The 72089-nt window shown below is 39.6% G+C and overlaps 1 protein-coding gene, 1 long non-coding RNA gene and 1 other non-coding gene across 3 annotated transcripts; 2 read left to right on the top strand and 1 right to left on the bottom strand.

Annotated features, from left to right (window-relative positions):
* The first annotated feature begins 17341 nt into the window (after nucleotides 1-17341).
* Nucleotides 17342-17448, top strand: LOC115898800. Its single transcript, XR_004058466.1, has one exon. It is a non-coding gene; the product is annotated as a U6 spliceosomal RNA (small nuclear RNA).
* A 4465-nt stretch (nucleotides 17449-21913) lies between these two features.
* Nucleotides 21914-24119, top strand: LOC104678559. Its single transcript, XR_004058286.1, has 2 exons — nucleotides 21914-22069; nucleotides 23957-24119. It is a non-coding gene; the product is annotated as an uncharacterized LOC104678559 (long non-coding RNA).
* Nucleotides 24120-29990: 5871 nt separating this feature from the next.
* On the bottom strand, nucleotides 29991-43760 carry LOC104678561 (acyl-coenzyme A synthetase ACSM6, mitochondrial-like). The gene is given in 6 exon segments (XM_030934576.1): nucleotides 29991-30123; nucleotides 30805-30821; nucleotides 38620-38737; nucleotides 38739-38776; nucleotides 40028-40172; nucleotides 43558-43760. Coding segments are annotated over 6 exon segments (597 nt in total). The 5' UTR covers nucleotides 43704-43760.
* Nucleotides 43761-72089: the final 28329 nt, after the last annotated feature.

Raw genomic sequence — 72089 nt, 5'->3', positions numbered from 1 at the left:
AAACAACGAAACGTTGAAAGTAACACAAGAAAATCTAAATAAATGAAAAGATATCTCATGTGTATGGTTTGGAAGACTTAAATATTGTTAAGGTGACAATAATACCCAAAGCAATCTACAGATTAAATGTAATAGCTATCAAAATATCAACAGGAATTTTTGCCAAAATGGAAAAGCTAATCGTAAAATTCCCATGGAATTGTAAGTGGCCTCAAGTTCCCCAAAACAATCTTGAACAAAAAGAAAAAAAAATAGAAAACTTACATTCCCTGATTTCAAAACTTGTGACAACGCTGCAGTAATCAAAATAGTGTGGTACTGGCATAGACATATAGATCAATAGACTAGAGTTGAGATTCCAGAAATAAACACATATATCTGTGGACAACTGATTTTTGAGAAGGGTGTCAAGTCCATTCAATTGAAAAAGAATATTCTCTTTAAGAAATTATACTGGAACAACTGGATAGTTGCATGTAAAATAATGAAATTAGACTCCTACGTCACACCACATATAAAGGTTAATGGGAAAGGGACCAATAACCTACATAAAAGAGTTAAAACTATAAAAATTTTTGAAGAAAACATATGGGTAAATATCCATGACCTTGGATTTGGTAAGGGATTCTCAAATATGATACAAAAAAGCAGGAGCAACAAAAGAAAAATAGATATATTTTATTTAATTAAAATTAAAACCTTTTGTGCATCAAAGGGCATTATCAAAGTGAATAGAAAATCTGTAAAATGGGAGAAAATATTTGCAAATTACACATTCCTATAATCATTTATTATCCAGAAGATGTAAAGAACTCCTGCAACTCAACAACAAACAAACAAGCAACCTAAATTTTTAAAATGACATAGGATTTCCATAGACATTTTTCAAGGAAGATACAGAAACGACCCATATGCACATGATAAAAACTTAATATCATTAATCATTAGTGAAATGCAAGTTGAAAGCATAATGGAATATCTCCACACATTCTAGGAAGTCCATTTTTTTAAAAAAAAAAAAGAAAGAAAAATGACCAGTGTTGGTGAGGATTTGGAGAAATAGGGATGCATATTCATTACTGGTGGGAGTGTAAAATGCAGCTGCTGTGGAAAAAATTTGGGTGGTTCCTCAAATAGGTAAACATACAATTATTTTATGATCCAGCAATTTCACTCCCAAGTAATCAGCAAAAAAAAAAAAAAAAGTAAACAATGACAGATACTTGTATGCCAGTGTTCATTGTAGCGTTTTTCAAAAAAGTCAAAAGGTAGAAACTGATGTTCATCAGCAAATGAATGGTTAAATAAAATGTAGTGTACACATACAATGAAATATAATTGAACCATGGAAAGAATGCACTTCTGGTTGATACATGCTACAACATGGATGAAGCTTAAAAACAATTTGCCAAGTGAAATAAGCCAGACATAAAAGGACAAATATTTTATGATTCTACTGCTATGAAATCTCTAGAGTGGGCAAATTGATAGAGATAGAAAGTAAATTTTTGGTTGCCAAAGACTAGGGGGAGAAGGCAATGGGGTGTTACTAATTAAATGAGTATGGAGTTTCTGCTTGGAGCGATGGAAAAGTTTTGAAAATAGATAGTGGTGACGGTTGTACAGCATTGTGAATATTACTAATACTACAGAATGGTACACTTAAAAATTATAACCCAAATGCCTTTCAAAATGTTACTGGATAGGCAAACTGGTACATCTATACAATGGAATACTACTGAACAGTAATAGTAAACTATTTGATACACACAACAGTTAGAACAATCTCAAAAAGCATTATGCTAAGAGAGAGAAGTCCATCTCAAATGGTCACATACTGTGTTATTCCATTTATGTAACTATTCATGAAGTGACAAAATCATACTGATTAAAAAGATATTGTTAGGTTCCAAAGGTTAGAGCTGGAGGGAGAGTTTGACTATAAAAGAGGAGCAACCATAACTGTCTTTGTGATGTTGATGAAATGAAACACTTCTATATCATGATTGTGATGATGATTACACAAATATATACACATGATAACATCTCATAGACATATATGCCATAAGAAAGTACATATAGGAATGTGAAATCAGAATAAGATCTGTAAGTGGATTGATGGTATGGTGCCGTTGTGGATTTTCTGATTTTGTAACATACCAAGACTATGTGTCATGGTTATATTTTCAGGAAGCTGGGTGAAGGGTACAGGTGAACTCTCTGTATTATTTTTGAAATTTTCTGTGAGTTTTAAATTATTTCAAGATAAATAATATATGAATATAAGAAAGGAGGCAAGATTGCAAAGTGTTTGATAAAATACACTTGATGATGCTATTCAGGAAAGAGTAGGTAATGTCTTTGTCAAGGAAAGCAATGATAACTTGGACCTATAAATACCTACACAAGTTATTGCAACACTGTTTACTTCAGGAAATGAAGCTCTAATTACATTGACTATATTGTGCATAAAATGATTTTTGAAATGTGTACTACTATCTGATGGGGAGAGTGATAAGAAAAATCTAGTCTAACATAATAACTAAATTTCATTTTTAGTTTCAGATGAACAATTATTAGCCAAAATTCAGAATCCATCTAGTTTTTACATTTTGTTTTCAGGAGATGATTATTAACAAAAAAAGTCCATAGTAGACAACTTGGAAAATGACAGCAACATGAAAAGCCCGTTTGAGGCTAGATGGATGCCTTACCCATTGTGAAGGGCTTTGACACTTGGCCTGCCCCCTTCTTGTCTCTCTTTCATTGGCATCCATTCCCGAAAAAATGCTGCCAATCAGAACCAGCTATTACCTGGCATATGGGAGGCAAAAGCCCTGTCATAGAGACTCACACAACTGACGTCTGGGCAAGGGTGTTGCATGGATTGTTTTTCCCATGGAAGGGTGGCGCCAGTAAATTACTAAAAGACTTCTAAAAGTATTTCCTTGGGTATTGTCTCCTGGTCAATGATCACATAACATTTAGTAGGTTTTTAAAATACAGAGACAACCAAGGAGGGCCATATTCAACGTAGGCAGTAGTCTGAAGCAGCTCTGTGACTCAGATCTAGCCTCTCTTATCCGCAGACTGAGGCTAGTACAGCCTGCCCAGGGACCCACTCAGTGACTCAGTGGGAGCCTTCCCGAGGACCTGGAAGAAGCCACCCCTGTGCGTAACCAAACTAGACTTTCCGTGTATGGGCCCTGAAATGGACTCTAATCCCAGCACCAGCCCTACTGACCAAGATCCTGAAAGCAGTCAAGTTCACCTAAAGACCACACAGGATTCATGCCCTTTTAGTCCCTTGTAACTGGCCTACCAACTATAGACCCTGCTTTATATTTGTGGTAAAAGGCATTGGCTTTCCATCTGTGGCAGTGATAGGATGTTTCCTGTTTACAATAACTTTCTGTAATAATGAATAGTAATAGGATTTAAAGCAGTGGTTTTAAGTTACCAGAGGCCTGAATGAGTTTGGGAACATTCTGTGCAATCAGGCAGAAAGAAGAAGGCCTTCAGAAAGTTCCGCTGAGGACAAGTCCAGGCAAGGTGATTGCCAGTGGGCTTCTGTCCTGGTCACCATGCCCTATTTACCTGCTTGGTACTCCCTACTCATAACTCTTGGTGCTGTCAAGCCCTCTGAATATTGTCGCCACATCCCCCAAGAGAAAAGCTGATGAAATTTGACTCTTGAAATGCACAGATTTCTTGGAGATCCCTGGGAAGTCAATCATGAGAGTCAACTTGGGATTTTCCCCTAACTAGGGTTCAAAATTTAAAGTCCATGCTCACAGGCAGTAAGACGACAGAGATAAATGACATAGTCACCCTGTTTCAGATGTTAAAATGTCTAGGTAAGTTAGGCATGATTTGAGCCCACACAATCTTGTGACACAAAATGGAATTCCCAGGCCAGAGGGAGACATTTTGTTGATATATTATGATCATATCATTGACTGCGAATGCAGTCTCATTTTATTTTGGACTTTTTCTTACATTTATATCTTACTCATAAGGGCACTTTGAATTTCCAAGCATATAAGAATTTTTAGTTAGCTTTTTGTCATTGACTTCTAGCACAATCACATGATCAGAAACATGCTATGTGATTTTATTCCTCAGAAATATATTGAGATTTGCTTTATGAACAAAATAAGTAGGGTTAATTTTTGTAAATGTACCCTGTGTGCTTAAAATTAATATATCTCCAGCATTTGTTCCCAAGATACAAAGATGATAGATGGATGGATATACGGATATGATGGAGATGGTTTACTATTAGGATATTCTACATCCAACTGATGTTTTGTTGCTTATTATATGAATTGCTGAAAGAAGGGTGTGAAGCCTCCCACTCTGCTTGTGTGTTACATCTTGTTATCATTTGTTTTTTAGGTTTTGCAGCCGAGACTGACCATGGGGAACCTTGGGAGCTCAGGAAGTAAGGAGGCCCAGAAGCAGGGACAGGGAGCTGGATTGGGGAGTATCAGAAATCAGAGGACCTGTGGTTGGGATGGTGCGTGAGGGGCTCAGGTTGGGGAGGGGGCATTAGAAGAATGGCAGTCTCACATGGGGTGACTGCTGTGAAGCACAACATGCGGGTGCCAGGGATTGGTGGAAAGCAAGTACAGAGCTTGGCGGTTGCTAAGTCAGTGCCCAGACAGGAGAAGGTTTGGGGAAAACCAGATCCCTGATGTCCCTCCAACTGCAGCTGGCATCCAGCTCACCCAACCCGTGCATCCTGCTGCTTTGCTGATCTACTCATCCACTGACCTATAACTGAGCCTCCTCACAACGCTTGATTAACTTGGTTTGATCCTGATACTTTCCCAGACTCTCTTCTCTTCCTATACCTCCTCCTCCTCCTCCCAGGGGCCCAACAGCCCCCTTCCCTCCTCTCCCCTTCTCTCTCCTTCCCTTCCCAGCTGCCATTCATCCCCCATCCTCATCCCTTTCCCTGCCCCCGGCCCTAACTCACCCTCACCTTCTTCCTGGCCACCTCAGGGCACGCTGAGAAGTCCAGGATATGGGCGTGCTGTGGCTGCTCTTTTGGGTCCTCCTACTAGGCGTCCTAGCTACCGATCTGCCCATGTGAGTAGACCTGCCATGGTTTCTTCCTTGTCATTGGGCTGTGTCACGCTGTGGTATCCATCACAGTGTTTCATGGGGTCTTTGATGGGACTCAGTCCTCTCTGTAGACAGAGGACCTCAGGGCAGGTGTCCTGAGCAGATGTCTGGCCGGTCTGTGCCCACACCTGTGCACATCAAGGTCAGCATGGTCCAAACACAGGAAAGGTTGATGGAATGGAAGCTTGAAAATAACTTGATAGAATTTAAAAAAAAGGATTTATTAACATACTAAAACCATTGAATTGTATAATTTTGTGGTGGGAATTTTATGGTATGTGATTATATCTCAATAAATGTGTGTTTGGAAACATAAAGAACTCTTATTTACAAGGAGTTATAGGCATTAGACTCCTATTAAACACAGCCCTGAAAGCTAGTCTGCAAAAAGTGAAATGTCGGCCAGGCTCAGTGGCTCATGCCTGTAACCTCAGCACTTGGGAGGATGAGGTGGACAGATCACTTCAACCCAAGAGTTGGAGACCAGCCTGGGCAACATAGCAAAACCCCTTCTCTACAAAAACATACAAAAATATTAGCTGGGCATGGTGGCTCGCGTCTGTAGCATGGTTGGGAAGTTGAGGTGGGAGGATCGCTGGAGCCCAGGAGGCAGAGTTTGCAGTGAGCCGAGATCGCCCCACTGCACTTCAGCCTGGGTGACAGAGCAAGATCTTGCTTAAAAATCAATAAATGAAAGTGAAATGTCATTTGAGTTTTGTGTCATCTGGTTTGATGTCTTTTTAGGAACTTTTGAGTAATCTCTTCCTTCTGCGCTTAGAAACTGTCCCTAGGGAGTCTGTGTCCAACCACTGTGATGGGAGCCCCGAGAAGCCCATCATGCGAAAACAAATGGCTGCACCCTTCTGGAATGTTTATATTGGAGAAGTCACTAGGAGTAATATGACCAGGATATGAATGAGTACTATATTGTCCTTTGTTTTGTAAAATGTGTCTTGTGCAGATCATTGATTTGCCGAAAGTCTTTAAAAGCAGAAAGTCTTTAAAGTCCTTAGGATTATCCAAATATAAAGAAATGAAAGGTATACACTTTGAAAGTTTTTACCCTCAAATTATAAAACCTCACCACCATTACCCCCCTGAGAGGGAGGAGAGGAGAGGAGAGGAGAGAGGCTAAAAGCACCTTACAGAGATGAGAATATTTGTTTTGACTGGCATGTACCATCTGTCCTTTTTCTCCCTTCATCCTACCATCCTCCCTCTGAACTACTGATCTGTATTTTATAGTATTTCTTGTAATAGAATTATGTAATATATGTGTTGTTGTTCTGGATTCTGCAAGCCAGAAGAGTCATTTTAACATTGCTCCATATTGTTTTAAATATCAACAGCTTGTTTTTTTTTCACTGATGAGTAAAATTCCTTTGTGTGGATATACAATAGAGTGTTTATCCTCCACCTTTGAAGAGATATGAGGCTTGTTTTTCCCATTTGGTCTTTGCTTTCTAAACATAAACCCAGAAAATAGCACCTCTGCAAGATCTCCCTGTGTATCCTTGCATTTTGCAGCTTCATAATGAATTGGGAAAAATTCCAAATGATGTTGTGTCTAAAATTGTCCAAATGTATAGAACATGAATAATAATTATTTTAGAACTCTTGTTCAAAAGAAAAATTACTGACATGAGACAAGTGATTTTGCCAATTAGCACCAACATTTTATTATGAAAATGTTCATATATATTGCATTGACTTGTTAACATTTTAATAAACATGATTTAGCACATATATCTCCACCCTTCCATATCTCTATCCATCTATCAGTCCATATCATTTCAGATATATTTTCAATTGAATTGCAAGCATCAATATACTTCCTGCTGAATAGTTTAGCTGACTAACTAGAATTCAATATTTCCTTATAAATTTTTATTTTAATAAAAGTTACATAGACCAAAACATAAAAATCTTAATTGTAAGTTTACTAACTTTGAAAAGTACATATACCATCATAACCCAAACCCCTTTCAAGATCTACAATATTATGTCACTCTAGAAAGTAAACTCTCTCTCTTCCCAGTCAATCCCTTTCTCATCATAGGTTAATTTTACTTATTCTGAATTTTCATATGTGTATACATATGTATATATGTAGATGAATGCATGTCATATGACTCTTTTGTGTCTGCCTTATTTTGTTCAGCACAATGTTTCTGAAATTATTCATGTTGTTGCATGGATCAATAATTCATTCCTTTTCATTTCTGACTCAGAATATGTTGAGTCCAACCTGTTGAATGTCTCTCTCTAGTTAATTCACTATTTTGAAAGAAACATTTAAAATTAAGATGTTGAGTTTTCAAGAACATACAGTTGAGTTCTGAAGAATCTGTATAGGAGAGTTATCAGAAACAGTCTGAACTTACTCAGGGGAAATCTTTGTTTTCATTCACATAAGACTCTAATGGAATGAACATCAAGAATCTTAGAGAAATCCCACACTACATGTGCCATTTTTATGATCTCCACCTTAGTTATTTTTAAGCACTAAAATTTGATACTTATTTCTGAATGAAGTTATCTCTTTATTGTATTTTTTGACTTATGCTGATTTTTAAATGGTAAAGATCTACTTAATCCCAGAGAAAAGTGTGATTCAGAGGGATTTTTGCACAGCATTAGACACAGGAGAGGGTAGGGCTCATAGTGAGCTAGAAACTGCATCCTACTTCAAGACACGTAATTAGGATGTTAGGTAATGCTTTTGCTGATTAGCTAGATTTAAACATTTTACCACATATGTATATTTCAGAACATCATGTGGTACATGATAATGTACAATATTATATGTCAATTTAAAAATAAGCAAACATTGAAGAAAAGATAAATAATTACAAAGACATCCCACATTCACGATGTCTAACAAAACTACCAACCATGCAAGAAACACGAAACTCGTAACTTCCGATCTTTCTTGAAGCAGTGGAATCCCCTGGTGATATCTGAGGGGATGTGGTTGCCTCTTAGGGGAGGTTTAGGGTTTCTAAGGATGATTCTTTGTGACTGAAATATTGTAATTCTCATTGAGCCTTCTCATTATTTCAAATATCATATTGTTCCAGGTAGTCAATTTTCTGCATGACTATTTTTATTTTGGGCTTGCCTTTTTTGGAATTCCTTGGAAGCCTATCATTTTTTAAAAGGAATTATATGGAAGTGCTGTTTTTATTATAATGGACAGGACCCCATTCCCCCTCACCCCCACTTTATACTTTCCCTTCCTGTACTCTGAGCTAACCCTTAGAGTCATCTCCTGCAGGGATTCTCAGCAGCATCAGCATCCCTGGAAACTTGCTAGAAATGCAGATTCTCAGACCTCACCCTGGACCTACTGAATCTGACACTCTGTGGGCAGGACTCAGCAACCTGTGTTTTAATAAAACTTTCAAGTGATTCAGCTGTGTGCTAAAGTTTGAGAGCCATGGACTCAGTGCAAACATTTTCATGTTTTTCTGTACTCATATATACATATAAAAGCCTTAGTAAAAGGATCATATTATGTGGATTTCTGTATCTTTTCCAACTCGGTGATAGTTTGTAGAAACTCCTACAAGCCATCAGACATAGCTCTAACTCACTTGAGTGAATGAATAGGTATGAGGCCAAGCCCATTCCCTGTTAATGGGCATTCACTTTGTTTCAGATTTTGGTAACCATGAACAATTATTCACCCGACATCCTTGTCCACATGTCCTTATATGTCTATACTTTCATCTCTATGGTATAGATTCCTAGGAGTGGAATTGCTGGATGAAGGGTGTACATATTTTAAATTTTAGCGGATTACTTTGCAAATGTGATCTAATAGTTGACATTTTATTCAGCTGCTTTCAGAAATATTTAATGTCTATTTCTTTATAACTGATAATTGTGAAATTGGGGATTATGTTCTAATTTTCATTGTGCAAAGTAAGATAGTATGTTAAATTTTATGTGTTAAGTTAATAAAAAGGTTAGAAGGAAGAAATCTCTTTGCTTGTTTTAATCTTCCTTTTTTTGCCATGGTCCTTCATTTCTGCTGTTTCTCAAATTCTTACTAATATGAGCATCTAATCCATGGAGATTTTTTAACATCTGCGGAGGATGCATATGTGAGACTGTGTGTAGGTGCTCTTGCTCTCTTCTATCCTTCTGATATGCTGTGCAGACGTGTTACTCGTAGCAACTGACTGAGGACAGTATAATCACTTTTTTCTTTGGTGGCTGCAAATTGTGTAACTGTTTGAGCCATGGAGTTTTTGCTTAAGTAGCTTGTTCCCAGCTGGATCTAAGCTGGGAAACTGATCATTATTGTTGCCTTCCTGAGGATTTCTACATTTGCCATTTTCTTTTGGAGAACTATCCTTGGTGTGAGTATATGAACTTACTGTAGAGATATACTTTTAATCATAAATAAAAAGAAATTATTTAAAACAATTCATGGTTTTGGACTTCATTATGAATATTGAGTTTCATAATGGTAATGATTTATTACCATTATGAAGTGGTAATAATGATTTATTAACATGATAATTATTTATATTTAATTATATAATTAAATATTAATAATTATTTAATTATTTTTAATTTATAATTATTTAATATTAAATATTTATTATTAAATAATTATGAAAAGGTAAATGATTTATTAGCATGATAATTATGACAATATCAATCATTTACATTATAAAAATTAAATAGATTGGTGTTTGTTTAAGAGAATGCAAACAGATTTTTTGGTCAAAAATAAGTTTTTTACCTTTGTGCTCTTTATCAGAAATAGATTATGAAGTATCACCACTTAAATAGGAAATCCTTTCTAAACCTTTCTGATTTATATTTCTATTGTATGGGTGGAAGGAAAAGAAAGCTTCCACTCTCCTCTCTAAAGGTTCACTGCAGAAATGAACTGACAATACACAGCTTAAGAGGATAAGAAAACCATACAAACTTATGAATGGACATAAACACGAGAGCCATCCAAAATGTGAAACTGCAAGAAGGGCCAGAAGGTTGAAGCTTAAACAGCACCCTCTTCACTGGGGAAAGGGAGATGGAGATGTAGGCAATTTAGAGAGACAGTAAATGATTTTTAGGGGAAATGAAACAGCCCAAGCAACAAACAAGTTGCCTGGGACAAAGTTCCTCTGACATGTGAGGGAGGTGGTGACAAGTTGCAGGAAGGTGAGGGGCAGAACTGCACTTTGAACAAAGGTTGTCTTATGATGAAGATAAAGGCCCAGGTAATCTCTTGGAACTGCTCTCAGAAGAATAAATGAAAAGTATGTCTGGGCAAGATAATGACTTAATTTTTTCTCTTCTCCAGTGATTAATCTTTCATGGTTATTTCGTGAAATTCCTAGGAGGGGATTTTAAGACAATTATATTTCTTCTGGAGGAACTTCCATTAATTAAAGAAACTTCATAAAAAGCCCCTCTCAGAGATTCCAAGACGGATCAGCAATATAGTGGGTGGGAGAAGGTCAGAAGGAGACCTCGGGTTCTAAGGCTTATTTCTGAGGCCTTACAATCTCCACTAATTCGAAGCAGTGAGTATGCCAAAGCATCATATTCTGGAGTATTGTCTTCTGAGAGTCAACACTATGAAGTTATTATGTTGAACTAAATGATTATTTTAATTTCCTTGGATTACAAGTTTTGCTATTTTATCATGAACTATAAATATGTCTTAACATGATTTGATATAAAATTTGATTTTCTTTCTTCCTGTTCCAGATAAGGCCTTCAGTATATCAAGGTAAGATTTTTAAGTGTCTATTTTCTTTTCAATATTCTCTCACACTAGTATTTCATGTGGGCTCAAATTCAACTGGGAGTAAATACAATGAATACTTATATCTGGTTGACTTCTTACTTCTTGAAAATTTTACTCTTCCTGGGTTAAAGTCTAAATGACAACATAGATGGAGTTACCATTTATTGAGATAAGAGAGTAGGAGGAGGAAGGGATCATAAGAGTAGAGAGAATAGGATGAGTTTAGGTTATCACAGCAATATTTAGGGAGCAAGTGCTGATACGAATTTGAAGGGTGGCAGGAATACTTTTGCGTGACCTGGCTCTTGGAGAAATGGAAAGATGATTAAGACACTACCTGAGCCTAGAGAACAACCCAGATACTGCTGGGCAAAATGTGTATCATATTAGAGGTTTATAACATGTGTTTTGAGTGTTAAGTGAAGAGGGCCATTAATGCCAGTGTAGAATGTGTGGAAATGAATTTGATGTACAATGTAGAAAATGAATTCTGAACATTCTTCATAGACTGTGAAGATTACCTGTGGCTGTCTGTTGAGAGCTGTGCTGTCTGGCACATAGTAGGCCCTCAGAGACCAGGGTTGGTTACAGTGATTGCAACATTGGTAGTATTGAGAAGAGTGACCTCAGGGTAGCAAAGCTCTTACAATGGGCAAATAGAAAAGATTGCACTTTGCGGTCAGATGAGAGGATTAAATGCCTGGCAGTGGGGTCTGGAATTGTGGGCTGTGTTCTAAGTGTTTTATGTTCCACCTATAGGATGGGAGCTTCCTGCATGCTGTTCATGTCTATGGTGGATGGTGACATTCTCATCTTGGGCATGAAAGGCTTGTCTTAGAGGGCTTGTGAGTCATCCAGATCCTGGAGAGACTAAGTGGTAAACCTGAGATTGTACCTAAGCTTGTTGGATTTCATACACCCCATCACAGAAGCCCCTGCACTGGTTCTCAAGAAGGGCAGCCTGCTGGGCAGCAGAGAATACTGGAGGCTTTTGAGTAGCCAATCAGTTGATACTTTGAATGTTCCTTCTATAGAATTGCAAAGAGTGACTGGAAGTGAATCAAGCTTGCCAAAATGAGGGGCTTTTTTGAAGGGACCTATTTATTTGCCTTGATAATTAGAGGATAGAAGAGTTATAGATAGGATATTTGATTTTCAATGTGTTTCATCTCTGTTGATGGTAAAACTGTTTGAACTGATGGAATTTTCCAAGAAGAATAGTGGCTATTGATGGAGAGCAATTAGGCAGAGACTAAATATTTCCCAATATTTGGAAATTTTTCAAATAGGATTCTCATTGAAATAGGGTTGTTATTTTCATATTTCTTTTCTTAGACTCAAAAAGCAATTAACTAACTTGCTATCTTCAAGTGCAATAATAAAACTAAAAAGTTATTTTATGATCATGGTGCCAGATAGTGTGTGATTGCAGCTAATACATTAGGGTAATTCCATTTTATGAGGTTTTCCTAATCTTAGAGATTGTTTTTATCTCCTTTTAGTTAATTTACAACCAGTTTCTGAGAAGATTAATGTCAAGAAGGAAAAGTCAGAACTTGTAGAAGAAATGTACATTTGGGAACAGAAGTTATCATTGTCTTTTCAATTTTTTAATTTTTCATGGTTTCACTTTAAGTATCTCCCACCTCCCACAATTCTGTTATTTTCGTCCTTCCACTTTCACCTAGTGTCCTAGTTCATATGGTCTATAAAATGTCCACATTCAAAGTAAGCTTCATATATGTAAAGTTCTGTTGTTTTCATTTGTGTTAGGAGTTACACAGTTCAAGATAGGTTTTTCTAGCACTGTAATTAATATTTTTAAATTGTGGTTTTTATTACATATTTATATAGATCAGTGGATCAAAGAAACATCTTCAAGAAAGTAAGAGGCAACACAAGATTCTCTCTGATGAAATGCTTAAGGTAAAATCCCTTTATTTTTTTTTTTTTGCCTGTATTACACTCTAAAAACAGAAAGAAAAGTACTGAATAATTGTTAAAGATTTAATATGTTTTATTGAAGGATAACATCAAAAACTTTGAAGGAAATAATAACCTTTTGAATGATGTCATTCAAAGTACATGTTCCTGGTTGCAATTTGAGAGGAATCAGTATGTCAAAACTCTGAACTTGATAGGAATTTGGCTGCTAAATTGTACCATGATTCAATTTGGCTTTTGAACCTTTTTGTCCATTGGGTGAATTGAGCTCTACATTTTATCTTGCTGCCCACCACAGGAAAAGTGTGGGTGTCTCGGGGCTGAACCTTCTTCTGAACAATGATCTGGAATAAAAGTACTAATATCACAATGACTTTTTATATTCAAGGGAATAGGAAGTGTGTTTTATTTTTACAATACAGGTAATTGTCACATCATTTGGCACTGCCCTTCAAGATATACAGAAAACAGAAAGCATATGAGTGATGAAGATATCTAGGCACATTGAACAGTCCCTACCCCACTTAGTGCTGAACAGAGAATATTTCAATGTGAATTAGGGGAAGCTTTTCTTTATGTACCACTTTTAAATATTGCATTAAGAAAAGTTCAGTTGAGCTGATTGACTTGAACAATTTTGCATTGTCTCTACTTTCTCTTTGTCATCTACTCACTTATCCCATTATGTTGTAAGCAGGAATATCACGGGTGCCACAAAATGTTCATGCCTCATGGTGTTTCTTTGCTCTTCATTTATGCATGTGCTCAACATTTCTCCTATCCTCATACTGGACTAGCTACTTCCCCATGAAATATAGCAGTAACTGTGGGATAGGCATGGTTGCTGTTTCATCTTTTTAGCAGACCACTCGGTGCCTCTATTGAAATCCTGGTACATGTGTTGTTTCTATCCTATGTGCAAAAGTTGGAAGCAAAATTCTACAAAGAACTTGAAAGATGTTATTTCAATGAATACCTCAGGAATTTCAGAGGTAAATGACCCACATCTGTGATAAGACTTTCATTGCGTCTTAGCTATGAGAACAAATATTTCATGTCTTAGAAGATTAAAATCATATGATATCCACATGGAATTCTTTGTTTGTGGAAATTAAGTCATTAGTGAGAATATTTTGCATTAGGTTCAAACTGGCCTTAATGAAGCTGGTGTCAGGGCAGGGAAAGTGGAATCTGAAGTAGGGCAGGGACAGAAGGGAGGTACTCCGCTGAAGATCAAGAAGGAGCAGGTGGTGAAATATTACAAATTATAGAACTCAGCTAAATATAATTACTTGCTTTTCAAATTGTTAAACATTTTTACCTGTGGTAAAATATTGATAACATAATAATTGCCATCTTAACTGTGTTTTAATGTAGAGTTCAGTTGTGTTAAGTATATTCATGTGTTGTACAATTATTATTTCCTAAATGTCTTTTCTCAAACCTGTCTTAAAGTCACAAAATGTAAATGAGAGATTCAAAGATTTACAGTTGAGACCCTGGAGGTCCAATAATCATAACCTGGAAGGTTTACTGTTTGTTGGAGTCCCCATAGCATGGAAATGAGTTTGCCCTGGGATGATGAAGAACGACTTCCTGCCTTCAGATTTCTCACCTTCTCCTCTCCCCACCCTAACCAAGGTCTCAGGTACACATGCATGCACACAAAGAAAATGGTTTTATTCTTTCCAGGAATGAAAAATGACCTGAAAGCCCTCTTTGTTTCAGAAAGGTCTGTGGAAGCAGAAGTGCAAGCTGAAATAAAAAAGATGAAGATGAAAGTAGATAGTCTTTACAAAATCTACAAAGAATGACTACTGAGAAAGAGTAAGATGTCAATGTGTTCATTGACACAAATGCTGTTGTATGAACCATGTGTCAACCAAAGGAGACAATTATAATTTCCTTTAAAATATCTTATGCAATATTTGTGGCAAATTAAGTCTTTAGAAAATTGTGCTTGTCCTTCCTGCCATGATTTCTGTAATCTGCATATTTCCTTTCCCTTCATACATTCTTGTTTGTAATTGATTAGGTAGAAGAGGAGGAACTGGTACTGGCGTCTTTATATTGAATACCCGGGTCACCTTTAGATCTATTTTCACGGTCCTTTAGGTTTTGGTCATATTACATTGCATTTTTCCTGCCATATGGCTAATCATTTTTTATTAAATGTGAGACACTGTAAGAAATATTCAGAAACAAACTGAGGCCTAGTTGGATGTTATCTTGCAGAAAAAATGGGAGTCTACTTCTGGTGAATGGTCAGGGGTACTAGCAGACCTGGACTCCCTCCATCCAGTCAGCAATTGAGGGCATCAGTGAAGGCTCAGTCCTTATAAAGGTCAATGTATTTTCTGTCCACCTTTATTCCTAGTGTGTGACTCTTCTGGGTCCCAACAAAAGCTACTGGACTTTAGTAGGGATCACCTTCATTGGAAGACCCTCAACTCCACTTGTTTTCCATCCAATCCCATGCAGTGTGCAAAGGCTGCTGTGCTTCTTTACATCTCAGTAGTCCCCTCTGGAATTAAGCAGTGAAACTCAGGGAAATGAGCCCCAAATGCTAGGCTGACCTTTGTCCTAGGTTTTCTTCTTATCCATCTTGGCCTCATGTCCTTTAGTGCCATGTTAGCAATTGGATGCATTCAATCATGTGTTTTATATTCTGTCTGGTGTTCTCCATTGTTCTCATGGGAGATCAGAAGCTTCAGATGCACTCATCCCCACTCAAAAGCAGAACTCCTCCTTTGCTTTTCTTAAGATTCACATTTTGTGTTCCTAGTTCTCAAGTGCACAGCAGGGGTAATGATGTTCTCACTGGCTTCTCATTTGCATTAAACTGTGAGCTTCTTTAGGGTGGGAACAGGTCCCTGCTCCCCTTGCATCCTCAGTACCTCACAACAAACTCCTTGCTTTGGGTCACTCCAGACAGCATGTGCTGAAGGATGGCTTAGGTGTTCAGGAACAAGTGCATTCACTTTCTCTTTGAAGTGTTTTTGTCCCTGTTTCCTAAAGTTATTTGAATTTTACGTGTCCTTCGTGTGAAGTCAATTATCAAATGAGATCCTTTGAATCAGAATCATGAATAAAGTAGTGTGAGGGCAACACAGCAAACCTATCTTTTTAGGCTATTGCCATTTTCTGCCTCCACTATCAATGAACTAAACCTTGTTAAACTCGATCAACACCGGGGTTGATGGTTTGCAGTTGTCACGTATTTCCAGGACATAACACCCTGACTAAGGAGCCATTCAGATTATTTTTGATTTAGTAGATGTGCCCAGCACTCAGATTTACCTTTTCTGTCAACCAGAATCTTTGAAGTCGATGACAAGAGTTCCAATCCTGAATCATGGAAACGTGCAGTAGTGAACTACAGGATTAATGACATCATGTCCTGGAAGGAACTCTCTAAGGCTGATTGTCTGGGTTCTGGCATCAGCCTCTGACTGAGAGTCAGGTCTCCCCATGGGAGGAGTCAGACAAGGAATGGTCCCCTGCTCCATCCTGATTGATTTAGTTGTGATGAGTTGGTCAGGTCTGGTTTTCCACATTGAACTAAAATGAGCTTTCACTATGTCAAGCACAAGACTGACCCCAGAAGAATACATAGTGCATCTGATAGAAGCTTTTTATAGTCCTTGATTTATTTACTAGTGAGTAGGAGTATAGAGCTATGAAGAGGAACTGGAAATTATAGAGGACTTGCCAGCAGGCCAGAGTTTGATTTTATTTTTGTCCCTCAATGGGAGGCTTCCATTCTCCCTCTCTTTGTGAAGATCTGTTGGTATATATATGGGAAGGTTGGCAGGGGACCTTTCAATTACAGCCTTCAGATGCTGGAAGGGAAGAGGAATCCCACACTGGCTACTGGATCATGTGCATTCATTTCTTTCCCTTCTCATCTCAGGAAGCTGAGATGAAAGAACGTGAGCAAGCAGCAAAGGAGAGGCAGCTGTCAGAGGCGGAGGGAAGCTTGAAATTGGTAGTTGAGGAAATACATACCTACAAGTGACTTCAGAGACTGAACACCAACCTCTTGGGAAACCCGTGTTGGAGTATTTTGTTTTTAACCTTTGTACAATGTTGATACCTGATTAACACAGAAAGATAAACAAATGGTCAGAAGACATATATATATAGAGAGAAAACTCACACAAGAGAAAACAAAGTACTTTCAGATTTACCAATCACTGGCCGAGCGCAGTGGTTCATGTAATCCCAGCACTTTGGGAGGCCGAGGTGGGTGGATCACGAGGTCAGGAGATCCAGACCATCCTGGATAACACGGTGAAACCCCATCTCTACTAAAAATACAAAAAATTAGCCAGGCGTGGTGGCGGGCACCTGTAGTTCGAGCTACTTGGGAGGCTGAGGCAGGAGAATGGCATGAACCCGGGAGGCGGAGCTTGCAGTGAGTCGAGATCGTGCCACTGCACTCCAGCCTGGGTGACAGAGCAAGACTCCGTCTCAAATAAATAAATAAATAAAGTGCTCGCTTCGGCAGCACATATACTAAAATTGGAACGATACAGAGAAGATTAGCATGGCCCCTGCGCAAGGATGACACGCAAATTCGTGAAGCGTTCCATATTTTTTAAATAAATAAATAAATAAATAAATAAATAAATAAATAATAAATAAAAAAGATTTACCAATGACCAACAACTGTGAAGTAATAAAACGTTTCCTGACTCCACTGCTGGCAGATTGTGTTGAAACTCAGTTTACACAAACTTTTCTAGGGATGATTGTCATCATCCTTAGGAAAGTGCATTGTTGTAGGATCAATCACATCCTTGAAAAGGACTATGCCTGTTTATAAGCCCAGTTGTTCTTCCCTGTGAAATATGGTAAGGATATTAGTACAAGGAGAATAGAGATTTACGATAAGTGATGCTCAATGAAGGATAAATTAAGGACATACTGAGAGTAGGTAAGGAAATTGCCAACTCAGAACCCAGCAGGCATTAAATAGTAGATGAGGAATCAATATGGCAACAGTTTTTTATTGTACTGTATTTTTATAACCATGTGAAATGCGTTTTCTGTCTACGGATAGATTGTGTAAGGAAGGGTACAGTTGTGAGGATAACAGGAACATGACAGATTATTTAAAATCATACTTAAAATGGCGCTTTACCTGATAAAAGTGATTCTAAACCATAGGAAAATGATGGAAGACACAGAAGAGCAGCAGAGGTGGGTAGAAGACTACTACAGATGCCAGGTAAGGAACCTTCTTCCTAGCAGTTGCAGAATCCTTCAGCACTGATGCAAATGATCTCATGGCCCTCAGACTCCTTAAACATATGGTTTCTCATGTGCTGGCTTTTTCAGATCGCCACTTCTGAAAGAAAGGCTCACGACAACTGGGTAAGTTTTTTTCTTTCTTTCTTTCTTTCCTTGCTTTTGGACATAATCTGCCAGGTCAGGACGTGGATGTATTTTTCTCCCCACATCTTTGTGTTTAAGCCTTGCAGAGGGAGATGGAAGAAGAGAAGGCTGCCTACAAGCAGCACAGGTAGGTAGTTGTGATGGATATATATATATATATATATATATTTTTTTTTTTTTTTTTTTTTTTGAGACGGAGTCTTGCTCTGTGCCCCAGGCTGGAGAGCAGTGGCTGGATCTCGGCTCACTGCAAGCTCTGCCCCCCGGGTTCACGCCATTCTCCTGCCTCAGCCTCCTGAGTAGCTGGGACTACAGGTGCCCGCCACCACGCCCGGCTAGTTTTCTGTATCTTTTAGTAGAGACGGGGTTTCACAGTGTTAGCCAGGATGGTCTGGATCTCCTGACCTCGTGATCCGCCGGCCTCGGCCTCCCAAAGTGCTGGGATTACAGGCTTGAGCCACCGCGCCCGGCCGTGATGGACATTTTTAAGGATGTTTTTGTTTTAAGACAAAGCTTTGAGTGTCTAGTAAAGAACTTATTCAAGTTCATTCTTTCTCTGTCTCCAAGACAGGAAATGATTGAAAAACAGAGAGTGCTGGAGAGACACATTAGTCAGAAGCCAGCTAGTGGACAACCAGGCCTAGAGAATCTTCCCCTAAGAGGTAGGAGCTCACTGTGAAGGCAGCCATGTAACTTCTGCTGTACAATCCACACACTCTGCTTCTCCTTTTGGGGGTGAGGGGTAAGGGTGGAGGGTAATTGTTATGTTGCCTGGAAAGAGTTTCAAGCACTTACTAAAGAGAAAAGTTGTCTCATTGGGTGTCAGGACACAATTTTCCTCAAATGCCCCAGCCAAATGGCCCTCGTCCAGTCCCCTATGAAGGTGGAGCTCAGGCCCCTCCACTGACTGTGGATACCACCCCACCCTGAACTTTTGATTACTTTTAACTGAGGTGATGAGCCTAGAAGGGAAATGGGCCAGCTCCACTTCCCACCTTGAGTCAGTGTGAAGACTTTGTTTTTCTTTCATTTGAGAAAAGCAACACCAATAACATTTTAGAATTGGAACTGTATGTCCTAATGAGAGAGGAAATTTTATTGCTATGTCTTCGTGAATCAATATTGTACAATAAGATATGTTTTAGGAAAAGAGGCATTTATTTACTATTTTTGGATCTTCCTTTATTATTTTTGTTTAAATTGTTTATTGTGAACTATACAATTCCATTAGTAATACATTTCTATGCAATTTTACTCCTCTAACATTTTAAGTGTAACCCTAAAACTTCACAGTTAATTCCCATAGCTCTTACCTTTTCTCATTACTATTATTAGTCTCTTTAAATCATTTCTGTTCATTAATATTTATAATACCTGATCTGATATGAAAGTTAGATTAAATATGAATTCCAGAGAATTGTGAATGTCCCTATGGCTTGAAAAAAAGGAGCAGGGCTATTCTTGTCCAAGGTTTATTGATACTCTTTTTATCCATGAATGCTATTTTAATTTTTAGTCTGTGCTTAATTTATAAGTAGTTCCCTCTGATATGTACTGGGAACTTCTGATTTAGAGTTGATTTCCAGCTAGTTTGAGCCCTACTTGTTCGCAGTTAGTTGATTTGTTAAGACCAGGGCTCTGTGGTGTCCTTCTCAAGGACAAGGGTCCAGAGAGTTCCAGGGTCCTCTGTGGTATCTGGTTAACAAACTCTGTAACTCTGGTAAGGGAACTGTCTGTGGCAAAGAAAGTGACATGGCAGGGGTAGACATGGAGGGTTTCTTATTCTGCAAAGAGCATGCAAGCCAGAATAAGCCCCAATCCCTTCTCTGGCCCTTAGCAGATTCAGGACCTCATTAGTTCCCATGAGGAACAGCAGCTGCATCCCAACTGAGAACACAGAGAAGATAAAGGTAAATGCTGTGGTCATTTTCACTGTGCCTACTTCAGGACACTTTTGTCTTTTCATACAGCACCTTCTCCTGGCCTTGTCTCTGGTTCGTGTGTTCTGTGGTATCTTCTCTGTCTCTTTACTTTTCAAAAATCAAAATATTCCCCCATGAGGCTTCAGTCTTCTCCATACCAACCTGGTCATCTTTGGTGGCACTTCCAGAAACCATAAATGCTTAAGGGCCAAGGACTGAAGAGCTTTAACTGTTTTGTTTCCAGAAATAACATGAGAAGATGCCACTTAACTCCAGTGCTGTAGGTCTCATGGCCCGATAGAACCTGACTGATCCTTTTTATTCAAGCTGTTGCTGAGTCCCCTCCCCAAATATGTGGGGATTTTTTGTTGCTGTTATTTAATTCCTATGAGGTAGGTGACTAACTTTTAGAATATCTGCTGTAATCCCCATAAGTGAAAAATATGAAAACTCATTCATCCAGTATTAATATGTGCTTTGTGCAATTCTGAATGCTCTTTGACAAAGCAAATTCCGTAATTCATCACTGTCCCATGTCTGTTGGCAACTTTGCTATGCAAAAATGCCCCCCTCCCCATCCAGTGGTGCCTTCAATCGAGTATTCTAGTTGTCAGAGGTTTTATATTTGTAATGGAAAATGTACACTGGATGTGAGATAGTGAAGAGTGAAAGTCACTAATTACCTACAAGGACAATTCCCAACAAAGGCCTTAAATTATGGTCAGCTAAGCTGTTTCTCATGTGGTCCCTGTAACTTTCACAGCTGGTGAGTCCTCTGATCACACATGACAGGATTTCTGCACTTGAAATTAAATCACAGTTGTTTTAATTCTGTTCTTTAGAACTCCCATCTCATTTTTCCATGGACAAAATTGTTCTTTATGTCACAGTGTATTTAAAATTTGGTAATACCTGTGAGTTAAAATAAATATTATAGCTGTGCCTAACTAACTTCTATAGATTAGATTGTTCTGTCAGAAAACCCTTTCCCAGTTCCCCTGCAGGATGTCAGTAATTCACATCTCCCCAGAGCTCTTTGTGCCCACAGGTTGTACCTCCAGAGAGGAGAAGACCCTTTCTCAGGAAGGGAGGCAGAGGGGGACAATAGGGCCTTGCAGGTAGAGATGGGATCAACTTCCACTCTGCCTCTTGCAATCTGTGTGACCCTTGGTGAATTTTCTCCTTCTTCTGGGATCTTCTTTCCTGTGATTTAGTGCAGAGTGGCCACACTGACCTTGCAGCATTCTGAGAATCAGAGATAGGACATAAAAGGCCTGTAAAAAGTTCTCCCAAGAGTAGCTGTGATTTGTGTATGAATAATGGGCTTTTCATTCCTCCTTTTCTCTCTGTTTATCACTTGCAAGGAACCAACTTCAGTGATGGTGGTGAGGGAGGGATGTGAGTACCCCTGGGCTAGAGACTCATGTGTCTGGACTAATGTTTTTTTATTACTGTGTAATGACTCTGTCTTCCCTGGAACAGGACCTAGAGTGCCTGCGTTTACAGACAGACACAGTGGCATGTGGTGACAGCAGGTTATCCTCCTGGCTTTCCTTCACACCCCAGCTGTCCTCAGGACTCAGTAGAAGGGAGATTTTTTGGCACTGACACTGCTATTTTGAAACCTGGGGAAAGGAAAGGCGCCAGGGACTGTCACCTGTTACATGGGGTGCAGCTTGCATTGGTGTTGGTGTTTTTGTCCATCATATTAATGCATTTTGAAACTTTTCTTCCTTCTGCTCTGCAGGTCAATATGGCGTCAGAAGGGCCCCTTTCTCAGGATTGCCCTACTTGCTCTACTGCATGGCTGGCCCTTCAGGACCATTCGTGGGCTGCCAGACACCTCCTCTGCCTGGGTGGCCTCTGGGAACACGACCACTGCCTGCATGCACACCACTTGGTATGTTGATCTGAACAGTATGGACTGACTTTTAAAGCGGATTCATCTTTTTTTTTTTTTTCCTCATTGAGTGAATAGAAAGAAATGTCACAGATGGTACTGCAGGACTTTGCAGTACAAGGGTAACACTGGCTGGGGACGTGGTTACTTTTTTTTTTTTTTTGAGACAGAGTTTCACTCTTGTTGCCCAGGCTGGAGTGCAATGGCGCAATCTCGGCTCACCGCAATCTCCACCTCCCGGATTCAAGTAACTCTCCTGCCTTAGCCTCCCAAGTAGCTGGGATTACAGGCATGTGCCACCATGCCGGGCTAATTTTTTTGTATTTTTAGTAGAGACAGGGTTTATTCATGTTGGTCAGGCTGGTCTCAAACTCCTGACCTCAGATGATCCGCCAGCCTCAGTCTCCCAAAGTGCTGAGATTACAGACATGAGCCACCGCGCCCGGCGACGTGGTTACATTTCTCAAGTTTCTGAGGACTCACAGTGGGTTGCATCATCTCCATCATGAGCAAGGCAGCAGGTATCTCTTGTAGATGAGGAAAGAGATTGCTTATAGAAGCCATAAATACCAATTTTGCAGACATGTATGGAACCTTGACAAAGTAGCCAGCTCTGTGAGGGATGAGACGCACCCTTGACTTGCAGTGCTTCCTATGTCCTGCAGCAGAGAGACACACAGCAAAGGGCAGGGATCCTGTGACCATCCATAATGGAAGCATGAGTGAAAGGCCCCAGAGTGCAAAAGAGGAAGACAGATTCTTCTGAGAATAAAGAGGATGGTGTGGAAGAGAGCTAAAGTGAGGAGATGTCACATGGGGGGTTGTTGAACTCACTTAGGTGGAGCTGGAAGGCTGCTTCTGGCAGGTACAAGCAGTGTGAGCAGGAGCGTAGCGGCTGCGTGAGGGCCACAGCAGAGCCATTATGGGAGAGCTCAGATGGCACAGTGTAGACAAGGGAATTTTCCTCCCAAGAAGTTCCTTGTTGCCCTAAAGCCTTTAGTCCATTATCTGCAGGAAGGATGATTCTTTCCCCGGATGTGCGAAGGCTCTGGATCAGGGTGAATGAATGCCTAGAGGTCTGGGAAATGTAATTTGGTTCTATGAGGGGACCCTGTCTGCCTGAGTTTATTATGACTTAAGGAGACTAACAGTGGTTCAGTGGAGCTGCGGGCTTGGCCTTCAGAATGAGACTAACTCTGGTGGGGAACTAAAGGCCTGGCAGGTTAGGTCTCAGCTCATTCCTGGCACCCTCTGCTTCTCACCTCTGACTCCCAGCTTTGCACCTCCAACATTGTCATGCAAAATTGTCACCCTTCCCTCTGTCGCTGTTGTCTGAGCCCAGACACCAACTTTCAGTGGAGCTCAGAGCCTCAGCTTTTTTATAAATGAGCTGGGGATGATGTGGTTGATGAGGTCATTGTGAGGATGAAGAGACCAAGCCCATAAAGCAAAATAGCTTACAGGTGTTAGACATTCACCCCCTCACTGTTTAAATGAAAATATTCCCACTCAGAAGATCATCAAAAGATGTTCGTTGAAGTTCATTAGATAAACCATAGGCTGTAACAGCTCAGGCCCAGAGATTTCCAATCCCTGTTTCAAAAGATGAGGCATAGCCCCTGTCTCCACGATTAAAATTCAGATTCTACCAGATAAAAGAAAAGATAATTATAAGAATATGTACACAGTTAAATTGTAAGACCTATACCTGAGACCCATAGATAATTGCTTTCCATGGCATATAGACGCAGATGCAGCCACACACAGAAGTATTTATCAGGGGCACAGATATTTTATAGAGGACAAAGTGTATATAAGGCAAAAGAAGCTCACATGGATTTTTTTTTTTTTTTTTTTTTTTTTTTTTTTTTTTTTTTTGCCTTACAGGACAAGCTGAAAATTGAAGAGGCCCCTGAGCTGTGACAGCCATGGTGTGGCTCCTACATAATTTGGAAAAAGTATCCAATACATTTTATGCTCCCTGCCCAGTGCTACCTTGTCTGTCTCTAATCTTCCATAGTGTTTCTCCTAATAAAGGTTTGCAGTCCTATCTGTCTGGGCATCTGCTTCCTTAGGACCAGATGACCCTCCAGTATACCAGGTGTGATTCCTCATACACTGTTCAAACCCAGGCAGATATTGCAATGCTGGCTGCAGAAGCAGGGTTGCCCTTTGGGTAGTGTTGACTAGGAGGGCCCCAAGGGGGCCTTCTGGGGTTGGGGAACATCCTGTATCAAGCCATGAGTGGAGATTGTGCTCATTCATTTTAGAAATGGTCATTGGGCATCTGGTGGCTGCCAGTCACAGGGGTTCCTTGTGATAAGATAGACAGGAATGTATCCCCATGAGGTGGCTGATTTATCTCAATAGGGAATAGAAGAGGGACCAGCAGCGGCTGTGCAGCCAGTGATGAGACCCTGCAGAAGCTCAGGGTTTGTCAGAGGCCTATCCCCACTGAACCAGCTGCCCCAGTAGTACCAAATGCAGGTGGGTCTGACAGAAGCTGAGCTGGGAGCAGATATTTCTCAATAAGTTTTGTGTCCCCCTACCATCTTTCTGTAATTTTTAAACTGTGGGATGTGCAGAGGTTGATGATGAGAGGCTCCCTCTGAACAGGACTGGAGAGGAGCACAGAGCATGGGGGGTGAGATTTGTAAGAGAAAGGGACACACAGAGAAAGAATGAGAGTGGGAGAAGAGAAAGGGGGTAGGGGGAAGGACAGAGAGAAAGAAGGAGAAAGAGAGAGAGAAAGGAGGGGAAATGGAGGGAGCAGAGAAAGAGAGAACTGAGAACAAAGGCCCAGGTGAGGGGATAGGATGTATCACTATTATTGTTCAGTTCAAAGAATTTTTTAATTTCCATCTTGATTTCATTGTTGACCCAATGATCATTCAGGAGCAGGTTATTTAATTTCCATGTATTTCTATGGTTTTGAGGGTTCCTTTTGTAGTTGATTTCTAATTTTATTCCACTGTGGTCTGAGAGAGTATTTTATATAATTTCGATTTTCTTAAATTTACTGAGACTTATTTTATGGCCTATTGTATTGGCGGAACCCACCCCCAATATTTCAACGTAGGTTCTTTCTATTTTCCATAAGTGTCAGCCAGTTGAGAAATAAAGAGAAAGAGTACAAACAGAGGAATTTTACAGTTGGGCCTCCAGGGGTGACACCACATATCAGTAGGACCGTGATGCCCACCTGAGCCTTAAAGCCAGCAAGTTTTATTGAGGATTTCAAAAGGGGAGGGGGTGCAAGAACAGGGAGTAGGTCACAAAAATCACATGCTTCAAAGGGCAAAAAGGAGAACAAAGATCACATGCTTCTGAGGAAACAGGACAAGGGCAAAACCAGAAACTCCTGATAAGGGCTCAATAAAGATCAGAAGGCAAAGGGCAAAAGCAGAATTACTGATAAGGGTCTATGTTCAGTGGTGCACGTATTGTCTTGATAAACATCTTAAACAACAGAAAACAGGGTTTGAGAGCAGAGAACTGGTCTGACCTCAAATTTACCAGGGTGGAGTTTCCCAATCCTAGTAAGCCTGAGGGTACTGCAGGAGACCAGGGTGTATTTCAACAATGAAATCAAGATGGAAATTAAAAAATTCTTTGAACTGAACAATAATAGTGATACAACCTATCCCCTCACCTGGGCCTTTGTTCTCAGTTCTCTCTTTCTCTGCTCCCTCCATTTCCCCTCCTTTCTCTCTCTCTTTCTCCTTCTTTCTCTCTGTCCTTCCCCCTACCCCCTTTCTCTTCTCCCACTCTCACAGACACCCCCAGAGTGGCCGTTTATAGAGCTCCCCCCAGGAATGCATTCCTTCCCCAGGGTGTTAATTATTAATATTCCTTGCTAGGAAAAGAATTTAGCGATGTCTTCCCTACTTACGCATCTGTTTATAGGCTCTCTGCAAGAAGAAAAATATGGCTCTATTTTGCCTGACCCCACAGGCAGTCAGACGTTATGGTTGTCTTCCCTTCTTCCCTAAAATCGCTGTTATTCTGTTCTTTTTCAAGTTGCACTGGTTTCATATTGTTCAAGCACACGTTTTACAATCAATTTGTATGGTTAATACAATTATCATAGTGCCCCTGAGGTGATGTACATCCTCAGTTTACGAAGATAACAGGATTAAGAGATTAAAGTAAGACAGGCATAAGAAATTATGAAAGTATTATTTGGGAACTAGTAAATGTCCATGAAATCTTCACAATTTATGTTCCTCTGCCGCAGCTCCAGCTGGTCCCTCCATTCTGGGTCCCTGACTTCCTGCAACACTATTGTATGGTCTATCTTGGAGAATGTTCCATGTTCTGATGAACAGAATGTATATTCTGCAGCTGTTGGGTAGAATGTTCTGTAAATATCTGTTAAGTCCATTTGTTGTAGGGTATAGTTTAGGTCCTCTTTTACATTATTGGTGGGAGCGTAAGTTAGTTCAACCATTGTGGAAGACAGTGTGACAATTCCTCAAAGACCTAGAGACAGAAATACCATTTGATCCAGCAATCCCATTACTGGGTATATACCCAAAGGAATTTAAATCATTCTATTATAAAGATACATGCATATGTATGTTCATTGCAGCACTATTCACAATGGCAAAGACATGGAATCAACCTAAGCACCCATCAATGACAGACTGGATAAAGAAAATGTGGTATATATACACCATGTAGCCATTAAAAGGAATGAGATCATGTCCTTTGCAGAGACATGGATGGAGTTGGAAGACATTATCCTCAACAAACAAATGAAAGAACAGAAAACCAAACACCACATATTCTCACTTATAAGTGGGAGCTGAGTGATGAGAAAACATGGACACATCGGGGGGAACAACACACAGTTAAGGCTGTCGGAGGAAGGCGTGGCAGGCGGGAGAGCATCAGGAAGAATAGCTAATGGATGCTGGGTTTAATACCTAGGTGAAGGGATGATCCGTGCAGCAAATCACCATGGCACAAGTTTACCTATGTAACGAACCTGCACATCCTGCACATGTACCTCTGAACTTAAAAGTCGAAGAAAAAAAAAGTCACACTTAAACACATAAACATGTATTATGTATATTTAATAAATATGAAATATTAAACAATGTATAATATACTTAATAGACAAAATATTAAACAATATATTATATATTTATAAATATAAAATTGTATATACACATATATATGTATATATATACTTAAATGATCTCTTCTGAAGGTTAAAAGAGGCCAAAGTAAGTAGGGCTTAAAAGCAAGGGCTTCTACTGATGGTTTTGGAACCTTATAAATATACTAAAAGCCACTCAGGTATATATTTAAAATGGTGAATTTTACAGTATATGAATAATATCTCACTTAAAACATTTTAAAGCAAGTAGCTGTGTGACCTTGGCAACTTGTTTAGCTTTTCTACCTAGACTGATTCATTGCACATTCAGCTTATTGTCTTACCACGAGAGAGAAGGCAGGATGAACATTGGGTGACCATGAGCTGTATTGGCTCTAAAGGCCTTGGAAGGTCTGGATGGTCCCCACCTCTCCAGTGACTCCTGCATCCCAGCCCCCTGACCCTCTGTAGTCTGTGCATGAACCCTCGGAGGGTTTCTCTGGTGCAACCTGATCCCTTCCACCCAAGAGGCCACCTCCTCCACCTGGTGAACTCTTATTTGTCCTTCAGCTCTCAGAACAGGAATTTCCTAGGGAAGGTTTTCTTAATTCCCTAAAAGAAGTTAGCTTATTTGTAATATACCTTCACTGAGTTCTGGTCTTCACTTCAGAGCAATTATTTCTGGTTTTGGCTATACTTCTACTGCACAATTCTTTGATTAAATCTGCTCTGCTACTCTGCAGCCCCGTGAAGGTTGTTGTGGCTTGGCTTATCACAATGTCCCCATGCTTAGGAGAGTGTGGGCTTTCCATAAGTGTTCATGGAATGGGTGAGTGAATGAATGAATCAGAAATGAGGCACAGAGAAAGACAGAGGGCCCTCTTATGACTCCTTCAGTTGTTCTATAGCACAGTTGTATTAGAATCTAGGTCATGTGACTTCTAGTCAACCTATCACCAGATTCACATTTTGTCTGATATTTTAAAACATAAGAGATGATCACTCCTAGCCATTACTTTTCTGACCCTATGTACAATGCCCCTGTCTTTCTAAGACTCACACCACTTACCTTTACTACCCTCTACTACTCCTGGTTGCTATAATTTCCCAATCTCCCAGTCATTCCTTATTCATTAAAACCTTCATCATGAGGTTCACGATCTTTCTTTTACTCCATGTGCCACCATCATCCTGAGTGCCTCCTACACGTATATGAATGACCAGTCCTACCCTCTGGTCTCTTCATTTATTGACCCTGATCTCTAGGGAGTGTCATGACACTTAATCCACCTGTGGTTATACCTTTGTGTTGGCATCACCTGCAAATGTTCTACCTCTGAAATCTTAAGTCTATATATCTCACTTTTTGACCACTATTGCTATGGACTAAATTGTATCTCTCCCAAATGCATGTGCTAAAGCCCTTCTCCTCACTGTGATGGTATTTTGAGATGGGGCTTTTGGGAGGTAATTGGCTTTAGATGAGGTCATGAGAGTGATGCCCTCATGATGGAATTCCTTCCCTCATAAGAAGAGACACTGGACGTGGGGGCTCATGCCTGTCCTAAATACTCTGGGAGGCTGAGGCAGGAGGATCACTTGAGGCCAGGAGTTTGAGACCAGCCTGGGCAACATAGTAAGACCCTGTCTCTACTAAAAAATATAAATAATTAGCCAAGTGTGATGGTGTGTACCTGTAGTCCCAGCTGTTTGGGAGGCTGAGGTTGGAGAATCACTTGAGCCCAGGAGTTTGAAGCTGTAGGGAGCTATGACTGCATTACTGCACTCCAGTTTAGGCAATAAGGCAAGACCCTAACTCTTAAGAAAAAAAGTAACAACAACAAAACAGAGAAAGAGACTTTTTGCTCTCTCTCTTCCTTTCTCTCTCTCTCTCTCTCTGTGTGTGTGTGTGTGTCATGTGAGAATACCACCAGAAGTTGGTAGTCTGCAACGCAGAAGAGGGCCCTCCCCAGAACCTGACCATGTTGGCACTCTGATCTTGGACATCCAGCATCTACAACTGTGAGTGAAATAAGTTTTGGTTGTTTAAGCCACCCAATCTATGATGTTTTGTTACAGCAGCCTAAGCAGCCTAAAACAACTACCTTCAGTCATTCCAGCTCCATTGACATCCCCAGTGCTTTGCCTTCACAAAACTTATCTGCCTTTTATTGAATTCTTTTCCTTCCCCAGTCAGCTTAGTTTCTTAGTCTTTCATCTTAACTATTTTCTTTCCAATATCACTAGATCCCTTGCCCATTGCCCTTTTATTGGATCTTCTTGGCACAACTTTAATCCTGCTTCAATCCAATTGATCACTTTCACAATGCTTATATCTGTGTTTTAGAGTGATATTGGAGAAAATCACGCAACTACATAGATTAGTGACTTTGAAGATTAATGCTCAGCAACCTCAAATGTGCTCTTATAATTACCCATTTCTCCTTTATTTTCACAATCTGCTCTTTCTTCTGTATTCAGCATTGATCATTTTAAACATCCTCCACTCAGAATTCTATCACATCATTTTCTCATTCTCATCAGGTGACATTGCCTCATACTTCACAGAGTAAACAGGAATTGTCAGGTGGAAACTAGCTCAACTACCTGCTGTGAAAACTGTAAGTTTATAAGTTAACTGTACTTGTAATTCTTTGTCTTGCAATGAAAGGCAGGGAGGGGTCCCTTTATATTAAAACAATTCCTTTTCCCGTGCTTCAGATCCAGTTCTGCATTTCTAGTGTGTGCTAGTGCTCTGAGAATGTGCGTACATAGTGAATGGACAAGTTTGATTTCTGGCTGAATGGTGAATCAGCATCAACCTACAGTTGCTGTCTTGCCATAGCCTTCATAGATGTTCAATTTAGTGATGTGTTTCCAGTCCTCAGTCACCCCAGGGCTGATGGATCCTCCTACAGCCACACAAAGCTTCAGACTCTTAAATCTGTAGCTGCAGAGGCATCAAAAGTTGTTCTTAGCCTTAGTGAATATTTCTACCAATAGCAGGTCTGCTGTGAGAAAGAAACTTGCAAAAATGATACAGATATTGCCAAATATATAGGAGGTACTCATTAAGTGGTAGTTTATGTTCTTATTACTAGTCTTTTAGTTATCTATTCAGACACCCCAGTTACATCAATCTCTATGAAGACTCATTTACGCTTCTGGATAAGTAGTATTAATGTTAAAAGTAAATCAATAAGTATTAACTGATGGCAGGAAGCCAGCCTTCGGTAGAAACCCTTCTGAGTTCTATTGCCACCCCAAAAGCCTTACCTGTGTATAAAGAATGCGTCAGCAATGGTAAGGTAAAGAAAGAACTAATTTTCTGAAGTCTGGGGATGGAGAGACAGCCACCAATTTTACAAACTGAGCTGAAAGTCTCTGGATATTATGAGAAGTTTCCATAGGGCCCCAGACATAGAATAGTAGTGAACACTTTTGATGAACCCACAATTCATTTTATGTGTATTTTATTTTGGTAATGGTGGAAGGTTCCAGTGTGGGAAGATGATTAGAGCAAAACTCTTCGTGGTCTCAGATAGAGATAGAATGACTATGTATTTTGAACACAATAGTGTCAATTAATTGTTATGTGGTAGCTCATCTGTATTAGATAATACCTGCCCACCCAGTTAGGTCTTGAGACTAAGAAAGATCAGAACTGGAGAACTGTTTCTGAATTAATTCCAAAGGCACCATCTTATCATTGCCTTTTTATTGTTAATTTTAGGGTACAAGTGAGAGTTGACTATTTGTAAAATTTTAAGTCCTTTTCTTTCAAGAGTATAACAAATAATCAGTCTGGGCACAGTGGTTCATGCCTGTAATCCCAGCATTTTGGGAAGCAGAGGTAGGAGACTTGCTTAAGCCCAGGAGTTCAAGACCAGGCAACATAGTGAGACCAGGTCTCTAGAAAAAATGAAAAAAAAAAAAATCCAGGTGTGGTGGCATGCACCTGTAGTCTTAGTTACTTGGGAGGCTGAGATGGGAGGATCCCTTGAGCACCTCAGCAGCCCAGGCAACAGAGCAAGTCCCTGTCTCAAAAAAAAAGAAAGAAAGAAAGAAAGAAAGAAAGAAAGAAAGAAAGAAAGAAAGAAAGAAAGAAAGAAAGAAAGAAAGAAAGAAAGAAAAGAAAGAATCTGAACATTTTATATGGGATGGCATGTTGATGAATAAAGATATACTGTATTTTAACTTTTTTAAATTGCTCCGTAAAATGCCAATGAACTAGACATTTGTTTATGTCATCATAATTTAATATGTTGCTATTGTTTGCTAGCACAAATGCTCCCTTTATAGAGTATATGTCCTTGCTCACACAGCTAAAGTAAAATTTGGAGTTAAATTATTATTTAGCAAACTCTAAGGCATGACACAATGCCTTGGAACCTGTGATTTCTCATTAATCTTTAGTGATGATTAATCTGGGCACAGACTCCACAAAACATTGGCAATTCCACTTCTCAGTGGGTACACTAGAGAATTCTAGGCTATGTGCAAAGATTCTTATTTCAGCAGCTTGGAAAAGATTCAAGTATCTTTGATAGGTACTTGGGGCTCATTAACATGTAAATCATACTAAGGAATACTATGCAATGATTAAAATATATTGCACATATTATCATAAATAGAGCTCTAAGGAACAGTGTGGAGTGAAAATGCAGGTTTTACTATGATATATATAGTATGATAACATCTATATAATCTGCTCCCAATATTTCAGTATATTGCAATGAAGATAGGTAGATAAATATAGATATAAATTTATTTTTAAAACATCTAAAAGGATTTACATCCAATAAGGAAGGTGGTCTTCATTTTTAATATTTACCTTATTTACAGGTAATGCATTTGTCTTTAATGTTTATCTTTTAAAAGGGAGGTATAATTCACAAATTGATTAAGCAAACTCAACCTTATGATTATAATTTAGTTTTATATTCTGGACTCCTGTGGAGCCAGAAGATATGGCCTTGAATAGTCACAAGAAAATAAAAAAAAAATCCCACACTCTAACAAAGTTATTGTCATAAATGGCAACAAGATAGGTGTGTTAATGAAAGATAGGATTGGGAGTATGCTTGGGGGCGGAGCAAGATGGCCGAATAGGAACAGCTCCAGTCTCCAACTCCCAGCGCGAGCGACACAGAAGACCGGTGATTTCTGCATTTTCAACTGAGGTACTGGGGTCATCTCACTAGGGAGTGCCGGACAATCGGTGCTGGTCAGCTGCTGCAGCCTGACCAGCGAGAGCTGAAGCAGGGCGAGGCATCGCCTCACCTGGAAGCGCAAGGGGGAAGGGGATCCGTTTTCCTAGCCAGGGGAACTGAGACACACAACACCTGGAAAATCGGGTAACTCCCACCCCAATACTGCGCTGTAAGCATACAGGCACACCAGGAGAATATATCCCACACCTGGCCGGGAGGGTCCCACGCCCACGAAGCCTCCCTCACTGCTAACACAGCAGTCTGCCGCGATCTATCCGCAAGGCAGCAGCGAGGCTGGGGGAGGGGCGCCCGCCATTGCTGAGGCTTAAGTAGGTAAACAAAGCCGCTGGGAAGCTCGAACTGGGTGGAGCTCACAGCAGCTCAAGGAAGCCTGCCTGTCTCTGTAGTCTCCACCTCTGGGGACAGCGCACAGCTGAAGACCAACAGGGGAAGTAGTGGGAGCCAGTGCAGACGCGAACGACTCTGTCTGACAGCTTTGGAGAGAGCCATGGATCTCCCAACATGGAGGTTGAGATCTGAGAACGGACAGACTGCCTGCTCAGGTGTGTCCCTGACCCCTGAGTAGCCTAGCTGGGAGACATCCCCCACTAGGGGCAGTCTGACACCCCACACCTCACAGGGTGGAGTACACCCCTGAGAGGAAACTTCCAAAGGAAAAATCAGACAGGTACACTCGCTGTTCAGCAATATTCTATCTTCGGCAACCTCCGCTGCTGATACCCAGGCAAACAAGGTCTGGAGTGGACCTCAAGCAATCTCCAACAGACCAACAGACAGTCCTTCTGACTGTCAGAAGGAAAACTATCAAACAGGAAGGACACCTATACCAAAACCCCATCAGTACGTCACCATCATCAAAGACCAGAGACAGATAAAACCACAAAGATGGGGAAGAAGCAGGGCAGAAAAGCTGGAAATTCAAAAAATAAGAGCGCATCTCCCCCTGCAAAGGAGCGCAGCCCATCGCCAGCAACAGATCAAAGCTGGTCAGAGAATGACTTGGATGAGAGGAGAGAAGAAGGCTTCAGTCCATCAAACTTATCAGAGCTAAAGGAGGAATTACGTACCCAGCGCAAAGAAACTAAAAATCTTGAAAAAAGAGTGGAAGAATTGACAGCAAGACTAATTAATGCAGAGAAGATTATAAACGAAATGACAGAGATGAAAACCATGACACGAGAAATACGTGACAAATGCACAAGCTTCAGTAACCGACTCGATCAACTGGAAGAAAGAGTATCAGCGATTGAAGATCAAATGAATGAAATGAAGCGAGAAGAGAAACCAAAAGAAAAAAGAAGAAAAAGAAATGAGCAAAGCCTGCAAGAAGTATGGGATTACGTACAAAGACCAAATCTATGTCTGATTGGGGTGCCTGAAAGTGAGGGGGAAAATGGAACCAAGTTGGAAAACACTCTTCAGGAAATCATCCAGGAGAACTTCCCCAACCTAGTAGGGCAGGCCAACATTCAAATTCAGGAAATACAGAGAACGCCACAAAGATACTCCTCCAGAAGAGCAACTCCAAGACATATAATTGCCAATTCACCAAAGTTGAAATGAAGGAAAAAATCTTAAGGGCAGCCAGAGAGAAAGGTCGGGTTACCCACAAAGGGAAGCCCATCAGACTAACAGCAGATCGCTCGGCAGAAACTCTACAAGCCAGAAGAGAGTGGGGGCCAATAGTCAACGTTCTTAAAGAAAAGAATTTTAAACCCAGAATTTCATATCCAGCCAAACTAAGTTTCATCAGTGAAGGAGAAATAAAATCCTTTACAGATAAGCAAATGCTTAGAGATTTTGTCACCACCAGGCCTGCCTTACAAGAGACCCTGAAGGAAGCCCTAAACATGGAAAGGAACAACCGGTACCAGCCATCGCAAAAACATGCCAAAATGTAAAGACCATCGAGACTAGGAAGAAACTGCATCAACTAACGAGCAAAATAACCAGTTAATATCATAATGGCAGGATCAAGTTCACACATAACAATATTAACCTTAAATGTAAATGGACTAAATGCTCCAATTAAAAGACACAGACTGGCAAACTGGATAAAGAGTCAAGACCCATCAGTCTGCTGTATTCAGGAGACCCATCTCACATGCAGAGACATACATAGGCTCAAAATAAAGGGATGGAGGAAGATCTACCAAGCAAATGGAGAACAAAAAAAAGCAGGGGTTGCAATCCTTGTCTCTGATAAAACAGACTTTAAACCATCAAAGATCAAAAGAGACAAAGAAGGCCATTACATAATGGTAAAGGGATCAATTCAACAGGAAGAGCTAACTCTCCTAAATATATATGCACCCAATACAGGAGCACCCAGATTCATAAAGCAAGTCCTTAGAGACTTACAAAGAGACTTAGACTCCCATACAATAATAATGGGAGACTTCAACACTCCACTGTCAACATTAGACAGATCAACGAGACAGAAAGTTAACAAGGATATCCAGGAATTGAACTCATCTCTGCACCAAGCGGACCTAATAGACATCTATAGAACTCTCCACCCCAAATCAACAGAATATACATTCTTCTCAGCACCACATCGCACTTATTCCAAAATTGACCACATAATTGGAAGTAAAGCACTCCTCAGCAAATGGAAAAGAACAGAAATTATAACAAACTGTCTCTCAGACCACAGTGCAATCAAACTAGAACTCAGGACTAAGAAACTCAATCAAAACCGCTCAACTACATGGAAACTGAACAACCTGCTCCTGAATGACTACTGGGTACATAACGAAATGAAAGCGGAAATAAAGATGTTCTTTGAAACCAATGAGAACAAAGATACAACATACCAGAATCTCTGGGACACATTTAAAGCAGTGTGTAGAGGGAAATTTATAGCACTAAATGCCCACAAGAGAAAGCAGGAAAGATCTAAAATTGACACTCTAACATCACAATTAAAAGAACTAGAGAGGCAAGAGCAAACACATTCAAAAGCTAGCAGAAGGCAAGAAATAACTAAGATCAGAGCAGAACTGAAAGAGATAGAGACACAAAAAACCGTCCAAAAAATCAATGAATCCAGGAGTTGGTTTTTTGAAAAGATCAACAAAATTGACAGACCGCTAGCAAGGCTAATAAAGAAGAAAAGAGAGAGGAATCAAATAGATGCAATAAAAAATGATAAAGGGGATATCACCACTGACCCCACAGAAATACAAACTACCATCAGAGAATACTATAAACGCCTCTACGCAAATCAACTAGAAAATCTAGAAGAAATGGATAATTTCCTGGACACTTACACTCTCCCAAGGCTAAACCAGGAAGAAGTTGAATCCCTGAATAGACCAATAGCAGGCTCTGAAATTGAGGCAACAATTAATAGCCTACCCACCAAAAAAAGTCCAGGACCAGATGGATTCACAGCTGAATTCTACCAGAGGTACAAGGAGGAGCTGGTACCATTCCTTCTGAAACTATTCCAATGAATAGAAAAAGAGGGAATCTCCCTAACTCATTTTATGAGGCCGACATAATCCTGATACCAAAGCCTGGCAGAGACACAACAAAAAAAGAGAATTTTAGACCAATATCCCTGATGAACATTGATGCAAAAATTCTCAATAAAATACTGGCAAACCGGATTCAGCAGCACATCAAAAAGCTTATCCACCATGATCAAGTGGGCTTCATCCCTGGGATGCAAGGCTGGTTCAACATTCGCAAATCAATAAACGTAATCCAGCATATAAACAGAACCAAAGACAAGAACCACATGATTGTCTCAATAGATGCAGAAAAGGCTTTTGACAAAATTCAACAGCCCTTCATGCTAAAAACGCTCAATAAATTCGGTATTGATGGAACGTACCTCAAAATAATAAGAGCTATTTATGACAAACCCACAGCTAATGTCATACTGAATGGGCAAAAACTGGAAAAATTCCCTTTGAAAACTGGCACAAGACAGGGATGCCCTCTCTCACCACTCCTATTCAACATAGTGTTGGAAGTTCTGGCTAGGGCAATCAGGCAAGAGAAAGAAATCAAGGGTATCCAGTTAGGAAAAGAAGAAGTCAAATTGTCCCTGTTTGCAGATGACATGATTGTATATTTAGAAAATCCCATCGTCTCAGCCCAAAATCTCCTTAAGCTGATAAGCAACTTCAGCAAAGTCTCAGGATACAAAATTAATGTGCAAAAATCACAAGCATTCTTATACACCAGTAACAGACAAGTAGAGAGCCAAATCAGGAATGAACTTCCATTCACAATTGCTTCAAAGAGAATAAAATACCTAGGAATCCAACTTACAAGGGATGTTCAGGACCTCTTCAAGGAGAACTACAAACCACTGCTCAGTGAAATCAAAGAGGACACAAACAAATGGAAGAACATACCATGCTCATGGATAGGAAGAATCAATATCGTGACAATGGCCATACTGCCCAAGGTTATTTATAGATTCAATGCCATTCCCATCAAGCTACCAATGAGTTTCTTTACAGAATTGGAAAAAACTGCTTTAAAGTTCATATGGAACCAAAAAAGAGCCCGCATTGCCAAGACAATCCTAAGTCAAAAGGACAAAGCTGGAGGCGTCACGCTACCTGACTTCAAACTATACTACAAGGCTACAGTAACCAAAACAGCATGGTACTGGTACCAAAACAGAGATATAGACCAATGGAAGAGAACAGAGTCCTCAGAAATAATGCCACACATCTACAGCCATCTGATCTTTGACAAACCTGAGAGAAACAAGAAATGGGGAAAGGACTCCCTATTTAATAAATGACGCTGGTTAAATTGGCTAGCCATAAGTAGAAAGCTGAAACTGGATCCTTTCCTTACCCCTTATACAAAGATTAATTCAAGATGGATTAGAGACTTAAATGTTAGACCTAATACCATAGAAACCCTAGAAGAAAATCTAGGTAGTACCATTCAGGACATAGGCATGGGCAAGGACTTCATGTCTAAAACACCAAAAGCAACAGCAACAAAAGCCAAAATTGACAAATGGGATCTAATTAAACTAAAGAGCTTCTGCACAGCAAAAGAAACTACCATCAGAGTGAACAGGCAACCTACAGAATGGGAGAAAATTTTTGCAACCTACTCATCTGACAAAGGGCTAATATTCAGAATCTACAAAGAACTCAAACAAATATACAAGAAAAAAACAAACAACCCCATCAAAAAGTGGGGAAAGGATATGAACAGACCTTTCTCAAAAGAAGACATTCATACAGCCAACAGACACATGAAAAAATGCTCATCATCACTCGCCATCAGAGAAATGCAAATCAAAACCACAATGAGATACCATCTCACACCAGTTAGAATGGCAATCATTAAGAAGTCAGGAAACAACAGGTGTTGGAGAGGATGTGGAGAAATAGGAACACTTTTACACTGTTGGTGGGATTGTAAACTAGTTCAACCATTATGGAAAACAGTATGGCAATTCCTCAAGGATCTAGAACTAGATGTACCATATGACCCAACCATCCCACTACTGGGTATATACCCAAAGGATTATAAATTATTCTACTACAAAGACACATGCACACGTATGTTTATTGTGGCACTATTCACAATAGCAAAGACTTGGAATCAACCCAAATGTCCATCTGTGACAGACTGGATTAAGAAAATGTGGCACATATACACCGTGGAATACTATGCAGCCATAAAAAAGGATGAGTTTGCATCCTTTGTAGGGACATGGATGCAGCTGGAAACCATCATTCTTAGCAAACTATCACAAGAAGAGAAAACCAAACACCGCATGTTCTCACTCATAGGTGGGAACTGAACAATGAGATCCCTTGGACTCGGGAAGGGGAACATCACACACTGGGGCCTATCATGGGGAGGGGGGAGGAGGGAGGGATTGCAGTGGGGAGTTATACATGATATAAATGATGAATTGATGGGTGCTGACGAGTTGATGGGTGCAGCACACCAACATGGCATAAGTATACATATGTAATAAACCTGCGCGTTATGCACATGTACCCTAGAACTTAAAGTATAATTTAAAAAAAAGAGTGAAAAAAAGAAAAAAAAGAAGTGAGAGGGCATTGCTCTCAGATGTAGGGAGAGCATCTTTAAGTCAAGATCACACTCCAGATTTAATTATTGATTTGCCCCATTTGGGGCATGAGCCACTGAGCCATTGCTAATACCTCTTTCTGGCCTTTGCCCCATGTCCCACAACAAGGACCTGGTCTTACATTTAGAACAATCTCAGGACAGAAAATTGGCATGTGACACAGAAACATACGGGCTCCTTGGAGCTGAGCTCCCAAGGCAGTAGTTAGAGATAAAGATCCATCAAAGGCATCACTTAGACCACAAAATACTTGTTGGCTGGAGGTCCATCCGCCATCTAAAGAGGAATGGGAAAGCCATTTGGATTTTCTCATGTTAGTACTAGCAACAATAATAATTCTTGCTATTATCAAGCACTAACCTGTGGAGAGAAACAAGGACCACCCAAATGGAAACAAGCAAAGGCTATGAGGCCAGGAGGCTAATGGAGTCTCCTTAAATTCTGTGGGTATCACTTAATATGATACTGCCTTCTAGGATTCATGGCTTTCAGGGGTCTCTGAAGTGTCTCTGAAGTGTAATTAATAAAATTAATTAATGATTTGCATAAATGAATGATCTCCTAAACCATTTTAATAAATGAGTTAGAATAGTTTCTCCTATTCTAATTCTCTACCTGATATCCACTGGCCATTATAGCTTGTGAGAGTCAAAGCCTTTGAAGTGATTATGAACATCACATACACCTATTTCCCCTAAGGGACCTTTGGGTAGAGTTTGTTAAGAGAACTTGAGTGTGGAGTCACAACACACAACCATTTATCTTACGCAGAATTGAATGTAAGATCGGGAAACTTAACCACAAACAAGCCAAACTAAAACAAATGCCACCCAATTGATTACTTAATTGAGTATTCAACCAAAGAGATTGAAATGAGTTTCAGCATCCCTTGAATTTGCCAAAAGAGGCATTTACTTCTGAACTCCAGAAGCCTTGTTTTGATCATTGTTGCTTTGAGTAATAAGCCTGGATATTGCCAGTAAAATTGTGGCAATTTTACTGATGCTAGAAAGAGGCATTAACATTGGCCCAGTGACTCATGCCCAAAAGTATTCGTGAGCTACTTAAATAATGTTTTTAAAGGGGTAGTGTGATGACATGTGATTTTCATCTTAGAATCTGACTCTAGAACCCCAAACCCTCATAAATTGTGCCTCTACCTCTGTGTTTATTACTACATATAGTGGTCAACACAATTATTCACCCCGGTGCTGGTAGCACTGAAGAACAAGTAACATCCAACGGTGCGTCTTTGGGGTAATCATCCTGGATCCCTCCTCAGCTGCATGGATTTACTGCTCTTCCTCTTTTTTCCACATACTCTTAGATTTTTTATCTATAGCAATCTGCTTTTGATCCTTTGTTGTACACCCTCCCACCCTGCTTTCAGCCTTGTTCCTTCTCTCAATATTGATGTTTTCTGCAATCTTGAGTAATGAACTCTTTTCTTAGTTTTAGTCTCATGAAACTCTCCCTTTACCACCCCAGAGAAGAGCTTTCAAGCCTGAACAGAGTGTGTGAGAACTATATCTGGAAGCCTGGGTGAATTCCATTCCCAAATCACACTGGGAATACTCGGCCAGTTTAGAAGCTCCCATTGTCCCGTTGGTGAAGAATATAGCCATTGGATTTTGACTTTTGGTCCCCATGAAGGTCTGCTTTGGAGGTACAACTCTATAAATTACAAAAGATGCAACAGCAAGGTTCTAAATTTAGGTTCTCTGACCTAGAGCCTAGGCTCCTGGTTTGGTAATCTTTGATTTTTTAAAATAACAGCTAGTATCTTGGTATATTGGGGGATGATTTATTAGAGGTGAAGCTGCCATTTTTTCCCTTAATTTTTTTGCATTAATTTCTGTTGGATAAGTAATATATTATGCCTTTATGTTTCAGCCTTTTTTTTTCTCAGTAAAATACCCTCTATTTACTCAATTGCTCAAGGCAAAAATCTGTAGTAATCCTTATTATCAGTCTTTCTTTATCTATCTACTTATCTACCCAGCTATCTATGCCACATCCTAACCATTGGCAAGCTCTGACAACTTTACCTCTACAACATGTCACAAGTCTGTGTCTCTTCGTTATCTGTACTCAGGGCTGGGACTAAGGTGGAGCAAGTGAAACATTTGTGACAGACATGATATTTAAGGGGATACCAGCAAATTCAGTAGTCAAGATAAATAATATTTTATCAAAATATTTTCAAAATAATCAAAACTAAGTCAAAAATTAATAATAAAATATCCAAATTTAATTTAATTAATTTATTTATTTTTGAGATGGAGTCTTGCTCTGTCATCCAGGCTGGAGTGCAATGGTGTGTTCTCAGCTCACTGTAACCTCCGCCTCCCGAGTTCAAGCAATTCTTCTGCCTCAGCCTCCCAAGTAGCTGCGACTACAGGGGCCTGCCACCACACCCAGCCAATTTTTTTTTTTTTTTTTTTTTTTTTTTTTTTTTTTTTTTTTTTTTTTGAGACGGAGTCTTGCTCTGTCGCCCGGGCTGGAGTGCAGTGGCCGGATCTCAGCTCACTGCAAGCTCCACCTCCCGGGTTTACGCCATTCTCCTGCCTCAGCCTCCCGAGTAGCTGGGACTACAGGCGCCCGCCACCTCGCCCGGCTAGTTTTTTGTATTTTTTAGTAGAGACGGGGTTTCACAGTGTTAGCCAGGATGGTCTTGAACTCTGACCTCAAGTGATCCGCCTGCCTTGACCTCCCAAAGTGCTGGGATTACAGGTGTGAGCCACCGTGCCTGGCCACAAAATTTAAAATAAGTACATGACAATGAATGCTCCCAAAGTAGTCAAGTATTCCCCATATGGTTTAGGAATGGGATTCAATCAAGCCAGCTTCAAGGTGTAGTTCTCACACAGCCTGTAATCCAACCAGGCAGTTGCATGACTCACCTTACTTGGTCACCCTAATCTTGTCTCTGCTTCCAATAAAATTGTATTTATAAAAATAGAAGCAGGTGATCTGTCAGCAGAAGTTTGCCAATATGATTTTTTTAATTAAAAAATTAAATTACTGTATTAAAAACATAAAATTTATAAAATTATAAACAGATGATATACATATATAAAATAAATATGTAAAATTATATACAAATTTTTAAACTTCAATTATGAAAATTATTTTATAATTTGATTTTTAAAATGTATTTGAAAATTAAAATATTATTTATCTTGATCACTGGATTTTTCAGTACCCCTTTATATTTTGTGCCTGAGGCGAGTTCCTCATTTGCCTTGCAAATTCCCAGTCCTGTCTCCGCTGCCACCATCATGGTCCACAACAACACGGCTTCTCACTTGGACGACTGCAATAGCCTTCTACCAGCTCCCTTTACTACCTGTCTTGTCTCTCATTGTTCAGACAGCAGTTGAAGGAGTTTTTTAAATGTCACTCAGATCAAGTCATTCCCCTCCACGTTCCACAGACCACTCCTACATGACCTACAAGACCCGCTGTAATCTCACTCTCCCTTGCTATTCGGCCTCCTCTCCTCCCACTCTCTTTTCCACTCACCACACTTCAGGCACCCTGGTATTCTTTCTGTTCCTCAAACAAGTCAAGCTCCTTCCCACCTCAGGTCCTCTACCTTAGTATTCTCTCCGATATTATTCCTAGATATTCAAAAGGCTGGCTCTATAGTATTCAAGTCTCAACTTGTCCTCTCCTAAGAAGCCACCAAATCTAAAATAATTCCCCCATCTCCACATAAGATCACTCTATTTAATTTGCCTGTTTTGGTTGGGAGTTTCTTTTGGAAACTGTATTACCTTGATCATTTATGTGTTTTCTTGTGGTCCATTTTGTTGTCTAGAATATAAAATCCATGAGGGTAGGGGCTTTGTCTGTCTTGTTCACTTTTTTTTTTTTTTTTTTTTTTACATCTCTGAACACTAAAATATTACTCTCTAAAGATCGCATTTATAATTATCAAACTTAGTACAGTAGTCCCACCTTATACCTGGGGGATATGTTCCAAGACTCCCAGTAAGTGCCTGAAACCACAAATAGTACTGAACCCTATACACACTATCTTTTTTCCTAAACATGCATACTTATGATAAAGTTTTATTTATAAATTAGGCACAGTAAGAAATTAAAACCAATAATTAATAAAATAGAACAATTACAACAATATACTGTAATGAAAGTTGTGTGCATGTGATCTCTCTCTCTCTCAAAATATCTTATTGTACTGTAGTCAACTATTTTGGACCATGGTTGACCACAGGTAACTGAAACCACAGAAAACAAAACCACAGATAAGGGGAGACTACTGTATTTGGCTAACCTGAGGATAAACATGGCATCATTTTGTTGTTTTAATATACATTTTCTCATATCCCAGTGCCAGTGAGTTTTTTATTATTATTATTTGTTTAAATTTAAGGGATACAAGTGTAGTTTTGTTACATAATGGTGAAATCTGGGCTTTTAGTATAACCATCACCAAAATAGTGTACATTGTACCCATTAAGTAATTTCCCATTATTCACCCTCTCAAAACCTCCCACCTTTGCGAGTCTTCAGTGTCTATTAGTCTACACTCTATATTTGTGTGTACACATTATTTAGTTCCCACTTATAAGTGAGAACATGCAGTATTTGACTTTGCATTTCTGTTATTTCACTGAAGATAATGGCCTCCAGTTCCATTCAGCTTACTGCAAAAGACATAATTTCATTCCTTTTAGTGGCTGAATGGTATTCCATTATATAATTATATATATTTTTATATATAAGCTTTTTATTATGTTTTGATATGTGTTTATATTTTTATCACCTATTTTTTTACCATCTCAGAATGAATGCTCAAGTATGAATCAGAAGATGAGACTTTCACTCAGACTGAGAACTTGTAGGCCAGATCAGGGATTCTTCTGTTGGTGGTGTTGGGAAGTTACTCTGTTTTTGTTTTTTTTTTTCAGGACTGGAAATTACCATTAAGCTTTTCATTACAACCACTCACACCACCTTCTCATACAACATTCTGTCTTCCAAAATCAGATATTCTCTTGATTTAAGTTTCTCTTTTTCAGTGTCCACTTACTGAATCATCTCCTTGAAATCCAACCACCCATCACAGCACTTATCTGACACCAGGAGCTTGATCTTCAAGATAGGGCAGTCGAACATGGCAGAGTCCATGAGTGGGAACATAGCCTTACTGGCCACAAAGTATTGGGCTTTAGACATGTGTAATTGATAGCAAATTTCCTTGGCAGTCAGCTGGAGACTCTCAGGCACAAAGATGATTCCTGAAAAAGTCACAAATAAGGCTTCATACATATCTTTTGAGCAGATAATATTTCCTCAAACATTCTGGAATGTACAGATGAGGTCTCTGGAATACCCCCTCTCTTGGAAGTTTGTCCTCTGTATTGGGGCAGCAACATGATGGTGGCTGGGGAAGAACTGAGGCATGCAGGAGACTGAGCTCATTGAAACAACCCAGTGATCAGTGGCTCTGCTGCTGTTATCCTTTCCCCTGGAGCAGTCTTAAATTTATATGGTTAGGCTTCAGACCACTAGTTACTTGAAATGTAGCCTGATTTTGAAACTATGATGCAAGGGGGTTGTGGAAACTTCCTCTTTGTTGTTTCCTCCTGGCTTGAGAATAGCTTGTGCTATGGATTTCTGGATTTGCATTGGAGACGAAAAACAACAACAAAAACAACTTCCAGCCTTTGGCTGTTTCTGTAGATTATTTTGCATCCGTCTAACACCTACTGGGGGCCTCCTATGAGACTGGGACGTGCTGGGTACATCTGTGTGCCAGAGGCTGTTCTAATAGAGCCTTCTCTTCACTTTTCAAGCTTGGAGAACTAGAATACTTCTAGGAGAAACTGATGATGACATTGCTTGTCTTTCAATGCTTATACGCCCTAATATAGACATACTGATTTTGGAAAAGGATCTAGTTAACCAATGCAGGCCTTTCCCACATACCCCACCTTTAACTTCTGCTTCTCAAATGGAAATTCTTGGGCACCATAAAAAAGTCATTGTTCATAGTAGCCCAAATGTGGAAACAATCTAAACAATCTAAAATATCTATTGACTGATGAATTGATAAACATTGCTATTGGCCTCCAGCTCCTTGCCCTGGTAACTTTCCTTAGTTATTCTTGTAAGTCTACATTTTGTAGCTATTGCTATTGGAGCAAACAATTGTCCAGAACCCCAAATTCTACACCTTACAGCATGGCATAGATGGTTTTGACTTGGAACTTTTTAAAGAAGTTGTCAGTGGTCATCTATCACAGATCCTGGAAAGACTCTATAATGCACTCAGGCAACAGCTAATATGAGCTATGCTATTTTCATACGATCTTACCAGGAAAAAATAGTTACAAAAGATACCCAGAAAAGAAATGAAAATGTACTATACGGTATCACCGAACATGAACTAGTTATATTTTAGAATATATCTGCTCCCAAATTTTTATTTTATTGTTTTAGAAGAGTTCGACGATTTGTAAGTGGATTAATTAGTTGATCCAGACACAGTGTTAGATGCTGGGGACTCAAAGGTGAAGCAAATACTCCCTGGCCCTCGAGGACTTCACATAAATCACCAATTGTAACTACCTGAGGTATTGGAGATACAAAGCACCCAGACTGGCTTGAGAGAGTAAAGGAAGTCTTCCAGAGCAGGTGATGGTAGAGCCCAACTTGGCAGCAAAGTAAGAGTTTTGTCAGGTAGACAAGGAGGGAGAGGAAGGAATGACAGGAACAGGGAAGCGGATGGGCAGGTAACTGTAAGGAACCATGATAGGCTTCTTCCACCTGGTACTTTCAGGAGACTATGAGTAGTCCAGGTTTTCTGGAGTGAGGTACAAAGTGACAGGGCAGGGGGAATGCTGAGAGATTTGACCAAATAGAATCATGGTATTTTAAAAGAAAAAAGAAAAAAAAAAAGAAATCACCGTCTGCTACAAAATACACAAATGTTTTCCTCCAAACTTAGAGAAGAAAATGCAAATCCAGTCCCTGCCTCCCTCTCTGCCCTCAGCTGCCTCTTCTTGCTTCCTCTCTCATTCTGCTCCAGTCACACAGGCTTCCCTGCTTGCCAGCTGGATTTCTGAAACCAAGGGAACCTCCTCTGGTCTCTAGCAGGCTCCACCATGGACTCAGACTAGATCTTTCTATGACCTTCAGGGTCTTCTTCCCCAATACCCGCTTTCCTTTCTTGAAGGTCTCCTGTACCATGTTTGTTTCAGGCCATGTGAGCTACTACTCCTTTTACTATTTTTCCACATAAACCCAGATGATTGACAGCACAATAGTAATTTCACCGTCATTGTAATTTGCAAGGACCTTTTTAAAGGAGGAGAATGATCCTAGAACAAAATGTTTTGTGAGGTAGTGAGCTTCTCATCACCAGTGATGTTCCAGCAGAAGTTAAATGCCCGTTCCCAGGGAAGTTGTAGGAAGGAAGCACTCACTGGGTGGGATCACATAGGAGACCTCTAAAGTCCCATTTGCCTCTTAAGATTTTATTCTAACTGTACACAAACACCTAGACAGACATTTATCCCACAATTAAGCAAAATATATAAAATGTAAATTTTTCAAATAAACAAATTTTGAGGGGCTGTGTTTTATCAAAGGGATCAGTTTGGGTGACTTTAACTAGAACCATAAAATATTACAGGTAAAGGGGACTTTGTCCACTTTGTTTCCCAAAACAAGAATTCTTTCTAATAGAGCATTTTAGCACAATTACATTTTGTTTAGAATTTGACCTGGTACATAGTAGGAGACAAATACATATTTGTTTAATGAATGCATAACCAAAGAAAAAAATGTGATTTATACAACTTTTCAAAAATACAGCTATTGTTCCAAGGAAGATTCAAGTGTACAGTTTTGGCTGAGAGGACCCAGTTTGAGAAGCTGCTGTTGAGTGCAATAACAATAGTGAAAGGTGCTTGTTTTGTTTAATTTTGGTCTCGTTGTTTGGTCGTTGTTGGAGAACAAAAGGTCAACAGTATTTTCTGATGACAATTATACTCCTTTTAAAAATGTGGATCACCAGTAAAACTTCCAAAAGAAAACGTCTTCCCATGTCCTTAGGTTATGTAAATACCTATCGAGGTGCTTGAGGGGAGGCATGTTGTCTCACAGTTCCCTTATTCAGAATGTACCTGCCCCCACCCCTTATACATATGACCCATCCCAAGCCTCAGCTGCACTTCACCACCTGGTGAGTGGAGAGGGTGCCAGGCATGGTAAGCACAATCCGCACATGGCAAGCCCAGACAGTAAATGTCAGATCTGTTGGGAGTGGCACGGGGTTGAAATTATTAGGCTCATACCTATTTCTCTAAACTCAACACCCTGGTGGCCAATCTTTTCAAGAAATAGGAGGGAGAGCTTTGAATGGACTCTGGATTCATCAGGCAGCTTTTAGGGTCCCTTAGAGACCCTTCCCTGTGGCCTCATCTTCTGCTCCACCTATCCCTTTATCATAGAGATTGCTGCCTCTAATACTGGGATGGGAACTACATTTTCAAGGCACAGTTACTGTTGCACCTGCTTTTTAAATGAAGTTGACTCTAGCATAATATCAGCTACTTGGAAAAGAACACTAGTCTCATCAAATAAGTTATCTTTGTTGTCTGGCACACTGACTTGTCAAGTTCCAAATGTCACAGCCTGGGAAAACTCAAGACAACTACAAAGCACGTTAATGCCGGAGCAGTGGGCCCTATGGCTTCAGCCATTTGAATTCATGATTACAAAAACCAGAAAAGCAAAGACGCACTGCGGTGCTCAACATGAACCAAAACACAAATAGACTCAGCATTTTTAATGTTTTTATGACTAGAAACAGAATCTATGCATACTGTACAAAGTGAACAGAAAGCAAACATTATATTAATGCATAATCTGTGATTTTGTTTTGTGTTAATCTGTATTTTCAATTTTTGTATAATGTCCATGTGTTTGAAATAATAAAATAATGAGGCATTTAAAACTAATTACTTTCAATGTTCACATAATTTTGTACTTATGTTACTTTGTTAGCAACTATTCCATTAAATTCAGGATTCTGGATCTAGTGGGCCCTATCAGGTGGACAAGAAACCATAGTGAGAGAAGGTGAGGACTCTTCCATGAGTGTCTAGAAAAGTTACTTGAGCAGACTCAGGGCATCTCGGACTCATCAGTACCTGCTGGTTGCTGCAAGGTGAGTGGGAGGTCTGCTGGCTGAAAGAACCAGAGGAAGGCCGGACACCTCGCCCTTTCTAAGAACACCATTGTTTTTATAAGCTTGGGCTGCTGTAACAAAACACCATCGACTGAGTGGCTTATCAACAACAAATGTACTTCTCACAGTTCTGGAAGCTGGAAGTCTGAGATCAGGATGCCAGCGTGGCCGGGTTCTGGTGAGGGCCCTCTTCTGGGCTGCAGACAGCTGACTTCTCCTTACTTCTCCTTGTACCGCCACATGACAGAGAGCAGAGAGAGGAAGCAAGCTCTGTCTTGACTCCCATAAGGACACGAATCCCATCCGTGAGGGCTCCACAATTATGACCTCATCTGATCCTAACTAGCTCTCAAAGGCCCCACCAGCTAATATCCTCATACTACGGGGCTAGGTATCAACATATGGGTTTGTGAGGAACAAAAACATCCAGTCCATAAACACCAAGATCACCCAGTCACTGCCACTGTCTAGGATTCTGGGAAACAACATCTTTTGTATCTCCTGATGGTCCAGCATACCAGTACAGGGAGCTATTTATTGCTGGCAATGGCCAGGTCTTTCTTATCTATAGTTTATCTCCCTCCTCTGGGGTTAGGGATATGTGGTGGGTGGAGGGGTGAGAAGTGACAGACAGCCAAGGAAGGCCATGAGCAGCAAGGAGCAAGGGAGAAAGTGTACAGCTGCATGAGGTGGGTAAATAGAGGGGCAAAACCCTGTGACTGATGATCTCAGTGACTATGCAGATCAAGTTCCTGGGATACGAGCATAACTTTAGATCCAGTACCAATCAGGTTCCTAGGTTTTTCTGGCTCCCATGGGTAGTTCCCTCATCCTGTCAGAGTGGACTTCATGCTGATCTTTTTTGTATTGCTGGGTATTCAGGACATTGTGTTTGGAGGTCCACAGATTCTGTTGATACAGAAAGATTGCCAGAGTGCAGACCACCATAGCTGCCATGGAATTTTGCTCTAGTGAGAGAGAACAAATAAATGGAGAGCTAGTCCATGTAAATAGCCTGGAAATTTCTATAGCTTTGAAATGTACAGTCTCCCAAAATTGATCTATATATTCAATGCAATCCAAAAACTCTATATTTTAGTGTGTGGAAATTAAACCGATTCTAAAATTTATATAATATTCAAATGTTCCTGAAAAAGAAGATTCATTTTAGAAAGAACCAGGTGTGAAGTTGGCATGGTGCTGACACGGACTCATTTGCATATGAAATACTTCATTAATGATAATTCGGCATTGCAGACCATGGGAAATTGACTGTCCAATTTGAATATTAAATGTCCACCAACAGAGGCATAAATAGATGCATTTTTGGCCTATTATCATAATGGAATGCTAAGCAGCAATAATGAAAATGATTTTTACAACTATAATGATGGGTAGGTGAAGCCAGACACAGAATTATGCATACCTTCTGATAGCTTTCATATATATCTAAGAAACGTGGAAAAGTGAAACTCTATTTCTTCAGAGATGCATGTGTAGTTGGAAAATTATACAGCATAGCAAAGAAGTAATTACTAAAAAAGAATAGTGGTCACCTCAAGGAGTGAGGGTGGAAGATGCCAGGAAGAGGCACATGGGGAACTTTGAGAATGCTAGCAGTGTTCTAGTTCTTGACCTTGGTAATGATCTATAGGTGCTCATTTTTACACACGTATTTATATTTCATTCACATTTTGTGTATGAGTGATATATCAGAGGGATAACAACACATTTGAAAATTTTAATGTAGTGAATTAACAAATATTAGAAAAATATAACTCAACAAACTTGACTCATGAAGACACAGAAATTGTGAATAGACCTATAGCCATTAAAATAAATGAGTGGGTAATTTAAAATACTTCCCCCAAACAGCAAAAGCAATAATAAAATACACTAGGCTCACCAAATATTACAGAATAAAATACTCTCAATTTTATACAAAGTCTCCTAAGGAACATATGAAAGAAAGAACATTTCCTGATTTATATCATGTGATAATGATAATTTTGATAATAAATATGACAATGGACACATAAATAAAGGGCAATAAAAGATCAATCACACTGATGAAAATAATGGAAAATCCTCAAGAAAACGTTGGTAAATTAATTCAGCAATCAATACACAAAAGAATATATCAAGACCAAGATAGCTCTATTAAGAAATAAATTTGTACACTCCACTATATTATTAGAATAAAGCATGGAAATCATTTGATTACCTCAATACATTTAATCATACAGCATAGCAAAGTGTTTGATAAAATTCAAGTATAGCAAATTATAGAGCATAGCAAAGTGTATGAAAAAACTCAAACTGCATTTAAAATAAAACATTGCCAATATCTAGTAATAGAAAGAAGCTAATGATGTACGTCCTCAAAAATTAGGTGGAGGAGGAACATACTTCAAAATAATGAAAGCCATATATTAAAACCCACAGCCAACATCACACCAAACAGGGAAAAGTTTAAAGCAGTTCCTAAGTACTGGAACAAGCCAAGGATGCCCACTTTCACCTACATGGCACTGGAAGTCTTAGCCAGCACAATCGGGCAAGAGAAAGAAATAAAAGGTATTCAAATTGGGAAAGAGAATGGCATGATGTATTATATATCATGAAGGGTGTTGAATTTTATCAAATGCTTTTTTTTGCATCTATTTAGATGATCTATTTTTCGTTTTTTATTCTGTTTAAAAGTCATGAATTACAATTATGTTTAAGATGATTATTTTGAGTTCTTTTTTAGGCAATTTACAGACTTCAAATTCTTTTAGTAGTTTACTGGAGTTTCATTTGTTTCCTTTGGTGCTGTTATATTTGCCTCATTTTTTGTGATCCCTGTAGACATTTATTGGTGTCTGTCATTTGAAGGAGCCAACCCCTCTTTCAGTCTTTATGGACTGGTTTTGACTGACAAAGACCATCTCCTCTTGGGTCCTCAGTCTGATGAGATTGCCTCCAGGATCACAGTTGAGTGGGGAGGGAGCCATGACATGTAGCTGCTACAGGTTCTGCAAGCACGGTCTATGGTTGGTGGGCTTGTTAATTCAAGAGGGCCTGAATCCAGTTTGGTCTCTAGGTGAACTTGACTGCTTTCAGGATCTGGTCAGTAGGGCTGGTGCTGGGACTAGGGTCCACTTCAGGACCCATACACTGAAAGTCTGTAGCCTGGTTACACACAGGGATGGCTTCTTCTGGGTCTGTGGGAGGGCTCCAGCTAGGTCACTGTGTGGGCCCCGGGCAAACAGTACTGGCTTTGGTCTGCAGGTAAGAGAGGCTGGATCTGAGTCATAGAGCTGCTTCAGACTACTGCCTACATTGAAAATAGCCCTCCTTGGTTGTGTCTGTGTTATAAAAATCAACTAAATATCATGTGAACATTGATCAGGAGACAATACCTGAGGAAATATTTTTAGAAGTCTCTTAGTAATTTACTGGCACCTCCCCATGGAAAAAACAATTAATGCAACACCCTTGCTCAGACGTCAGTTGTGTGAGTCTCTGAGACAGGCCTTTTGCCTCCCATATGCCAGGTAATAGCTGGTTCTGATTGGCAGCTTTTTCAGGAATAGACGCCAATGAAAGGGAGATAGGAAGGGAGGCCGGCCAAGTGTCAAAACCCTTCCCAATGGGTAAGGCATCCATCTAGTCTCAAAGGGGCTTCTGATGTTGCTGTCATTTTCCAAGCTGCCTACTGTAGATTTTTTTGTTAATAGTCATCTCCTGAAAACAAAATGTAAAAACTAGATGGATTCTGAATTTTGACTAATAATTGTTCATATGAAACCCAAAATGAAATTTAGTTACGTTAGACCAGATTTTTTTTTTTATCACTCTCCCTATCAGGTAGTACTATGCATTCCAAAAATTATTGCATGTACAATGTAGTCACAATGGAATTAGAGCTTCATTTCCTGAAGCAAACAGTGTTGCAATAACTTGTATAGGTATTTATAGGTCCAAGTTATTGCTGTTTTCCTTGATAAAGACATTACCTCCTCTTTACTGAAGAGCATCATCAAGTATATTTTATCAAATATTTTGCAATCTTGCTTCCTTTCTTATGTTTATATGTTATTTATCTTGAAAAAATGTAAGACTCACAGGAATTTGCAAAAATAATACAGAGAATTCACTTGTACCTTTCACCCTTCACCCAACTTCCCCAAAATATAACATAACCATGACACATAATCTTGGTGTTTTATAAAAGTCAGAAAATCTATAATGGCACCATACCATCAATTCACTTACAGGCCTTATTCTGATTTCACATTCCTATATTTACTTTCTTATGGTATATATGTGTATGAGATGTCATTTGTACATATTTGTGTAACCATCATCACAGTCATGATATAGAAGTGTTTTATCACAACAAAGACTGTTCTGGTTGCTCCTCTTTTATAGCCAAACTCTCCCTCCAACACTAACCTTTGGAACCTAGCAATATCTTTTTAATCAGTATAATTTTGTCACTTCAAGAATAATTACAAAAATGGAATAACACAGAGTGTGATCACTTGAGATGGACTTCTCTCACTCGACGTAATGCCTTTGAGATTGTTCTAAGTGTTGCGTGTATCAAATAGTTTACTATTACTGTTGAGTAGTATTCCATTCTATGGATGTGCCACAATTTGCTTATCCAATAACATTTGAAAGGCATTTGGGCTATAATTTTTAAGTGTACCATTCTGTAGCATTAGTAATATTCACAATGCTGCACAACCATCACTACTATTTATTTTCAAAACTTTTCCATCATTCCAAGCAGAAACTCCATACCCATTAACTAGTAACACCCCATTGCCTTCTCTCCCTAGCCCTTGAAAACCACAAATTTACTTTCTGTCTCTATCAATTTGCCCATTCTAGAGAATTCATAGGAGTAGAATCATAAAATATTTGTCTTTTTGTGTCTGGCTTATTTCACTTGGGAAATTGTTTTTAAGCTTCATCCATGTTGTGACATGTATCAATCAGAAATGCATTCCTTTTTATGGTTGAATTCTATTCCATTGTATGTGTATGCTACATTTTGTTATGCATTCATTCGTTGACGAACATGGGTTTCTACCATTTGACTTTTTGGAATAATGTTATAATGAACACAGACATATAAGTATCTGTTCAAGTTACTGTTTACTTTTTTTTTTTTCACTAATTACCTGGGAGTGAAATTGTTGGATCATATAGCTCTACGCTTACCTATTTGAGGAACCACCCAATTTTTTTCCACAGTGTCTGCACCATTTTACACACCCACCAGCAGTGAATGAGCATTCCAATTTCTCCAAATCCTCACCAACACTGGTTATTTTCAGGTTTTTTTTTTTTTTTTTTTTTTTTTTTTTTTTTAATTATAGACATCCTAGAAGGTGCAGTGATATCCCTGCACCTTTGGTTTCAGCTAGCATTTCACTAATGATTAATGATGTTGAGGTTTTATCATGTGTATATGAGTCATTTCTGTATCTGCCTTGAAAAATGTCTATTGAAGTCCTGTGTCATTTTTAAAAATCGGGTTGCTTGTTTGTTGTTGAGTTGCAGGAGTCCTTTACATCTTCTGGATAATAAATGCTTGTATGAAATGTATGATTTGCAAATATTTTCTCCCATTTTACAGATTTTCTTTTCACTTTCTTGATGATAACCTTTGATGCACAGAAGTTTTAATTTTAATGAAGTACAATATATCTGTTTTTCTTTTGTTGCTCATGCTTTTTGTGTCATGTCTAAGAAGCCTTTGCTGAATCCTAGGCCATGAATATTTACCCATATGTTTTCTTCGAAATTTTTAATAACTTTAGCTCTTATATTAAGGCTGTTGGTCCCTTTTTAGTTATCTTTTATACATAGTGTGGTGTAGGGGTCCAATTTCATTCTTTTACATGTGGTTATCCAGTTGTATCAGCACCATTTGTTGAAAAGAGTATTATTTTTCCACTGAATGAACTTGACACACTCGTCAAAAATCAGTTGTCTGTAGATGTCTGTGTTTATTTCTGGAACCTCAACTCTATTCTGTTGATTTATATGTCTGTGCATATGCCAGTACCACACTGTTTTGATTACTGTAGATTTCTATTAAGTTTCCAAATCAGGAAATATGAGTCTTCTAATTATTTTACTTTTGCTCAAGCATATTTGGGAGAATTGGGGTCCCCTTACAATTCAATGGGAATTTTAGGATTGACTTTTCCATTTCTGCAAAAATAAAAAATCCTATTGCTACTTTGATAGCTATTGCATTGAATCTGTAGATTGCCTTGGGTAGTAATGTTTTGTTTTGTTTTGTTTTTCTCCACGCCCCCCCTCCACCCCCCAAGATGCAGTTTTGCTCTTGTTGCCTAGGCTGGAATGTAATGGCGCCATCTCGGCTCACTGCAACCTCTGCCTTCTGGGTTCCAGCGATTCTCCTGCCTCGGCCTCCCGAGTAGCTGGGATTATAGGTGCCTGCCACCATGCCCGGCTAATTTTTTGTATTTTTGGTAGAGACTGGGTTTCACCATGTTAGCCAGGCTGGTCTCAAATTCCTGGCCCCAAGTGATCCACCCACCTCAGCCTCCCAAGATGTTGGGACTATAGGCGTGAGCCACCCTGCCCGACCTATATTGTCATCTTTACAATATTAAGTCTTCCAGTCCATACACATGAGATAGTTTTCCATTTATTTAGGTTTTCTTTTGTTGTTTTCAGTAATCTTCTGTAGCTTTCAGTGTGCAAGTCTTTCACCTCCTTGATTAAATTTATTTGTAAGTATTGTATTCTTTTGGATGCTATTTTAAATGGAATTGGTTTACTAATTTCCTTTTCAGATTCTGATACTAGTGTGCAAACAGAAAAGTGATTTTTGTGTGTTTTTCTCATATCCTCAACTTTCCTGAATTTATTAGCCTTACAATTTTGTGGACTTTTCTTAGGAATTTCTCTATATAAGACCTTATCATCTGTGAATACAGATAATTTTACTTGCTCTTTTGGAATTTGGATTACTTACTCTTGTATCTTACCTGATTGCTCTTCCTGGAACTTCCAGTAGTATGTTGAATAGAAGTGGTTAAAGTGGGTATCCCCGTCTTGTTCCTAATCTTAGGGGAAACAATCTTTCACCCTTGGGTATGATCCTAGCTGTGAGTTTGTCATAAATATCCTTTATAATATTGAGGAAGCTTCCATTATTTCCTAGTTTGCTGCATGTTTTTATCATAAAAGCACGATACATTTTTAATGCATTTTCTGAATCCATTGACATGATCATGTGATTTTGCAGAGACCAGCTTGGTCGGGAAGACCTTAACCCAGTGGTGGCACTAGAGGAATTAAAGACACACACACAGAAATATAGAGGTGTGAAGTGGGAAATCAGGGGTCTCACAGCCTTCAGAGCTGAGAGCCCCAAACAGAGATTTACTCACATATTTATTAACAGCAAGCCAGTCATTAGCATTGTTTCTATAGATATTAGATTAACTAAAAGTATCCCTTATGGGAAGGGCCGAAATAAAGGGATGGGTTGGGCTAGTTATCTGCAGCAGGAGCATGTCCTCGAGGCACAAATCACTCATGCTATTGTTTGTGGTTTAAGTACGCCTTTAAGCTGTTTTATGCCCTGGGTGGGCCAGGTGTTCCTTGCCCTCATTCCGGTAAACCCACAACCTTCCAGCATGGGCGTTATGGCCATCATGAACATGTCACAGTGCTGCAGAGATTTTGTTTATGGCCAGTTTGGGGGCCAGTTTATGGCCAGATTTTGGGGGGCCTGTTCCCAAAGTGGTTTTTCTTCGTTATATAAATGTTGTGCATTACATTGATTGATTTTTGTATGTTGAAATACCCTTGGCCGGGTGCGGTGGCTCAAGCCTGTAATCCCAGCACTTTGGGAGGCCGAGACGGGCGGATCACGAGATCAGGAGATCGAGACCATCCTGGCTAACACGGTGAAACCCCGTCTCTACTAAAAAAATACAAAAAAAAAAAAAAAACTAGCCAGGCGAGGTGGCGGGCGCCTGTAGTCCCAGCTACTCGGAGGCTGAGGCAGGAGAATGGCATAAACCCGGGAGGCGGAGGTTGCAGTGAGCTGAGAACCGGCCACTGCACTCCAGCCCGGGCGACAGAGCGAGACTCCGTCTCAAAAAAAAAAAAAAAGAAATACCCTTGAATTTCTGGAACACATTCAATTTAGTCATGATATACAATTCCTTTAATACTCTGTTGGATTCAATTTGCTACTCTTTTGTTGACTTTTTTTCATCCATATTAATAAGGGATATTGGTCTATAGTTTTCTTTTTTATGATCCCTGTATCTGCTTTCGGTGTCAGGGTAATGCAGGCTGGCCTCACAGAATGAGTTAAGAAGTGTTCTGTCATCTTCCAATTTTTTGAAAAATTTTTAAAGAATTGGTGTTAACTATGTTTTAAATATTTGGTAGAATTCATGAGTGAAGCCATCTTGGCTTGGAGTTTTCTTTCTTGAGAAGTTTTTGATTACTGATTCAATGTCTGTACTTGTTATAGGTCTTTTGAGGTTTTCTCGTTCTCTGTGAGTCAGTTTAAGTAATTTATGTGCTTCTAGGGATTTCTCTAATCCAGGTTATCTAATTTGTTGACATACAATTGTTCATAGTGTTCTCTTATAATCATTTTTATTTCTGTAATGTCTGTAGTGATGTTCTCACTTTCATTTCAACTTATGGTAAATGTGTGTTTTCTTTTCTTAAGTTGTAAGTTGAGCTACAATTCTGTTGTTTTTTTAACTTTCTATTTCATTTCTCTCCATTCTATTCTTTGTTATTTCTTTCCTTCTACTAGCTTTAGATTTAGTTTTCTCTTCATTTTATAGTTTCTCAATGTATAAAGTTAGGTTGTTCACTTGAGATCTTTCTTTTTTGTAATGTAGACATTTATATTACATATCACAAAAATTTCCCTCTGAGCATTGGCTTCATGGCAACCTATGCTTTTTTTTTTTTTTTTTTTTTTTTTTTTTTTTTTTTTTTTTTGAGACGGAGTCTTGCTCTGTCTCCCAGGCTGGAGTGCAGTGGCCGGATCTCAGCTCACTGCAAGCTCCTCCTCCCGGGTTTACGCCATTCTCTCGCTTCAGCCTCCCAAGTAGCTGGGACTACAGGCGCCCGCCACATCGCCCGGCTAAGTTTTTGTATTTCTTTAGTAGAGACGGGGTTTCACCGTGTTAGCCAGGATGGTCTCGATCTCCTGACCTCGTGATCCGCCCGTCTCGGCCTCCCAAAGTGCTGGGATTACAGGCTTGAGCCACCGCGCCCGGCCCAACCTATGCTTTTTATCATGATTTTTTCTCATTTTCATTTCTTCCTATTTTCTAGTATGCTTTGTGATTTCTTATTTAATCCATTTGTTGTTTCAGCATGTGTTGTTTACTTTCCAAATATTTGTGATTTTTCCAGTTTTCCTTCAGTTACTGATTTCTACTTTCAGTTGTGGTCAGATAAGACATTTTGTATGAGATCATTCTTTTTAAATTCATTGAGATCTACCATAGTCCTATGCCATAGGTCTTGTGGCTTAACATATGTCCTATGCTTGAGAACACTGCATGTGTACCTGAAAATAATATGCATTGTGCTGCTATTGGGTGGATTATTTTGTATATATCTGTTATATCTAGTTGGTTTATGCTGTTATGTGTCTTCCATTTTATAAGTGAACATGAGGTTTGAAACCTTCAACTATTGTTTTAGAACAGTCTATATTTTTTTCTTTTAAAATGGCCAATTTTTGCTTCATATATCATGGATCTCTGTTGTTAAGTACACCTATGTTTGTCAATGGCATATTTTCCAGATAAATTTACCCTTTGATCACTCTATAATGTCCCTCCATGTCTCTTGTGACAATTTTTTACTCAGTTCCAAAATGCTTGATATTAGTATAGCTACCCCAGCTCTCTTTTCCTTTCTGTTTGCATGGAATCACTTTTTGTTTCATTTCACCTTCAACTTGTTTGTGTTTTGGAATCTACAGTGAGTCTTTTGTTGGAAGCATATAATTCATCATGGCTTTAAAAAAATTATTCTGGCAATCTCTTTTGATTAGAGAACTTAATCCAATTATACATTTTTTTGTATTTTTAATTTTCAAATAAAAATTGCCTACATTTATGGGGTACAATGTGATGCTTCCATCCATGCAGGTATATATTGTGGAATGATCTAATTAAATGAACTAATTAAATATCCATCACTTCACATATTTATTATTTCTTCGTAATAAGATCATTTAAGTTCAGTCCTTAAATAATTTTCAAGTATGCAATACATTATTATTAACTATAGTTACCATTCTGTGCAATAGATCACCAGAGCTTAATCCTCATGTCTAACTGAAATTTTGCACCCTTTGACCAACATTTCCCTTTCCCTATACACCCACTTCAAGCCTCTTGTAACTACCATTCTACTCTCCACTTTCATGAGTTTGACTTTTTGAGATTCCACATATAAAAGAAATTGTGCCATATTTGTCTTTCTCCTCCTGACATATTGCATTTGGCATACCATCTTGTAGAGTCATTCATGTTCTTACAACTGACAAGATTTCCTTCTTTTTTATGGCTGAATACTATTTCATGGTGTATACATACCACACTTTAAAAATTTATTCATGTGCTGATGGGCACTGAAGTTTCCTTTCCTTGATATTGTGAATAATAATGCAACGAACATGGTAGTGCAGTCATCTCTTTGACATACTGACTTCATTTGCTTGGCTATAGATCCAGAAGGGGATAGCAAGATCATTCAATAATTCTATATTTCATTTTTGGGGGGAACCTCCATACTGTTTCCCAAAATGGCTGTGCTAATTTACATTCCCACCAGCAGCATACAATTTTTCCCTTTTCTTCACATCCTCATCAACCCTTATCTTTCCATTTTTTGATAATAGGCATTCTAACATGTATGAGATCATATCTTATTACACTTTTAATTGCATTTATCTGATGATTTGTGATGTTGAACATTATTTGATATATCTGTTGGCCATTTGTATGTCTTCTTTTGAGAAATGTCAACTCGAGTCCCTTGCCCATTTTTCAATTCAATGATTTGTTTTCTTGTTAATGAGTAGATTGAGTTTCATATATATTTTGGATATAAACCCCCCTTTTTTTTCCTTCAATCCAATGTCCTAACTTTTCAAACAGGCTCTCCCTGACTTTTTCTGTGAGCCTTTAGGAAGTCTACTGTATGTCTCAACCATAGCATTTTGCCCAAAGAAGCTTCAGGTTTTAGTTATCTGCACAATGTTTTTCAGCAACGACTGCTGCTTTCCCACACTTAGTGGATTCTACATTAGTGAAACAGAGATGGGTGCCTGTGTCACTCCTTAAGGCAGCTCCCAGAAGGTTAGGACAGACAAATGGAATGATTTGTGAGTATGATCTGTTCTGCTCCTTCTAGAATCTGGAATCAGGGTTTCACACTAGCAACACAGGCTACCATCTTTAAAATGGCTGCAGAGCCATGGAGAAGGTGGGGTAATGTGAAGTAAACACTACAAAGCTTTCCTACCATTTCAAGTTTGCTTACTTTTTGATTCACCACATTTTGTTTTCATTGCTATAAAACTTTGGCTGTTTGCCAGTGTCTGACAAACTTTGTTTTAACAACTTCTGCTTAATTTTCAGTGTTACTGTGGAGAGACAGGTGCTTGGAGCTGCCTACTTCACCATTTTTTGATGCTTTATCCTCAACATCTTGAAAAAATCTTGTCTAGAATTCCACCCTTCTGTTTTTCATTCACTCTCTCATTAATACATAAGACTTCCTTATTCTCCATATCTTCACTGTCACACCCACTCAGCAATACAAAACCTTAAATGAACCCAACACATATCTTGTCTTACCTTTTTTGGAACTTTCTCACCCACCTGGATAAAATTACACAGCCAGTCATACTGGTTCTAGTCCAGATTTGTGATCACCTATTGCAAGTGAATTTTCCACTATGCTAAACAATCATACAATATGGATCACATGTCAGTAAATCTTTTCAATTTATGCAAGAACTCTTCTGAGCCTGTTCATTTCTCCTGAAACTTTTGACCATGGGCTCTTGTTTGCCTCTTCACTCTTAAAAGATCACTCTAGGCTGGGCGCGGTGGCTCAAGCCTGTAATCCCAGCACTTTGGGAGGCCGAGACGGGCGGATCACGAGGTCAGGAGATCGAGACCATCCTGGCTAACACGGTGAAACCCCGTCTCTACTAAAAATACAAAAAATTAGCCGGGCGAGGTGGCGGACGCCTGTAGTCCCAGCTACTCGGGAGGCTGAGGCAGGAGAATGGCGTGAACCCGGGAGACGGAGCTTGCAGTGAGCTGAGATCCGGCCACTGCACTCCAGCCTGGGTGACAGAGCGAGACTCCGTCTCAGAAAAAAAAAAAAAAAGATCACTCTATCTCATATCTCAAGGATCAGTAAAGGTCATTGTATGGGAAATCTCTTAACTTCCTCTAGGATGTAGGAATTACACTTCATCTGAAATATCTCCTTATCCTTCTCTCCCATTGCAATGGAAGAGGATTTCTCACTCTGACCAAAGGCCAATGCCTACAACTCTGTGCCAGATCCCATTTTTCTCTACCTTATCAGGAAATGTCTTCTATCATTCATCTCTTTGCGCTTCATTATTCTCTGTCTCTTTTCTATACCTGTTCCCTCTAATCAGCACTTAAAGAAGCTCAATTCTCTCTCATCATTTAAATAAATGACAAAGATCAATAAGCAAGATCATGCCATTATAAGAACATCTTTTATCAGGTGTGGTGGCCAAGTGGTAAGGCATTGGTCTCGTATAATCACATCTTTCTCCTCCACTGTTTCAAAAATGTTACCTAGGTTTGGATTTTCTACTTTAAAAATATTTATATTTTTCCTTCTACAATTAATACATGAGTCAATATAATTTTATGTTTAAATTTTAAACAAAACAGTTAAATCTGTTAATCCTTCTGGACTATCCATTGTGCATGCCACCTTCTACCCCTCCAACCATATGTAACCACTCTTGTTAGTTTAGTATGTCTCCTACACACCATTTTTCCCAAGCCTGTACATACATTTAGATGTATAATTAGAAATAGCCGTATTTTTCTGAAGGGTATTTTTAACAGTAATAGCATCCTTGGGAGTATACATGTAATGGCCACAATAATGCTCCTTGCAAAACTCTGCCTATAGAGAGTGTAATTGACAAAAGACGTCAGCTGCTGTGCTTGTAAATGCATTTCTGTGTTGGTGTCGAAGGCAAATGTCTCATTGGCTTATCTGAGCCAGTGACCAAGTGTGGCAGGGACTTGTTCTTTTTTTCTTATTTTTTACATTTTTATGTATTTACTTTTATAGATTTAGGGGGTACAAGTGCAGTTTTGTTACATGGATATGTTGCATAGTGATGCAGTATGGACTTTTAGTGTAAACGTCACCTGAATAATGTATGCTGTACTCAGTAGGTAATTTATCATACCACACCCTGCTTTCACCCTCCAATCTTTCTGAGTCTCCAGTGTCTAGTATTCCAGGCTTTATGTCCATGTGTACACATTTTTTAGCTCCCACTAATAAATGGACATTTGGTATTTGACTTTCTGAGTTATTTCACTTAAGATAATGGCGTCCATTTCCATCCAGGTTTACACAAAAGACATAATTTTATGTTTTTTCATGGCTAAGTGGTATTCCATCACATTTTCTTCATCCAGTTGTCCATTGATGGACAAGTTAGGTTGATTTTATGTCTTTGCTATTGTAAATAGTGTTGTCAAAAACATATGTGTGCAGAGGTCTTTTTTAATATAATAACTTATCTTCCTTTGAGTAGATATCCAGTAGTGGGCTTGCTAGATTGAATGGCAGTTCTATTTTTAGCTCTTTGAGAAATTGCCATACTGCTTTCCTTAGAGACTGTACAAATTTACATTCCTACCAACAGTGTATAAATGTTCCCTTTTCTACCCATCCTCACCAACGTCTGTTATTTGTTGACTTTTTAATAATAGCCATTCTGACTAGTGTCAGATGGTATCTCATAGTTTTAATTTGTATTTCTCTGATAATTAGTGATGCTGGGCTTTTTCATATATTTGTTAGCCACTTGTATGTCTTCTTTTGTAAAAGGTCTGCTCACATTTTGATGGTTTTTTTTCCATTGTTGAATTGTCAAAGTTCCTTATAGATAATGGATATTAGTCCTTTGTCAAATGCATGGTTTGCAAATATTTTGTCCCATTCTTTAGGTTGTCTGTTCACTCTGATCATTATTTCTTTTGCTTGGTTTAGCTATTTGGCTTAATTAAATCCCACGTGTCTATTTTTCTTATGGTTTCATTTGCTTCTGGGGTCTCAGTCATGAATTATTTGCCTAGGCCAATGTCCAGAAGAGTTTTTCCTAGATTTTATTCTAGAGTTTTCATAGTTTCATGTTGTACATTTAAGCCTTTAATCCATCTTGGTTAATTTTTGTATATGTTGAGAGATAGGAGTCCAGTTTTATTCTTCTGCATGTGGCAATCTAACTTTTCCAGCACCATTTATTGAATAGGGTGTCCTTTCCCTAGTGTATGTTTTTGTCAACTTTGTCAAAGATGAGTTGGCTGAGGGTATGTGGTTTTATTTCTGAGTTATCCATTCTGTTCCACTGATCAATGTGTCTATTTTTATATCAGTACCATACTGTTTTTGTTACTATAGCATTGTATTATAATTTGAAGTCATGTAATATGGTGCCTCCAGCTTTGTCCTTGTTGCTTAGGATTGCTCTGGCTATGCAGACTATGTTTTGGTCCCATATGCATTTTAGAGTAATTTTTTCCAATTCTATGAAAAATGACATTGGTATTTTGATAGGAATTGCACTGAATCTGTAGATTGCTTTAGGAAGTATGATCACTGTAACAATATTGATTCTTTCAATTCAGGAACATGGGATATTTTTCCACTTGTTTGTGTCATCTACAATTTCTTTCATCAGTGTTTTATAGTTTTCCTTGTAGAGATCTTTCACCCTTTTGGTTAAATGTATTCCTAGGTATTTCATTTTTTTGTAGCCAATGTAAATGGAATTGACTTCTTAATTTGGTTCTCCGCTTGATTTTATTGGTGTTTAGAAATGCTACGGATTTTTGCATGTTTATTTTGTATCCTAAAACTTTACTAAGTTCATTAATCAAATCAAGGAGTTTTTTGGAGGAGCCCTTAGGGTTTTCTAGGCATAAGATTCCACTTTGGGAAATTCTAAAATTCAAATGGGCTGGTATAAATTTTAAGAAAAAAAGAAGGCACAAAGAGGAAGCTTTAGATTAAAAGTGACTGAAACATATACATTTTAATATGGGCCAATTACACTATAATATTTAATGATGCACACTTAAGTGATAAAAGCTTTTAAAATGCATGGAAGTGATAACTTTATAAAATTTAAGATAGCTGTTATTTTTTAAGGGAAAGAGAGTGCTGTAATTGGGATGGGGCACATGTAAAGGCTTCTGGGGTGGCTGGTAAACTTGAATTTCTTGACTTATGTTGGTCACAAGAATGTTCACCTTAAAGTAACTTAATAAGCTAATAAAAATAAGATTTGAAAACAGAAGATTACATCATCAGCAAGCAGAGATAATTTGCCATTATCTTTTCCAATTTGGATACTTTTTATTTCTTTCTCTTGCTTGATTGTGTTGGCTAGGACTTCCAGTGCCATGTTGAATAGGGGGGTGAAAGTAGGCATCTTTGCCTTGTTCCAGTTCTTAACAAGGATGCTTTCAACCTTTTCCTCTTCAGTGTGATATGTGGTGTTTGCTGTGGGTTTTCATATACAGCTTTCATTACTTTGAGCTATGTTCCTCCTATGCCTAGTTTGTTGAGGATGTATATTATGAAGGGATGTTGAATTTTATCAAATGTTTTCTGTCATCCATTGAGATGCTTATATGATTTTTGTCTTTAATTTTATTTAAGTCATGAATTACAATTATAGATTTCCATATGTTGAGCATTGTTCATCTCTGGAATAAAATCCATTTGGTTGTTGTATATTATCTTTTTAATGTGCTGTTGGATTCAGTTTGCTAGTCTTTTGTTGAAGATTTTTGCATCTAGCTTCATGAGGGATATTGGTCTGTAGTTTTGTTGTTTTTGTTGCATCCTGGTCTCACTTCGGTATCAGGGTGATACTGGAATCATAAAATGAATTAGGGATATTCCTCTTCCTCATATTTTTAGCACAGTTTCCATAGGATTGGTACCAGTTATTCTTCATATGTCAAGTTGAATTTGGCTGTGGTTCCAGAAAATGGTCCTGTACCATTTTTTGCTGGAAGATTCTTTATGACTGATTCAATCTCACTAGATATTAGTCTGTTAAGGATTCATATTTCTTCCTAGTTTTATCTTGTAAGGTTTTATGTTTCCAGGACTTAACCATTTCCTCTAGATTTTCTAGTTTGTGAGAATAGAGATGTTCTTTGATCATCTTTTGTATTTCTGTGATATGAGTGGTAATGTCTCATTTTACATTTCTGATTATGCCAATTTGAATCTTCTCTCTTCTCGGTTAGCCTATCAATTTTGTTTACCTTTACAAATAACCAATTTCTCATTTTGTTGACCCTTGGTATATTAGCTGGTTATCTCATTGCTCTAAAGGAATACCTAAGACTGAGTAATTTACAAACAAAGTAGTTTTAATTGGCTCATAATTTTGTAGGCTGTATGGGAAACATAGCAGCATCTGCTTTTGGAGAGGCCTCAGGGAGCTTTTACTCATGACATTTTAGGCAAAGTAGGAACTGGCATCTTGCATGGCAGGAACAGGACCGAGGGGATGGGGAGGTGCTACGTACTTTTTAATGACCAGATCTCATGAGAATATGCCCACTATTATGAGAACAGCACCAAAGGGGAAATCTGCCCCCATGATCCAATCACCTCCCACCAGGCCCCACCTCCAACATTGGGGTTACAATTTGACATGAGATTTGGGCAGGGACACAGATCCAAACCACATCACCTCACCTCTAGCCCTTCCCAAATCTCATGTCCTTCTACATTGTGAAATACAATTATGCCTTCCCAACAGTCCCCCAAAGTCTTAACTTACTCCAGCATTAACTCAAAAATCCACAGTTCGAAGTCTCATCTGAGACAAAGCTAATACCTTCCACTTATGAGCCTGTAAAATAAAAAACAAGTTAGTTACTGCCAAAATGCAATGTCATCGGGTAGATATTCCCATTCCAAAAGGGAGAAATTGGCCAGAAGAAAGGGGCTACAGGCTCCATGCAAGTTTGAAACTCAGCAGGGAAGTCACTAAATCTTAAAATTCCAGAATAATTTCCTTTGACTCCATGTCTCACATCCAGGACATCCTGGTGCAAGGGGTAGACTCCCAAAGCCCTGGGCAGTTCTACCCTTGGAGCTTCCAAGGATTCAGTCCCCACAGCTGCTTTCACAGGCTGGTTTGAGTGCCTACAGCATTTCCAGGTACCGGGTGCAAGCTGTTGGTGGATGTACCATTCTGGGGTGTGGAGGACAGTGGTCCTCTTCTCACAGCCCATTAGGCAGTGCCCCATTGGGGACTTTGTGGGGAGGCGACTTCAACCCCACATACATTTTTCCTCCACACTCCCCTAGCATAGGTTCTCCATGAAGGCTCTGCCCCTGCCACAGGCTTCTCCCTGGACATCCAAGCTTTTCCATACATCCTCTGAAATCTAGGCGGAGGCTCCCAAGCCTTATGTCTTGCACTGTGTGCACCCACAGACCTAACACCACATGGAAGCTGTCAAGGCTTATGGCGTACACCCTGTGAAGCAGCAGCTTGAGGTGTACCTGGGCCCCTTTGAGTCACAGCTGGAGCTGGAGCAGATGGGACACAAGGAGCAGTGTCCCAAGGCTGCACAGGATGGTGGGGCCCTGGGCCTGGCCCACAAAACCATTCATTACTCTTGGGCTTCCAGATTTATGATGAGAGAGGCTGCTGTGAAGGTCTCTGAATTGCCTTCAAGGTCTTTTCCCCATTGTTTTTGATATCAGTACTTGACTCTTCTTTACTTACGCAAATTCCCGCAGCGTGCTCCTGCCCTGAAAGTGGGCTTTTCTTTTCTGCAACATGGCCAGGCTGCCAATTTTTCTAACTTTTATGCTCTACTTCCCTTTTAAATGTAAGTTCAAGTTTGAGATCGTTTCTTTGCTCACACATATGAACATAGGTTGTTAGTAGCAGCCAGGCCATACCTTGAATGCTTTGCTGCTTACAAATTTATTCTAACAGATACCCTAAGTCATCATTCTCAAGTTCAAAGTTCCACAGATCCCTAGGGCAAAGGCACAATGTCTCCAAATTCTTTGCTAAAACATAACAAAAGTGACTTTTGTTCCAGTTCCCAATATATTCCTCATTTCCATCTGAGACCTTCTCAGCCAGGACTTCACTGTCCATATCACTATCAGCATTTTCGTCATAACCGTTCAACAAGTCTCTAAGAAGTACCAAACTTTCCATCATCTGATTCTGAGCCCTCCAAGCTGTTCCAATCTCTGCTCGTTACCCAATTACAAAGCTGCTTCCACATTTTCAGGTACCTTTATAACAATGCCCTTCTCCTTAGTGCCAATTTTCTGCATTAGTCCATTTTCACATTGCTATAAAGAAATACCTGAGACTGAGCAATTTATAAAGAAAAGAAGTTTAATTGGCTCATGATTCTGCAGGCTGTACAGGAAGCATGGCAGCATCTGCTTCTGGGAAGGCCTCAGGAAGCCTTTTACTCATGGTGAAAGGAAAAGTGGGAGCAGGCATCTTACATGGCAGGAGCAGGACCAGGAGAGAGAGGGGAGATGCTACACACTTTAAACAACCAGATTTCACAAGAACTCACTCACTATCATCAGAACAGCACCAAAAGAGAAATCTTCCCCCATGATCCAATCACCTCCCACCAGGCCCCACCTCCAACATTGGGGACTAAAATTTGACATGAGATTTTGGCAGGGATGCAGATCCAAATCATATCACTTCGTATTTTTATTGTTTTCGTTTTCATTTCATTCTGCTCTGATCTTTTTTATTTCTTCTGCTAGCGTTGGGTTTGGTTTGTTTCTTTTTTCTTGATGAGCATTATTCTGGATGAGTGATATCAGATTGTTGAGCTGTGACTTTCCTATTATTTTAATGTAGACATTCAGCACTGCTTTTGCTTTATCCCAGAGGTTTTGTTATACTGTGCCTCCATTTTCATTCATTACAAAACATTTCAAATTTCTGTCTTAATTTGATCATTGACCCAAAGATCATGCAGAAGCAGGTTGTTTAGTTTTGATGTATTTGTATAGTTTTTCCAGGTCTAGTAGCATCTGCTTTATGAATCTGGGTACCCCAGCATTGAGTGCATATATATTTAGGACTGTTATATCTTCTTCTTGAATTGATCCCTTTATCATTACATAATGAACTTTGTGTTCCTTAGTAACTGTTCCTAATTTAAAGTCCATCTGTCTCTAGGCTGCAGTGTAGCTGAGAGCCATGAACAATACCTGTCCCAGAGCTCACTGCCAAAATGGCTGTGATGAACTTATTCCATCAGACCAAAACACACAGCCACCAGCTCTCCTGCTCTCCCTGCATGAATGCTGCCACCACATGTAAGAGGTTGGGAGGCACCTTTCATGCAGCTTGGTGGCCTCACTGCCTGTAGGAGCACGTATCTTTCATAGAAGGAGCAGGACCTAGCATTTGCCCCTAGCAGCCCCAGAAATGCTGTCCGCCAGCATGCCCAGGTCAATTTCCCATGGAAGCAGCCATGGTTCTGTCTGTATCAGTAGAGGGGAGGAGAGGAGAAGTGCCCCTCTCCCTGCCTTGGCTTGAGCACTGAGGCCACTTGGCTGCTGCAATGAAACTACACTCCTCCTTTGCAGAGTGTAGCACAGCCCCTGTGTCTCTGCTGGAAGTGACACCATCCCTGAGAGCTCACAAGCAAGGAGCTCTTGTGCACTGGAAAATGCATGAGCTGCTTTCCTTTGTCCCAAAAATTGTTCCCTCGCTGCATTACACTCTCCCTTCCCTTATAAGCACCAGTCCAAAGGCTAGACCACTGAAAATTCTATAGCTCCCCTGGGTCTGGCCACCCCTGTGCAACTGTGGCAATCTGTGTGGGCCCTGGGGAATGGCTGTGGAAGGGGGTCGTTCCTGTAATGTGGACAGACAGAGGCTGAGGTTCCCTGGGCAGAAAATGCTCCCCTGAGGACTATGCCTGTAGTATGGCACCTGCAGCCACAGTTCTGGTCCTGGGGAGGGAGAGCAATGGGGAGGGAGTTGGTAGTGTGGTATAAAGACCTCAAGCAATCCCCAAATCACCACCAACATTAGTGTTTGGGCCCATATGGGCAGAGGAACTCTCTTACGGTTTGGATACCAGTGGTCTGTCACAGAGCCAAGAGGACTCAGATCATTCCAACCTACCACTTTGATGAAATGTCAAGTCGCTTGGGATGCCTAGACAATCCCTGCCAGCCTCTTGCTACCTTCTTTTTCTGTGCCCCAGCTTATTCCCATTAGTTTTCCACTAGGCTACAATACTTTCCCCTTGATAGTTTATTCAAGTTATGATTATTCACATGTGACTTTGGTTCTTCTTTCTGAGGATAACTGTTGTCCAATATTTCTAGTAAGCCATCTTGGACCTATCCTGGAACTTGTTCTTGAGGAATAATTATTCTTGAGAGACATAGAACTTAGTTCTGAGAACCAACTAATGACTGAAGACTTCCTGAGGACTTTTCCAAACATTTCATAGACTACAGGGTTGTCTAATACACTTCCACTCAAATTTCTCTCTATCCTCTCAGGCTCAGATTTGCTTCATGATTGATGATTTCCTCAGCTTTACATTAACCCCTCCATATTTTCCTCATACAAACATCTCCCCTTTTAAATACTTACATGTTTAATACAGCCTTCTTGTCTGCTTCTTGAAAGATTCAAATAGTACAAGGACTGGTTTGGAAAACAGGTGCAAAGATAGGATTTGGAACTGGCTCGTCTACTTCTCTGCAGGCAAAGAGGATGGCATCTTTATTCATGGGTGGGGCACATAACACAAGATGATGGCTCAAAGCACAAATGATTCTAAAGATTTCGACTGTGGTGACTCGGGCACATATTCCTATTCAGGGAAACACTGTGATAGGTACAGTGATGCTGATATCTGGAAACTATTGGTAGGAATATGTCTACGAAGAAAGTGTAATTGGCTGGTAATTGCTCAGTTGTATTGATACTTGCAAAACAAAAATGAAAGACTGAGAGCTGGTAACCGTCAGCTAATAGTAAATGTGAGAACCAGAGAGCCTCATTGTAGGATATAAAGAGGTCTTTATCACCCATATTGGAAGAGAAGGCACTGTTAATAGGCAGTCTGAAGATGCAATTATGAGATTATAGAGCTCCAGAAATGTTTGAATGCCAATCCAAGGCAAGATTGAGATCCTAAAAACTCTGAAGAGGTCATCAAGATGGTCACCCTGGAGGAAGTTGCCTCTGTAACCACCTTGGACCCTCTGAGCATGCAGAAGTGGCCCATCCTCTCCTTGTAAGGACTAGAAATTCCACTTTGTGGAAAATGCTGCAGGATTTTCACCCACATGAGGCAGCAGGTGACCACTCATAAGCTACCCTTACCTCTGATCTTGGATACCAGGATGAAAAATAAGGTTGAATCTCAGCATAATGCAAATGGTGACATTCTGGGCCTAATATGGAAAGAAAGAGACTATAGACCTCACAAATTACAAAGATTAGCTGGCATATACTGGCAGAAAGCAGAGGAGTGTCCTTGGAAGTGTGTCTTGTGAGGGATTAGTTAAGCAGATTAAAATACAAGGCTGAATATGCAAGAATTCTTTGACTTGGGGGTACTTCCTCAGGGTATGGGAGTAAATACACCAGCAAGAGCCCCAGGAAATGGTGAAAATTTACAGCTGGATGGTTCTAAACACCCTGAAGAAAATGGCCAAATCTCAGTGAAATAGAAATGCCTGAGTTCCCCTGGAAAGAAGATATAAGAAAGAATAAAGAAGCTGAAGGAGGTGAGAATGCTGGAATGGATAGATTATTTAAAGCTAAAAGACACTTGAGAGGATTGTGTTTCTTCAGCGGGCCTAGAGAACACCTGATTCACCAAAGCCATGAGGAATGCACTAGTGAGAGGAGCACCTAAATCACTAGGAAATTTGAGGGCAGCTCTTTCCTGTAGGCCAGGGATGATGATGGGAGAAATGGTCACATATTAATGAGCACAGCTCAGTATTGATTGTGTTTTTGGATACCTGGAGTAACAGAGTTATGTTGTGGCACTTTGCTGCTATAGGCCCAGAGACCCCAATTACTGTAATGATGAAAAAGTTCAGAAGGGCAGTGAATATGGCTTAATCTGCAGGGAATTGTAAAGATGACTAATAGATAATGGTATTCCTAGGGGCAAAATAAACAGGTGGTGTTTAGCATGTATAACAGAAAAAAGAAAAAATGGGGAAGCAGAGAGTGAAGTGCAGTCACTCCAATGAAAAGTTGTAATTCCTTCCTCAGTTTCCAGTTCTGAGCCAACTTTCTGATCTGAAACCCACTGACTGAAGAGGTGATTAGCTCTGTAGGAGTAAGGACACTGCAAACCATGATAAGTATATGCTATAATGTTTCTTCTCTTCTACAGAGGGATCTATGGCCATATAGGACACTGGATGGAATGACCAAATAGTTCAAGGAATTTTAGACACAGGGTCAAAGTTGACACTGATACCCAGAAACCCAAAGTGTGTATAATGCCTATTTCTTAAAGTAGGAGTTCATGGGAAATAGGTAATAAATGGAATCCTGGCTAAAGTCAGCTCACAATGTACCCAATGTGAATCCAGATTTATCCAATACTAATTTTCTGGCCATTTGCTCAGTTCCTGAGTTCATAGTTGGAATCCAAATAATTGGCACCTAGAATTAACCCTACCAATCAATATATAAGAGCAAATTTATTAGGAAGATTATATCACATTATCATGTAGGCTGAGAAGTCCAGAGACAGGCTGTCGGGAAGCTGGAAACCCTGGAATGCTGGTAGCATGCCTCACTCCAGGTGCCAAGGCCTAGGGAAATTGACGGTGTAACACTTAGTCTCAGTCTGAGGCCAAAGGCCTGAGAACCTGGTGCTCCACTGGTGTCAATCCTAGCATTTAAGGACCCCAGAGTCTGGAGTTGTCAAGGACAGAAGAGGAAGTGTGTATACCAGTTCCAGAAGATAGAATGACACATTGGTCTTTTCCATGTTTGTTTTTCCCCCTCTCTGGGCCCCTGACAAATTGGATGATGCCTACTCACATTAAGGATGGATCTTCTCCAGCTAGGCCACTCAGACACACATTCTAATCTTCTATTGAAATGCCCTCCATTTCAATAGGCACACTCCAAAAGAATTTTTCATGATGCTTCTAGGTGTTTCTTAGTCCCGTCAAATTGACATCTAAAATTAATGATTTATACAGATTTCTGGGGAGTGGACAATACCCTAGCTGTCTAGCTTGGGGCCTAGAAAGAAAATGATTGAAAAATCAGAGACAACGAGGTCTGAAATAGAAGCATGTGGTTTGCCATGTTGGAATGGAAACCACGTATGAAGATTTTTGGACCATACATTAACATCCATCACAAAGTATACACCATGGGAAAGGAATTGAAAATCAAATAAATAAGATGATTCAACCAGTTGACATTGGTCAGCCCTTGTCAGCCACTGCCAAACCAGCAATGGGCACATGAATAAAGTGTGCATGGTGGCAGAAATGGAAGCTTCATACAGGTCCAATGGTATGGACCCCCACTTACCAAGACCAATATATAGTCTACTGCCTCTGGGTGTTCAACTTGCCAGCAACTAGGACCAACTCTGAGTCCCAAATGTTACACTATTCCTTGTTGTGGACACTTGAAAACATTGGGCCTCATCTATCCTGGAAGGGCCAGTGGTTCATGTTCACAGGGATTAATCCCTATCCCAACTATAGATTTGCCTTCCTTGCCTGCAGCACTTCACCCGGGAGAAATACTCAGGAGCTTATGAAATACCCTGATAGACAGGCATGGGATTTCTCATGGCATAGCATCTAATGAGGGGGCCCATTATATGAAAAAGTAGGTACAGCATTGACTATGAGATCCACTGGTCATATCACATGCTACAAAATCCAGAGACAGACATTCTCAGAGAATGCTAGAATAATGTCAATGCACAACTGAAACACAATTCAGAGGAAACACTCTGGGAGGATGGGCTGCCATC

This window comes from Rhinopithecus roxellana, chromosome 7 (genome assembly GCF_007565055.1).
Source record: "Rhinopithecus roxellana isolate Shanxi Qingling chromosome 7, ASM756505v1, whole genome shotgun sequence".
Taxonomy (NCBI): Eukaryota; Metazoa; Chordata; class Mammalia; order Primates; family Cercopithecidae; genus Rhinopithecus; species Rhinopithecus roxellana.
Note: the sequence above shows the minus strand (reverse complement) of the source record. Positions and strands in the feature narration are given on the sequence as shown.